Source organism: Vicia villosa, unplaced genomic scaffold (assembly GCF_029867415.1).
Source record: "Vicia villosa cultivar HV-30 ecotype Madison, WI unplaced genomic scaffold, Vvil1.0 ctg.002690F_1_1, whole genome shotgun sequence".
NCBI classification, from domain to species: Eukaryota; Viridiplantae; Streptophyta; class Magnoliopsida; order Fabales; family Fabaceae; genus Vicia; species Vicia villosa.
The window spans coordinates 254,141-326,229 of NW_026706007.1; the positions used below are offsets into that span (position 1 = coordinate 254,141).

The window sequence follows — 72,089 nt, forward strand, 5'->3', positions numbered from 1 at the left end:
CTTCGTGCTTTCTCCAGCCCATATTTTTCGAAGGTGGACCCTCCTTGACTATTCCGCGTGCTGAATCTCTACATATTGAGGGTTTGGAGCCTTCTATTCGTCAGAGGTTCCTTGTGCAGGATGCTTCGGCTATGGTCCGGCTTCTGGAGATGGCCACTCTCTACGCCCGTTCTGCACCTTTGTCAGCGGAGGCCGCGAGGTTGCTTCAGGAGCAAGTTTGGACGAAGGCCTCTGCCTTGGAGGAGAAGGACCAGCTGTTGAAGGAAAAGGGTGAAGAACTGGCTGTTGTGAAGGCTCGGCTGAGTGAATAGGAGGGCGCTCTAGGGGACCTGCAAGGTCAATAAACCTTGCTCTCTAGGACTCTACATGGAACAATGTTGTCTTCCTCGGTAAGAGAGGCCTTTCTTCTCCGTTCTCAGACTCCTGCTGAGGATGAGTCAGAAGAGGAGAAAGCTCTTTTAACCAGGGCAGACTTGATTCAATATATCAGAGTCTTGGGGGGTGACTGTGTGGCGGCCGCCGAGGATACCTATAACTCCACCGTGGCTCAACTTAAATTGAAGAATCCGAGGGTGGAATTGGTGATCGAAGGTACCGGGCCTTATCACCGGGTGGAGGGTGACCAGATTGTTTCTCCGGCCTTCGGGGAGGAGCCCGTGATCCAGGGAGCCGAGGATGTCCAAGTCGAGGAAGGTGTTTGAAGATTTTCTTTGTCTAAGTGTGGGGCCTGCGTGCCCGTATTTTGTAATGTTGTTTTTCTAGGGGGTATGCCCCCCGTTTTGATTTTGTATGCACATTAACCAGCTCAGCCTAGATGGCTGTAGTTGGGCACTTTTGCGGGTTTTTTGCCCGTTTTTTATTTATCGTACTTTATTTTTAATGCTTATGTTTTGTTTTCTTTGAAACTTGTGCGCATGCGTTTTCTTTTTTAGGAAACGTGTTTATTAGTTCCTAACTTATTTTCTCTTTAATGCTTTGTTCGCTTCCCGATATTGTTGTTCCCCTTCTTCCCATATAAAAGGAGGTCTTATGGACCTCTCTTTCTTCATTTCTCGTAGGGATGGGTGGAGCTAACAAGAAAAATGTATCCTCAACCTCGTGTTCCCGTGGAGTGAAAAATGTGAAGGAGAAGAAGCAGGCTTCGACCGGCTCAGCTTCTCGTTCTCGTGGCTCTCTCAGTTCAGATGCTCGTGCTCGGGCGACTGGTGTGAGAGTCGTGGTTGACGCTAATGGTTCTGAGACCGAGTGGGGTGAAGATTGGTATCAGTATATTCACTCGGAGGAATTTGCCAATCGGGAGGAGTGAAGCGTTTTCTTTTTAATTGATTGTTTTGTAATTTTTCATTAATGGATGAATAAAACACCGTTGTTGTTCCTTTGTGTACTTGTGTTGCATTTTATGAAGATTTGCTCGACTCATGATGTATTGATCGCCCAGTGTATGGAACTGAGGTCGATTGTCGGGGACGTGTGCCTGGCATATGGTGAGTCTCGGATTTCGTTGTATTGAGTTCCGGGGCTCATGGCGTGAATGGTCCCTTCGCGAGCGGGGCGTTATGCCATCATGGTACTTGTTTACGACGGAGATGCTCGGTATTCGGGCCCCCCAAAGGACAAGGAGTCTGTTCGATTAATAGAGCAGGCTTCTGTCGTTTTGTTTCATCTATAGGTGGTCGGCGTGTACCAGGCCGCACCTGTGGTCTTAACTGTAGTATTGTTTAAGCTTTTCAGCGTTCCAGGGTCGAGCGAGTTCTTCTCCTTGCAAGTTCTCTAAGTAGTATGCCCCGTTTTCTGTCCTTGCACGGACACGATAGGGGCCTTCCCATTTCGCGACCAGTTTGTCTTCCCGGGAGTCTTTGTGGTTTCTTTTTAGCACTAGGCTGTCTATTTTAAATTCTCGTTTAATGACCTTAGCGTCATGTCTTAAGGCGATTTTTTGCTTAAGTGAAACTTCGCGTAGAGCGGCCCCAGTGCGAATTTCTACGACCAGGTCGAGATCTTCCCTGATTGCCTCGATGTTGCCCTCTGTCTCAAGTGGCTCTTCGGTGCGTCTCGAGGGTACATGTATTTCGACGGGGATCACGACCTCTGTTCCGTACGTCAGTCGAAAGGGGGTCTCCCCGGTAGTGGAATGTGGGGTGGTGCGATAAGCCCATAGGACGCTGTGCATCTCTTCTACCCATCCCTTTTTTATTTTGTCTAGTCTTCTCTTGAGGCCCCTCAAAATTATTCTTTTTCCGGCCTCTGCTTGCCCGTTCGTTTGTGGGTGCTCAACCGACGCGAAATGTTGCTTCGTACCTAATTTCGTGACGAATTCTTGGAAGCGTCCGTCTGTGAACTGGATGCCGTTGTCGGTGATGATAGCTAATGGTACCCCGAACCGGGCAAGAATGTTTCTTTTGTAGAAGCGGAGTACGTTCAAGGACGTGATTTTGGCTAGTGGCTCGGCCTCGATCCATTTGGTAAAATAGTCAACCGCAACTATGAGATGCTTGTTTTGATTGCTTCCGGTCACGAACGGACCGAGGAGATCCATCCACCACCACGCAAATGGCCAGGGAGACGATAAGGATTTGAGTTCGTTGGGGGCGCGAGGTGCATGTCCCCGAAACGCTGGCATTTGTCGCATCTCTTAACATATTCTTTGGCGTCGTCTTGCATCGTCGGCCAATAGTAGCCTGCTCGGAGAGCCTTCCGAGCGAGTGATCATCCTCCTAGATGTTGGGAATTGATTCCTTCGTGTATCTCTCAGAGTATGTGGGGGACTGTGCTCTTGTCTATACATTTGAGGAGAGGTATGGAAAATCCTCACCGGTAGAGGCGATTTTCGACTAAGACGTACGAGCAAGCTCGTCTTCGGATGGTGGAGGCCTCTTTCGGATCGGCGGGAAAGAGGTCACTTGTTAAGTAATTGTATACGGGGGTCATCCAGCAGGACGCGTCTCCAATTGCGTTTACGAGTGAGAGGGAAGATGAGGTCTTGGTGCTGGGTTTTGGCAATATCTCATGGATTACGGATTTGTTACCTCCCTTCTTTCTTGTGCTCGCTAGTTTTGATAGGACGTCTGCCCGAGCGTTGTGTTCCCTTGGGATGTGTTTTACTTTGGCGCTCCTGAATCGGGCCAGTCTTTCTTTTACGAGGGCTAGGTATTCGGCGAGGGCTTCACTCTTGACCTAATATTCGCCCGAGATGTGTGATGCGACCAATTGAGAGTCGGTGAATACCTCGATGTCTTCGGCTTCTAAGTTGTTTGCGAGGCGCAGCCCGGCTAACAGGGCCTCATACTCTGCTTGGTTGTTGGATGTTCGAAATGATAGTGAAAGGGATACCTCTATGAGGGTTCCTTCTCCATTTTCAAGAATGATCCCTGCTCCGCTGCCGGTCGAGCTTGAAGCACCGTCCACGTATAAGGTCCATCTTCGGGCGTTGTTGTTTGTTGTTTCGGGGAAGGCTATTTCGGCTACGAAATCTGCCAAGACCTGTGCTTTAAGGGATTTTCTTCCCTCGTATTTGATGTCGAACTCCGCAAGTTCCAACGACCACCGGAGCATTCTCCCGGCCATGTCAGGGCGTGCAAGCAATTATTTTACGGGTTGCTCAGTTCGCACGACTATGGTATGTGCTAGAAAATAGTGTTTGAGTTTTCGGGCTGCGGTTATTAACGCGAGTCTGACCTTTTCAATCTGTTGATATCTGATCTCGGGGCCCTGGAGTGCTTTGCTTGTGAAGTAAATGGGTTTCTGGCCTTCCGAGGTTTCTCGTATCAAGGCAGCGCTAACGGCCTCGGTGGTTACGACGAGATAGAGGTATAAGATTTCTCCAACTTTCGGTCTAGATAAAACTGGTGGGCTGGATAATTCCTGCTTGAGATGGGAGAGGGCGCGTTCGCACTCTTCCGTCCATTCGAATGTGGTGTCTTTGCGGAGGAGTTTGAATAGTGGCAGGGCATGCTGCGCGGATTTGGCCACGAATCTGGATAGTGACGTGAGCATGCTGTTCAAAGTTTGGATTGACTTTTTCGAATTTGGAGTGGGAAAGTCTGAGAAGGCCCTGCACTTATCCGGGTTGGCTTCGATTCCTCTTTCTGTTAAGTAGAAGCCGAGGAATTTTCCTGCGCGGACGCCGAATGTGCATTTTTCCAGATTGAATCTCATTTTACACTTTCGGGCTTGCTTGAAATCCATTTTAAGGTGAGCGGCATGATCGGTTTCCCGTTGGGATTTGACGATCATATCGTCCATGTAGACTTCGAGCATATCACCTATCTCTGCTTGAAAGACTTTGTTCATCATGCGCTGGTACGTCGCACCAGCGTTCTTTAGACCGAAGGGCATTACATTGTAGTAATAGTTTCCTGATTCGGTCATGAAGGCCGTATATTTCTTATCAGTTTTAGCCATGGGTATTTGATTATACCCGGAATATGCGTCCATAAATGAAAGTAATTTAAAACCAGCGGAATTATCGACTAATTATCTATGTTAGGGAGAGGATAAGCATCTTTTGGGCAAGCCCTATTAAGATCGGTGTACTCAGTGCACATGCGCCATTTTCCATTTGATTTTTTAACAAGTACAACATTGGAGAGCCAAGTAGTGTACTTGGCCTCGGATATAAACTTGGCCTCTAGGAGGTCTTTTACAGCTAGTTCGGCCGCAGCCGTTTTTTCCGGTGATTGTTTTCTTCTCCTCTGAGCGACGGCCTTGCAGGTCGGGTCAATGGTCAGGTGATGGCAAGCCACTTCTGGGTCAAGTCCGGGCATTTCTGCAGCGCTCCAAGCGAATAGGTCAGCGTTCTCACGGAGGCAAGCTTTGAGTTGCCTTTTGGCCAGGTCTGGCAGGTCTGATCCGATCTTGACTCTCCTGGTCGGATCTTCTCCAAGGGCTACGAGCTCAAAGTCTCCGTCCCAAATTGGCTGGAGGATCCCTTCTGATGCGCCTGAGTTGATGCTCTGCTCGGGTTCTCCCATAAAATGACTGTCGAGGTCGACAATGTCGATGCGGGGCATAGATTTGTTGGTTTCTGAAGTAGCGCTGGTCGCTGTCTTCTCTTGGGCCGGTGTCTTTATCGCGCTCAGGCCCTTGGCGGAGGCTTCGAAACACCTCCTGGCTGCTTCGATGTCGCCGTTGAGTCTCGCTACTTGTCATTTGGTCGTATAGTATTTGAGCTTGAGGTGTACGGTTGAGGGAACCGCGATTAGTTCGGCCAGAGTGGGGCGTCCGAGGATGCATTGGTATATTGATGGGCAGTCGATGACTAGAAATTGGACTTTCACTGCCCTGGTGGTCTCTGCCGACCCGATCGAAACTATGAGTTCCACGAATCTCCACGGCTTGGTTACTGTGCCATTGAATCCTTGTAAGTCTGATCCTACGTATGGTGTAAGGTGACTGTCATTCAGTTGCAATGTTTTGAACAATTGGGAGTACATGATGTCCACTGAACTTCCCGGGTCGACCAATATGCGTCGCACGTCAAAATTAGCCATCCGGGATCGGATGAGGAGAGGGATGGTCGCGTTAGGTGCTCCTCCGGGAAACTCTTCTTTATAGAAAGATATTGAGGAGGGACTGCCTTTGGCGTGGTCGAAAGTCGAGGCTACGTTTGCGCTGGCCGAGATTAGCTCGTCGAACTTGCGTTTTACAGATCCGACGGTCAGTTTGCTGAAACCCCCGCCTGATATAACCTTTGCGGACGGAAACCTCTCCCATGTGTTATGGCAGGAATAGGTGGTTGCTGCGTTGGCCCAGTCAGGGAGGTAAAAATCTTCCGGCCTGGTAAGGCTCATGGCCACTTGCATGGCGGGCATATCTTCCGTCGGCTTTTCCTCGGTGACTGGTTTAGCTTCTCTAGCGGCCTCCTGCTTCTTCGCATACTGTTTCAGATGTCCCTCCCTGATTAATATCTCTATGGCATCCTTAAGATGGATGCAATCCTCGGTGTTGTGCCCGTGGCCTTTGTGGAATCTGCAGAATTTTGATTTATCAATGTTTGGCCGGACGGACATGCTCTTAGGGAATCGGACCTTGCCCGTCGGAAACTCGGCGTTTGCGCATTCATTCAAGATGCGCTCCCTTGAGGCGTTCAATGGGGTGTACTCTCGAAATTTCCCCACATGGGCTTTGTAGTCCTTGGGGTCTCGAGTTTTATCATCTTTCTTTTTGTCAGTTCCCCGGCGAGACTCATCTTGGCGCGCATTTTTACTGCTCTCTTCGTGCCTGAAATTGCGGACGGCGGTGTCGCTACCGCGAAAAATGGATCAGAGTCGCCACCAATATATTTATCCCATAAGGGAAAGGAATATCAGAAACCTAACTCGAAATAAGAACACGGTCTTTCGACCAGAGAACAGGGCACGGGAGTCGGTTACGCAAGGGGAAGGTGCTAGCACCCCTCACGCCCATCGTACTCGATGGTATCCACCTATGTTTGTTTCTATCTAAAGGGTGTATCTAATGTCTAAACCTAAATGCGAATGAATGCAAAAGAAATACGGGGAAAAGAAGGAATTATTTACAAGTGTGCTCGCTTAGGCCCCGCGACCCAATGCCTACGTATCCCTTTAAAGGAATCAGAGCGACCGTAGTTCGGCTCCATAGTTTCCATTTGTTTTGTGTTTTTTAGTTGAACAGCGGTTAAGGTCACAATCCACGATGCTCGACCTTTGGAGACTTATACGCCTACTTTTGGAAAGGACTTAACTTGTTCTTAAGCGCCTAACAAGGCAAAAGAAAAGCAAAAGTTTGGTTTGTGTCTTTTATTGTAATTCCACGATGACGAAGACCCTCTACAGGGCTTCGCATCACTTCCTTACTCTGTTTTAAGTCAAAGCCTTTATTAATCATTTTGAATGTTTTCTGGTTGAGTATTTTTTAAGGGAGATTTACTTTGCGACTTAGATCACACCGAGAAAAAGAGTTTTGTTTTTGACTATTTAGAGAATGCACATCGAGGTCTACACCACAATCGATTCTCTAAATAACGGATAAGAAATACATCGAAATCTACGTTCCAATCATTTCTTTTCCGTTTAGTAGAAAAGAACGTACATCGGGGCCTACACCCCAATCATTTCTTTTCTACTATGTGAGAAAGAACGTACATCGGGGCCTACACCCCAATCATTTCTTTTCTACTATGTGAGAAAGAACGTACATCGGGGCCTACACCCCAATCATTTCTTTCTCACTACACATCAGAAAAGTCACAGTGTGATCTTTGTCAGGCCTTTTTTATTAAGTATTTTAGAGTTGAAAAAGAAAAGAAATGAACAAAGGAGACTAACCTATTCTCTAATCTAAGTGTCATTGTTTGTACGAGGGAAATTCTAAGTCTTAAGATGAACAAGGTAATGATATATATTCTAAGAGGATCATACAAATGGTATTAACAAAATAGGCCCAAAATATGGCCAAAAGCTAAGTAACAAGATTACACAACAATTATACAAAAATAGCATGAAAATGATACAAAAGCATAAAGAGAAGCAATTCAAGTGTTAGTACAAAATTAGTCTAAAATATACTACTATTTTTATGAGATTTGGTTAATAAGGGAAATCTAATTCAAGCCTAACTATGTTAAAAATCTATTGACCCTAAAACTAACAATTTTATTGTTTTATATGTCATTTTTATTACCTAAAAATCAAACAAAAATTATGATTCTAACTATTGTTATTACCTAAAAATCTAATAAAAAAATTATAATTTTACATGTTTTATTGTTATCTAAAAAGTATAGTAAAAAACTAAGTAAAAGGACCCAAAAATCTATCAATTAAGTGAAACAGGGAGGTGTGAAATCAGAATGATGGTGCAATTCAGTAAACTGGCGCAGGGCCCAAACAGGGAGTGTGAACAGAATTTTCGTACATGGCCCAACCAGAATTTTTGTTATTCACATTAATTCCAACTAATCCCAATTAAAATCTGCTAATTGCAATTAATCTCCTTAATTAATAAAAAAAGTAGCAAAAGGGGATTAGGGTTACCAATTGAGACGTATCAGCTTCCCTCCCCATCGAAAAATCTCTTCTCCCTCTTCACAGACTCAGAACGGCGCGACGGCCTAGATGGAGAATTCGTCTTCTCCGGTGAACTTCCGCCGCCGTTAACTCCCATCTCAATCTCCCTTGTTTTTTCCTCTCAATTTTCTCGGATGCCTTTCGCTCTCTCGATCTCCAATCGGAGATGTCATTCGTTCTCCTTCGATCTCCAATCGGAGATGCCATTCGGTGTACCTCCAAGCTTGGTGACTGCGACAAAAAAAACCAGAGAGGCTCTTCAAGAAATCCGATAAGATTCGATCGGCTTATTCTTCTTCTCTCAAACTCCGATGACGCTCTCATCCTTCACTCCGATCGGGGCTTTTTCTTCCTCCGCCGTGAATCAGAGCACTGTATTTCAGGTAACACTTTGTGAATCTATTTCTCCTCATCTTGACATGTTCTCCTGCTCTGTGCGAATCGTGACATTGCGACCGTGTCATTATGATAAGCAGATGCCGAATTGAATCGGTGAAGAGTGTTGCTCTGGAGGTTCTATAGGACGATGTTACCGTTCCAGGATTGTAACCGAAGGAGTTTACGAAGTTTTTTTTTTTGAAGGTGATTGAATGGAAATGATGATGAAGATTCGAAGATGATGATAAACATGGACGATGATTGAAGGTTGAAGTTTATGGTGATTGAAGAATGATTATGGTAGTGAAGATATTGATTGAAGAGGAGTGTTGAAGATTGCAGAGAGTTAAAGTTACAGTGAAGAGAAAGATCGAGATTGAAGGTTCTGAATTTTTGTGAATGATGAAGATGGTGAAGAATTGGTGTCGTGAAGAAGAAGGTGAATTGTGGATGGTGAAAATGGTGGATGAAGTTCTGAATGTGAAGTGAAGAGATCTTGAAGAATGAATCTTGGTTCTGACTTTATAGCTATGAAGGTTAGTTTCCATCTCTGGTTTTTCTGTTGAATCTCTGTTAGTTTTCTGTTAGGAATCAGTTAGAGGTTTGGAAAGTTAGTTATGAGTTCTGTTTGACAGTTAGAAGGTTTGTTATGAATCTGTTAGGAGGTTAAGAGGGTTAGAAGGTAGTTAGTTAATTGGTAATGAATCTGTTATGAAGTTGGTTATAAGGTTGGGATTCTGACTGGTTTTTGTTAGTGGTTTAAAGGAATGGGACTGTTTAGAATTGGCAGCCTGTTGGTTTTTTGTATGTGCAGGGATTGTTTGCTGATTTTCTGATTATGCAGGATTTTTATGGTTTGATTTATGCAGGGGCTGTTTGCCGATTTTCTGATTATGCAGGGTCTTGTTTTTATTGTAGGTTTGGAAAATCAAAGGCCTGCCATGGTTATAGTTTTGCTTGTTTGAAATGTATAAGTAGCAGAATTGTTGCGAGGACGCGCCACTTGGGAATAATGTGATGAAGATGGCAAGCTTGAATGAGGAATCTTGGATTTTTAGAAGGAAATATGATTTCTATGCATTTATAATTTTGTAATGGATAATTTGTAATGAAGAATTGGATTCTTGGGTATTTGTTCTTTGTAATTTTCGACATTGTTACGATTTTTTGAATGGTCATGTGTTGGCCTTTGTGGAATGTAATAACATGGATTTGAGTTTTGAGTGAAATGCATAATGGTTCTTTTTTTGTAATGGAATTTGTATGAAATTTTGATATGGACATGGAAATGATGAATGAATGTATGTACTTGGTTTTGAATGGTTTATTCTATGGCTGTTTATGAATTATGCAGGTGGGGTTTTATGAAACTGGAAAAAATGATAACGTGGAGCCTGTTGAAAATGGTGAGGGTTGTTCACCTTTTGGCCGTGTGGAGAGAGTATGTCAAAGATGGCCTTTTTTTTGTAATTTTGCAAATGAACTTTGAATGGTGTGATAGATAGGGAAATGAATGACGAATTTGTGTATATAGAAATTAGGCCTTTGTAACGAATTCATGTAAGGAAACTTTGAATGAATTATCTTGACTTGATGAATGAAATTAATGAAAAAACCTAAAATGACTTTGTATTCCCATTTCAAATTTCGCATAACAAACTTGAATTCAACCTCCAACACAATTCCCTTCGTGTCGCAATCAACAAATCAATGAGGGAAATGATAAATCTTTGGTCACAAGCAATCCACGACCTTATTTCTTGCATCATGTATTTAGTATCTTAGCTTGAATTAAACTCTCAATGAACAAAAAGGCCTTGAACAAAATTTGAATAATAAGGTCAATTGAATCATCGAATTCATCCTCAAATCATTGTGACCTTAATTCAATTTCAATCCCTCAATTCAAACCAAACCACCAATCAATTACGTATAGCGGCGCCTTGAACACAATGAACCCACAAGTCTACCTCTCACATGATGACATGTATTGTACTTCAATCTGACATAACAACAATTCTTTGAGGAATTCTTGAGGAAGATGAGAATTGGAGCACATGAGAACACCTCAACCTTTGATGAATCTTCATAGAGAAAAACCTCGTAGCTTTAGGAGAAAGAAGTTCATCATGAATGACCATACAAAACCCTAGCTTCCAAGATCCTTGATCCAATGCAAATTTATTTGATTAATGATGCATGATGCTATGTTAATGCCCTAATGGAAAGATGATGCATATGAAATGAAAAGCACAAGCCATTTGGCAATTAAATAAGTGGGCAAATTTTGGGGTGCAACAGCTGCCCCTATTTAATCATCTTAAACCTGAAGGTGATATTGACGTTAGTCTTTCGAACATTCGAGGTAGAAGAAGATTAAATATTAAAGAACCCAAAAATTTGCGCTCTAGAGTAACAACTCTGAGGTGATATTTATGATTTTTTTAAAGAGGACACCATTTACTACTGATTCCAAACAAGGGATACTATTAAATGCTTGATATAAACAAGAAATTCCAGTCAACTACTGTACCTTTGCCGATAACAACCGGACTTTGAAGGAAAGGACCAATAACAATCAGACCTAACCAAAGGATGCCTGTAACAACAGGACTTTAAGGAAAAGGCTAGTAACCACTAGACTCAACCAAGGGGTGCCTATAACCATAGGACTTTTCGCTGGTAACAACCAGACTTTGAAGGAAAGGACCAATAACAATCAGACCCAACCGGAGAATGCCTGTAACAACAGGACTTTAAGGATAAGGCTAGTGACCACTAGACTCAACCAAAGGATGCCTATAACCATAGGACTTTTTACTAGTAACAACCAGACTTTAAAGGAGAGGACCAATAACAATCAGACCTAACCAAAGGATGCCTGTAACAACAGGACTTTAAGGATAAGGCTAGTGACCACTAGACTCAACCAAAGGATGCCTATAACCATAGGACTTTTTGCTGGTAACAACCAGACTTTAAAGGAGAGGACCAATAACAATCAGACCTAACCAAAAGATGCCTGTAACAACAGGACTTTAAAGGAACAGACTAGTAACTAGAACTGACCAGAGGATGCCTGTAACAACAGGACTTTTGCTGGTAACAACCAGACTTTGAAAGATGCCCATAACCACGGGACTTTAAAGGAACGAGATGCCAATAATCATTGGACTTGACTGAAGGGGACTAGTAACGACTAGACTCTCATTGGGGATGTTGATGAACAAAGAAGAAACCAGCCGAAGGGGAATCTTAACCAACTTGCTAACCTCAATTAGACTTCACAAAGAGACACAGCCGAAGGGTGACTCGATAAAGGATGAAACCAGCCGAAGGGGAATCCGATCCTAATTTGCTAACCTCAGTTAGACTTCAAAAAGAGACACAGCCGAAGGGTGACTCGATAAAGGATGAAACCAGCCGAAGGGGAATCCGATCCTGATTTGCTAACCTCAGTTAGACTTCGAAAAGAGACACAGCCGAAGGGTGACTCGATAAAGGATGAAACCAGCCGAAGGGGAATCCAATCCTAATTTGCTAACCTCAGTTAGACTTCAAAAAGAGACACAGCCGAAGGGTGACTCGATAAAGGATGAAACCAGCCGAAGGGGAATCCGATCCTAATTTGCTAACCTCGGTTAGACTTGAACAAGAGACACAGCCGAAGGGTGACTCGATAAAGGATGAAACCAGCCGAAGGGGAATCCGATCCTAATTTGCTAACCTTAGTTAGACTTCAAAAAGAGACACAACCGAAGGGTGACTCTAGATATGAAAATGCATACCAATAATCTTTGGACTTTATTGAGAAGGACTTGTAATGACTAGATTCTATGGGGATATTAATAACACTGAATTTGAAGGCGATGCCAATAAACATTGGGCTTTGAAGGCTATTGATGCTTGCGAAGCATAAGAATTACATGGATCCCTCAGGCCAAAAGCGGGGTGTAATTCTACAAGAGTGACAATCATTCGAAATGCCACACACAAAGTATGAGTTATCTAAATGATTGAGCTCAGCAAACGGGAAATCACCAAAGAAATAATGATCTTTGTGAAGAAAGATTTTGTATCCAATCCACACTGGAGAGAGAAAGTGGGACTTCTTCTGGGAACATATTACTTTGTGCCTTCGGAGCACATAACAACTTGGCTTATGCATGTTTGAATTTTTCCATGGCGTAATGCTCCATATTCATGGAAATGCTCCGCATTTTTGTAGATGTAATGTGAATGCAATGATTACTATATGCAGAGATAACGAGGGCCCTTTAGAGAATATTCCAGTGACTTGTCAATCGAACTTCGTCTCTGACCTCGGGAGAGGTAAACACCAGGGAGAATCCCCTTAGTGTTAAGAACTCTGTGGGGTGCCAATAGATATTGGACTTTTAACTTGCAGGATATACTTCTGATTGTTGACTTGAAGACTAATTTCTGACTTCTCACCATGTGCCATAGCTCGGAGAATTTGTAGCTTGAGGAGATTCCCTCAATTTACCATGTTGGGAATAAGAAATTCGGATAAGGAACTCTTTATGGGATGAGTGGAACAACTCCGAGGAGAAATAGACTCCTATACTTGGGGAGAGAATGAATTCTCAAGGAGAAATAAACTCATGTGCTCGGGGGGAGACTTTTCTAGGAGAAATAAACTCTTATGCTTAAAGAATGGAACCAAATCCCAGGAGAAATAAACTCCTATGATTGGGGAGAGAGTAACTTGCTGGGGAAAGCATTATGATACTTCTCCATTATGTGAGGGTCGAATGCACTTTTCAAGCGAATGACGATTCCTTCAATACAAACCAAAAAGATTATGCCCCAGGCTGCCTGGCTTGTGAAGATATTTTCCTCGAAAGGATCCTTATGCCCCAATTACTTGAGATCACTTGCCCCATTACATTCATACATTTGAAATATTCCTTGATCAACGGGTCGTTGAAGAGATTTGTCGAGCCTCGGCATAATTGCCCCATACAAAGTGAGTTTGAGAGATTCCTCGACGTCACTACTTCAGATTGATTGAAATCAAGAGAGATTCCTCGACTTGATTAACCCTGATTGGTCGAATTTGAGATGTCAAACCTTGATTTTCTTGCCCCAGATAGGCTGAACTCACGAGAGAGATTCCTCATCGTGACTGCCCCTGATTATGCACATCTTATCAGAGTCCTTGAGTTTACTTCCCTTAAGTCGACCAAACTATGGAAACAACTTTATCACGCTTAATGGAGTCTTCAAACTCTTCCTCTCAGGGTACTTAATCAACATGCATCTACTCAACAGAGTATTCAGACTTCTCCCCTCAGGGTAATCAATCAAAGAAGATATCAACTAATTTGCTCAATGGAGAATTCAACCCATTCCCCTCAAGGTAACCAATCAAACTGATCAGACTCAACGGATTGTTCAGGCATTTGTCCTTTAATAACCAAACAACGAGGGCATCAAACTTCATACGCTCAATGGAACCTTCAAACAACTTGCTTTGATAATGATTTCATTTTCCTCTACAGAGTTCTCAAGTCTCTTTTATTTTAACATGATCAAGCTCTTCATGGATTCTCATCATGGAAACTTCCTTGATGTTTAAGCAAATGTTTTTTTTTTGCAAAAGAATGTTAATTATGATAATGTCAATCCTAATTCAAAGCCTATGCTAGTCTTGAAGCTTACACAAACTTTTTATAAAATGAGGTGGCCACCTCTTATGAATGAAAGATAAAGCAAGCATACGATACCAACATAGATGTGTGTTACGCTTCATTGGGAGTCAGCTAAACACTATCTCTTTGGAGTGTGTCTTTGAAATGAACCCTACTTCAATTAGGACTTTTAAGGGTTGTAACTTGGCCGGGTTCACGGTTTTCAAAAACAAAGGATTTTTAGGCTCAAAATTATTTGGTGCCCACCCCCTTCATGATGTTCTCCACTTCTAAGTTCACTTAACTCAATATAAGTGCTCATCCCTCACAAGGAATTTTAAGATGGTTGAGGAATCAATGAGGTTTTTTCGGACATGGCAGTCGCTCACCTTTTATTCTTTTGATTTATTGTCACACGACTTTGTTCTTGCTTTATTTTCACCATCATTTTTTCTTTCTATTGCCATATTCTTTTCTTTATCCTTTTTCTTTTCTTTTTTTTTTTTGCAATATTTTTTTCTTTCTTGAACAAGTCGTGTGACCTCGCATTGTCTTTGATTCGTTGGAAGTGATTGCGACTGCCTCATTCCATGATTAATGAAGAATTACCATTGTGGCATCATCATCTTTTGTCCTCTTGGTAGGTGAAGGATAACCATCACGGTTTTAAATTTCCTCAACCTTTTGAAGGATAACCATTGTTGTATCCTTAGATGCGTATCATTTGTGAGTTTTGAACACTTGATCGAGTTAAATGAACACTACCCTGCCCCAGGGTTAAATTTAAGGGTTTTTTTTTCAGAAAAGAAACTCCTACTTCAAGGCTCAAAGGGGTTAACAAGGGTCTATCTCCCTTATATCTCCAGTGTTTAGGGAATTGAAACAATGCCTGTACATCATCAGCAGGGTTTTATTCAAAAACACACAATTAGGGATTTTGCATTTTTATTTTCATCATTCTCCCTCTGCTTTTTACCTAAGCAAGAGATTAGTAAAAGTTGGTATCGTAATGCCAAAACATTTTATGAGTGAAAACGAATGGATTACTTCAAGACAACCATAAACAATGCATTATGATTTTCATTCAGAAATTAACAAATTTTACATGCTAGAAATGCTTAAATAAACAATGAAATATTACAAATGAGAATGCAATAAAGAACTAAATGAATGCCATTGTTGAGGAGACTTGACTCCGTCTGGACTTATTGCTCTTGAATGCTTTTTTCAGTTTTGATACCCCATTGAGACTTCAACTTGTGCATAGGACCTCTTGGAGTGGATTGTGGTTATTCCGAAATCAACGAGGACTTGAATTCTGCCTTTGAATGTCCTACCACCTTCAGTTGAATGGCTAGGTGCCCCAGCATGGTAGCCACTTAACATTATCATATGTTTCTTCCACACACTTTAGACTACTTCCCAGAAGAATATTCCAACAAAGGCGTACAAGAACGGTGCATTTTTGCCTTACTTTAGGGATTCGAGCAATGCAAATGATGCAATACTCAAGATAGACAATGTCTTGCTTATCCCTCGGTCGGGAGCCCCAAATATAAATGCTAGAACTGTGATCACCATCAATGACTGAAAGAACATTGCATTATCATCGAACTCAAGAGAACTATCTGTGGTGAGGAAGACCCAAAACACCAACTGAAATACTAACAATCGGGGATATAACTGAGCACAAGGTATTGAAATTACATCGTTTCATTTCTCATATTCTTTCTTTCTCTATTGAGGAGCAAAGGCCACTGAGAAGAAAATTCCGGGAAGAGATGACTTATGATATGAAGCAACAGCTTGAGAATGAGAAATGCCTCTACAGAACACTCTTAATTATCACATGGAAAAAGATTCTGACAAAGTTGCACAAAACTTTGTAGTGCTTTAGGGATTCGAGCAATGCAAATAGCGCAATGCTCAAGATAGACAAGGTCTTGCTTATCCCTCGGTCGGGAGCCCCAAGCAACTTCCACATATGGGCAAGAGAAGATTACCACTCTAGCTTCAATATTCAAACCATTCGGAGTGAGAGTAAATGATCCTTGCAGTTCTTGATATCAGGCACTAGGCACAAACACACAATGTCTAACTCGAAGGAGTTGCGACCTTTTATGGCTTTCAACTTTTTCTCCAAGAGGTGGAACCTTTTGTTATTTCAATGATCGAAAACTTAGGAGACTTCAATTTCCAATTTTTTCTCATGATGTAAATTCTCCTTGACATGAATAGGAATCTCAACATTATTTCAGACATTCTGAATCATACGATCTTCCCCTTGGTAAGATTAACATTCGCATTTGGCCTCTAAGGAAGTTGTCTCATTTCTTCGTGTCTAAAAATAGCCTCCATACACTGATTCAGGTTAATCCCCATTTTTGTCCTCATCTCATTCAAATCTTCACGGAATTGTTCCATTATTAACTTTCAAGCACATAGCGGTGAGAAGTCTATTTGTTGCTGAAGTCAGAATCTGAGTAAAAAGGGCTCCATAAGCTTCTGATAGAACCATGAAATGCATGATAGTATGAATGCATGTTTCATTTATGAGAGATCCTAAAGTCTTTTCATACACTTTCATTTTTCTTTTTTTTTTGGAATCAAAGCTTCTCTTTTTATGTATAGAATATCTTTTCTTTCTTTTTTTTATTTTTCTATTTCCTTTTTCTTTTTCTCTTTTTTGGAAATAGACTTTAGGATCCCCCACAAATGAAGTGGATACAACAATGATGTTATGCAATGCAAAAGCATGGGATCAAGGGTCCACATAATCTGAATAACCATCGTACGATCTTCTGAATAACTGATATAGGTCAGATGTCACGAGATCAAAGGTCTGACGCCTTTTTGAATACCAAGAGAACCAATAGTCACCAACAGAACCTGAGTCACCAACGGTACCTGTCATGTATATCCCTCCCCACTCACAGGTGAATCTAGGTCAGGGTAGGTCAAAGTGGCAACCAGCGTTATCAGTCCTCCTGAGGTACCACCATCGTTGCATCTACATGCCAACAATGATACCCCATTTGGACCTCGACTGGGCGTGGGTCTCATGATCGCACTAGACAAGACCTGACATCTCATCGGCGTCATGACTATCCACTCTATCCTAGGTATCCTATGTGTCAACTCTGGCCTGGGTATTGGGCCTTTTACCTCATAGAACATCCCACCCAACCTGCAAACAGAGAAAATATGTGGCCCCCACGGGGACCCATAATATAGTCCAGAATGCGAGAAAGTAAATATGACATGCAAGCAGAAAATAAACATGATATGCAAACATATATATAAAGGATGTAAACATATACACAGAGAAATAAAAACACCCAAAGAAAAGAAACAAACAAAGGCTAGGATCGACTCGCTAAGAATGGACCAGCACAGGTCTATCACGTCCCCAGCAGAGTCGCCAGCTGTCGCTACCGCGAAAAATGGATCAGAGTCGCCACCAATATATTTATCCCATAAGGGAAAGGAATATCAGAAACCTAACTCGAAATAAGAACACGGTCTTTCGACCAGAGAACAGGGCACGGGAGTCGGTTACGCAAGGGGAAGGTGCTAGCACCCCTCACGCCCATCGTACTCGATGGTATCCACCTATGTTTGTTTCTATCTAAAGGGTGTATCTAATGTCTAAACCTAAATGCGAATGAATGCAAAAGAAATACGGGGAAAAGAAGGAATTATTTACAAGTGTGCTCGCTTAGGCCCCGCGACCCAATGCCTACGTATCCCTTTAAAGGAATCAGAGCGACCGTAGTTCGGCTCCATAGTTTCCATTTGTTTTGTGTTTTTTAGTTGAACAGCGGTTAAGGTCACAATCCACGATGCTCGACCTTTGGAGACTTATACGCCTACTTTTGGAAAGGACTTAACTTGTTCTTAAGCGCCTAACAAGGCAAAAGAAAAGCAAAAGTTTGGTTTGTGTCTTTTATTGTAATTCCACGATGACGAAGACCCTCTACAGGGCTTCGCATCACTTCCTTACTCTGTTTTAAGTCAAAGCCTTTATTAATCATTTTGAATGTTTTCTAGTTGAGTATTTTTTAAGGGAGATTTACTTTGCGACTTAGATCACACCGAGAAAAAGAGTTTTGTTTTTGACTATTTAGAGAATGCACATCGAGGTCTACACCACAATCGATTCTCTAAATAACGGATAAGAAATACATCGAAATCTACGTTCCAATCATTTCTTTTCCGTTTAGTAGAAAAGAACGTACATCGGGGCCTACACCCCAATCATTTCTTTTCTACTATGTGAGAAAGAACGTACATCGGGGCCTACACCCCAATCATTTCTTTTCTACTATGTGAGAAAGAACGTACATCGGGGCCTACACCCCAATCATTTCTTTCTCACTACACATCAGAAAAGTCACAGTGTGATCTTTGTCAGGCCTTTTTTATTAAGTATTTTAGAGTTGAAAAAGAAAAGAAATGAACAAAGGAGACTAACCTATTCTCTAATCTAAGTGTCATTGTTTGTACGAGGGAAATTCTAAGTCTTAAGATGAACAAGGTAATGATATATATTCTAAGAGGATCATACAAATGGTATTAACAAAATAGGCCCAAAATATGGCCAAAAGCTAAGTAACAAGATTACACAACAATTATACAAAAATAGCATGAAAATGATACAAAAGCATAAAGAGAAGCAATTCAAGTGTTAGTACAAAATTAGTCTAAAATATACTACTATTTTTATGATATTTGGTTAATAAGGGAAATCTAATTCAAGCCTAACTATGTTAAAAATCTATTGACCCTAAAACTAACAATTTTATTGTTTTATATGTCATTTTTATTACCTAAAAATCAAACAAAAATTATGATTCTAACTATTGTTATTACCTAAAAATCTAATAAAAAAATTATGATTTTACATGTTTTATTGTTATCTAAAAAGTATAGTAAAAAACTAAGTAAAAGGACCCAAAAATCTATCAATTAAGTGAAACAGGGAGGTGTGAAATCAGAATGATGGTGCAATTCAGTAAACTGGCGCAGGGCCCAAACAGGGAGTGTGAACAGAATTTTCGTACATGGCCCAACCAGAATTTTTGTTATTCACATTAATTCCAACTAATCCCAATTAAAATCTGCTAATTGCAATTAATCTCCTTAATTAATAAAAAAAGTAGCAAAAGGGGATTAGGGTTACCAATTGAGACGTATCAGCTTCCCTCCCCATCGAAAAATCTCTTCTCCCTCTTCACAGACTCAGAACGGCGCGACGGCCTAGATGGAGAATTCGTCTTCTCCGGTGAACTTCCGCCGCCGTTAACTCCCATCTCAATCTCCCTTGTTTTTTCCTCTCAATTTTCTCGGATGCCTTTCGCTCTCTCGATCTCCAATCGGAGATGTCATTCGTTCTCCTTCGATCTCCAATCGGAGATGCCATTCGGTGTACCTCCAAGCTTGGTGACTGCGACAAAAAAAACCAGAGAGGCTCTTCAAGAAATCCGATAAGATTCGATCGGCTTATTCTTCTTCTCTCAAACTCCGATGACGCTCTCATCCTTCACTCCGATCGGGGCTTTTTCTTCCTCCGCCGTGAATCAGAGCACTGTATTTCAGGTAACACTTTGTGAATCTATTTCTCCTCATCTTGACATGTTCTCCTGCTCTGTGCGAATCGTGACATTGCGACCGTGTCATTATGATAAGCAGATGCCGAATTGAATCGGTGAAGAGTGTTGCTCTGGAGGTTCTATAGGACGATGTTACCGTTCCAGGATTGTAACCGAAGGAGTTTACGAAGTTTTTTTTTTTGAAGGTGATTGAATGGAAATGATGATGAAGATTCGAAGATGATGATAAACATGGACGATGATTGAAGGTTGAAGTTTATGGTGATTGAAGAATGATTATGGTAGTGAAGATATTGATTGAAGAGGAGTGTTGAAGATTGCAGAGAGTTAAAGTTACAGTGAAGAGAAAGATCGAGATTGAAGGTTCTGAATTTTTGTGAATGATGAAGATGGTGAAGAATTGGTGTCGTGAAGAAGAAGGTGAATTGTGGATGGTGAAAATGGTGGATGAAGTTCTGAATGTGAAGTGAAGAGATCTTGAAGAATGAATCTTGGTTCTGACTTTATAGCTATGAAGGTTAGTTTCCATCTCTGGTTTTTCTGTTGAATCTCTGTTAGTTTTCTGTTAGGAATCAGTTAGAGGTTTGGAAAGTTAGTTATGAGTTCTGTTTGACAGTTAGAAGGTTTGTTATGAATCTGTTAGGAGGTTGAGAGGGTTAGAAGGTAGTTAGTTAATTGGTAATGAATCTGTTATGAAGTTGGTTATAAGGTTGGGATTCTGACTGGTTTTTGTTAGTGGTTTAAAGGAATGGGACTGTTTAGAATTGGCAGCCTGTTGGTTTTTTGTATGTGCAGGGATTGTTTGCTGATTTTCTGATTATGCAGGATTTTTATGGTTTGATTTATGCAGGGGCTGTTTGCCGATTTTCTGATTATGCAGGGTCTTGTTTTTATTGTAGGTTTGGAAAATCAAAGGCCTGCCATGGTTATAGTTTTGCTTGTTTGAAATGTATAAGTAGCAGAATTGTTGCGAGGACGCGCCACTTGGGAATAATGTGATGAAGATGGCAAGCTTGAATGAGGAATCTTGGATTTTTAGAAGGAAATATGATTTCTATGCATTTATAATTTTGTAATGGATAATTTGTAATGAAGAATTGGATTCTTGGGTATTTGTTCTTTGTAATTTTCGACATTGTTACGATTTTTTGAATGGTCATGTGTTGGCCTTTGTGGAATGTAATAACATGGATTTGAGTTTTGAGTGAAATGCATAATGGTTCTTTTTTTGTAATGGAATTTGTATGAAATTTTGATATGGACATGGAAATGATGAATGAATGTATGTACTTGGTTTTGAATGGTTTATTCTATGGCTGTTTATGAATTATGCAGGTGGGGTTTTATGAAACTGGAAAAAATGATAACGTGGAGCCTGTTGAAAATGGTGAGGGTTGTTCACCTTTTGGCCGTGTGGAGAGAGTATGTCAAAGATGGCCTTTTTTTTGTAATTTTGCAAATGAACTTTGAATGGTGTGATAGATAGGGAAATGAATGACGAATTTGTGTATATAGAAATTAGGCCTTTGTAACGAATTCATGTAAGGAAACTTTGAATGAATTATCTTGACTTGATGAATGAAATTAATGAAAAAACCTAAAATGACTTTGTATTCCCATTTCAAATTTCGCATAACAAACTTGAATTCAACCTCCAACACAATTCCCTTCGTGTCGCAATCAACAAATCAATGAGGGAAATGATAAATCTTTGGTCACAAGCAATCCACGACCTTATTTCTTGCATCATGTATTTAGTATCTTAGCTTGAATTAAACTCTCAATGAACAAAAAGGCCTTGAACAAAATTTGAATAATAAGGTCAATTGAATCAACGAATTCATCCTCAAATCATTGTGACCTTAATTCAATTTCAATCCCTCAATTCAAACCAAACCACCAATCAATTACGTATAGCGGCGCCTTGAACACAATGAACCCACAAGTCTACCTCTCACATGATGACATGTATTGTACTTCAATCTGACATAACAACAATTCTTTGAGGAATTCTTGAGGAAGATGAGAATTGGAGCACATGAGAACACCTCAACCTTTGATGAATCTTCATAGAGAAAAACCTCGTAGCTTTAGGAGAAAGAAGTTCATCATGAATGACCATACAAAACCCTAGCTTCCAAGATCCTTGATCCAATGCAAATTTATTTGATTAATGATGCATGATGCTATGTTAATGCCCTAATGGAAAGATGATGCATATGAAATGAAAAGCACAAGCCATTTGGCAATTAAATAAGTGGGCAAATTTTGGGGTGCAACAGGCGGGGGCGGCTTCTTTCTCCTCATACTGTATATAGGCTTGGGCTTTGAGGAAGAATTCGTCAAGAGTGGCCGGAGTTTCAATTCCGACGGCTTTAGCGAAGTCCAAACATGGTCGGAGGCCGCGCTCGAGCAAGAACTTCTTCATATGTGCAGTGGTGGATACCTGTACAGCTTCTTTACTGAATCTTTCTATGTACGCTCGTAGAGATTCGTCCTTTCCTTGGATAATAGCTTCCAAGGAGGCTTCTGACTTTGGGTGTCTTCGTGAGGCCGTGAAATGTCTGGAAAAAAGTTTTCCGACCACCCTCCATGATGTGATGGACTCGTCTGGCAAACTTTTATACCAAGTAATGGCTCCTTTTCGCAGGGTGGTCGGGAACAAACGGCATTTAATGGCGCCGGGTACTCCTCTGTAGTCGAGAAGGGCGTCGATGTTCTTAATGTGCTCGTCCGGATCCGTGGTCCCGTCGTAGGTCCCTAACGGAGGGGGTTTTTCGAGACCGGTTGGCAGGGGAGCCTCTAAAATTGCCTGGAATAGAGGACCATGGCGCTCTTCTTCGTCGTCGGTGGCGGAGGGAGAAAAAGATCGGCTCTGGCTACGCCTGCGTCGCCTCCGGTTGTCGTTGTGTTTGCTTGGGGGTGATCTAGATTTCCTTCTTGGCCGAGGGGACTGTGAATGGTGGCGGGAAAGCAGATCGCTCGATCCTTTCTTGGAAGAGGGATCCCCATTCTTCTTGGGAGAAGGGGAACGTGGACGTTTCTTGGTCAACATTTCGCTTCGAGAACGAGTTTTCTGATCGGGGGAGTTCTTGAACGACGCTTCTGTTCGAGGGCCCCGATTCGGTTACTTTGCTGTTGCAAGAGAGCATTGGTTTGGGCAAGAGCAACTAGAACAACGTTTATGGTCTGGTCCAGAAGAGTCTGCCCTTTAGGGAGGAAAGGGTTGCCCAGACTTTCTTCGTGGGTGTCCTTCCCGCTTGTATCTTCGAAGCGATGAGATTGATCATCTTGGAGATCTTTAGGGGAAGGGGATGCTGTGACACCGTCTCGAGGGACGGTATTTCTGGAAGGAGGAACGACGAAGATGTCGTTTTTCTTGAGAATTGCAGCGTCTAATGACGAGGGATCTTCGTTATTGCCGGCCATGAGTATGATTTGGTTAAAGCTTTGGTTCCTGGGTTCTTGCAGGATGCAAGAATGGATCAAGAAGGTGCAAGAAAGAGGAACGAGGGAGCTAGAATTCCCACAACGGCGCCACTGATCCTACCGTGCAGATCAGATGGCCAGCAACAATGAAGGCTTGAAGTTCGGGATGACGAATATGGAAAAAAGGTGTTGTACCTTCAAGGCACTCCGATGCCAAAGTAAGTATGTGTTCCACAAGGTACAACAATGTAATAGGGCTTTTAGTGGTAAGAAAAAGACTACCTTGCCCTCTGTACGTAGAGGGCTATTTATAGGATGTTCTTGGAACGAATTAGACTCCTCTTTATAGGCAGGATATTTAGGAGACGCGTGGACTGCTTGTTTACCGGGCACGAGGGGCCCTCGTGGTCGGTTGCTTGGCCTAGTTTTCCCGGTCTGCTTAGATGGAGACTGCCACGCGTGATCTGAAGTGTGTTGGGCCGAAGGCAGGAATGGCCCAATTGATTGTATTGGGCCGGTCCAGAACAATATATGTATATATATATATATATATATATATATATATATAATTAAATTAATAAACTAAATATATTAAAATTTATAAAATTTATAAATTAATTCAATAAACTAAATATACTAAAATATAAAAATTAAGAAACTAAAATTATAAATCTAATATTACTAAATAATGTAATTATAATTTAACTAATAGTTTACACAAATTCAAAATCAAAAGTAACAACAAAATAAAAACTAAATTAAATCAACAATCAGTCCGGGTCGGGAAACTCATCATCATTTAGATTTTCCTGATCAGTCGGAGCAGAATCCCCCATATTTTGGTTTCCACCAAAAGATTGCATAAATTGTCGCATTTGTGCCTCCATATCCAATTGTCTTTTCGCCATGACCTCCATTTCCCGCTGATGATCATTCCGCATTGCCATCATTTGGGCCTCCATTTGGGCTTTCAGTGCCGCTTCACGTTCCGCCGCCTCACGCCCACCTCATTTACCGCCAATTGTCTTACGGTTTCTCTCTGTTCATCTGTTAAAGTTACAGGACGTGAACCTCCTTCCCCGTCGAGAACTCTTTGATATAGAGTTCTATCATCAGGTCTCAAGGTGCCTGCCAAATTTTCACCACCAAAAAAAACACCCGTTAGGCCCCTTGCCGCCAATGACTTTAGTCCAAAGATAAAAATCCACATCCGGATGAAGCGGCTCTCCCGGTCTTGGAGTATACTGCAGAGGATATATGCACGCGGCAGAGGATACATTATCGTTTATGCCATACATAAGCATTTACATCAGTTCAGAATCGGCACTTTTATCATCAATTTAATTCATATATATCAACACTTTATCGACACTTCATAATCGCCACCAAATGCATCACAATTCATCGCTTAAAGAAATACCGATAGCTTAAAAAAATAATAACGATAGGTTAACTAAATATAATACCAAACTTAACCAAATAATACGGATAGCTTAACCAAATATAATACGGATAGCTTAACCAAATATAATACCCAACTTAACCAAATAATACCGATAGCTTAACAAAATATAATACCGATAGCTTAACCAAATATAATACCCAACTTAACCAAATAATACAGATAGCTTAACCAAATATAATACCGATAGCTTAACCAAATATAATACCCAACTTAACCAAATAATACCGATAGCTTAACCAAATATAATACCCAACTTAACCAAATAATACCGATAGCTTAAAAAAATAATACTGATAGCTTAACCAAATATAATATCCAACTTAAATAACTTACCATAGCTTTTTGTGTACGATCGTCAACAAAAGCTCCTGTTTTCTTTTTCCGAGTCCTCGCAACCAGCTCGGTCATAAGTGGTGGTCTATTTAATTCCTTAGTCTAAATAACAAAATAAACTATAATTAATAATATCAACTATTAATTGAAATTATAACTTTAAGAAGTGGTAATAATTATTACCAGGCGTCGAACATGCTCAGCAGTGCTTATACTTCCAACAGCATTAAGGCAAGCCCCCTTTTTAGATGCTCTCATCTTCTTTGCATTTTCAGATTTGGCCGCAAACTCATCACTCTCCCAATATTTAAGAAGTTCCCGAAAGATTTCTTCTCCTATCCAACTGGGATGGATGTCATGAAGTTCCCAACGCTTTCTAACACGTCGTAGCATGTCAAAAAGTCGTCTTGCAGTTCTGCCATAATAATTTTTTTTAATCTGTCTCTCTTTCATTGGTTCCCACACACATTTTTCCTGCAATAAAAGTAGATAAAATAAAAGTTAGATAACTGTAGTGAAAAAGTCATTTAAATAACAATAACTTAAACAATAAATTAAGTATACTTGAAAATGCGTAAACCAATGTTCTCTATCCTCGCCCTTAACATCTTTAAAAGTCTTTATAAGTTTTTTATAATTCTGCTGAATTATATAACTTATAACTTTGGCAGCAGTCTGACTCGGCGTGAATCTAAACAACATTAATTGAATTAACATTAATTATAAAGTTATTTAAAATGGAAACGTATACTTAAATAAAAATTGATAAATAAGAAACTTACGAGCTTCCTTCGGGCCTAATAAAAAATCTCCCGTCAATGATATGAATCTGACTCGGATCATCATCCCCTCGAAGATCGCTCCCATCCAACTCATCATCCGCAGTCTCATCCTCCGCCTGATCATCATCCTGTGGGGGCACATGTGGGGGATGTGGGGTGGGACCAGTCTGTGTGGGAGGTGGAAAACTAGATCCTCCAGTCTGCTGGAAAGAGGAGGGACTAATCTGTGTGGGAGGTGGAAAACTAGATCCTCCAGTCTGCTGGAAAGATGAGGGACTAATCTGTGTGGGAGGTGGAAAACCAAATCCTCCGGTCTGCCGAAAGGATGGGGGCACATGTGTCTGATGGAAGGATGGGGGCATCTGTGTCTGCTGGAAGGATGGGTAACCAGGTGGTGGTGGGGTAATAAAAGACGGACTGTCATATGGATACGGAGAGGAGAGTAGTGGCAGAAAAGCCTGAGTACTGGCCATGGACATACGATTAACCTGACTCTGCGGGGGAGGACACGTGGCCGACTGAGGTGACTGACATACTACTACTCATGGGGTTGGGACTTCTTCTTACCGCTATCAGCTACACCCTTACCTTTATCAGGTCGGGGTGGCATTTTACCTATTTATAGAGATTACACAATTAATATAAATATATTCAACAAATGGTTCACTAAGTAAAATTATAAAAATATAATCTCAACAACTGGTTTTCATTAACACATTCAATACATAGTTCATTAAGTGAAATTATAAAAATACATTTTCAATAACACATATTCATTATTCTAAATCTTCATGCTCGTCATCCACATCATTCTCATCATTTGATGTGATATTGTCCTCAGATGCAATATCTTCATGCTCTTCATCCAATATAGACGAATCAACTAGATGCCCCTCAACCATTGTATCAGACAAACTTGTAGTTTGTTCATCTGCAACCACGTCAATAATTTGTTCCACTTTATCAACTTGGAAAGCAAGATCTTCTTCCACTAGATCGTCAGATTCAATATGATCCATTGGTTTTGTTTTTATAACAACACACCACCCTCGTTTACGTGGCACAAATGAAAGATAAGGAACATAATAAACTTGCCTAACAATATGTGATATTATGAAAGGGTCATACTCTTTGTACCTCCGGTCCATTTGAATCTCAACAGTACCATATGTCCTATCTATTTTTGTGCCTCTAGTTGGATCATACCATTCACAATAAAACAAGACAACTTTATTTTCTGAGTCCAAGTAAGTGTACACCAACTCGTACATATGTTTGACAAAACCATAGAAGTCATCTTCACCACCATCTGTAACTCCTTTCACAAAAACACCACTGTTTATGGTCTTTTTCCCTTCAGTCCATGTATGAGTGTGAAATTTATATCCATTCACGAAGTATGTGTGCCATTCATTTGCGCTTTGAATAGGGCCTTGAGACAAGTTTCTCAAATGGAGTATTTCGGGAGTCGGTGCAACAACGCTATACTATCTCTCCTTAAACCATGCTGGAAGTTGAGCATGGATGACACCAGATGTTGATTGTACACCGGTAGTATGAAAACAGGTGTTGTTGAATTCCCTAAAAAGAAACACATTATAAGTTTTAGAGTAATGAGTTTTATGATTGTAAAGAAAAATAAAAGTTAGGGGTATGTATACTTACTAAAGAATTGGTTTAACTTCAATGCAGTTGATCAAGACAAGAACATGGGCAGATTGCATTTCTTGTTGGGTCAACCAATGCACACCCTTTTTTTTAGATGGACGGCCTGGAAGCCCGAAGACCAATAAAGTGAATTGACTCCTTTCACAAACATTGACAGGATTTTGAATGATTCTTGGAGTTAACATCAAATGCTTGAAATAGTGACTGCAAAAATGTGATGTTTCTCGATGCAAGTAATATGCACATATCGATCCTTCAACTCTAGCCTTATTTTTCATTGATCGTTTTGAATCACCCATGAACCTTTCAAACGGATACATCCACCTATATTGAACACGTCCTCCAAGATAAGCTTCATAGGCAAGATGCACAGGTAGATGTTCCATGGAGTCAAAAAAACCAGGCGGAAATACTTGTTCCAACTTGCATAGAATGACTAGAATATTTTGATCCAACTTAATGATATCATCTACTTTTAAAGCTGAAGCACAAATATCTCTGAAAAATTGACTAATTTCAGTCAATGGATTAAGCACATGTTTAGGTAGAGAACCAAACGCAATTGGTAGCAATTGTTCCATAAAAACATGGCAATCATGACTTTTCATACCATGCAACTTCCCAGTGTTAGCGTCAGCACACCTTGCTAAATTTGAAGAATAGCCATCGGGCATTCTCAATTATTTTAACCACCGACAAAACGCTTTACCTTCTTAGGAGGTCAGACTGAAACAAGCCTTCGGTTTCAATAATTTTCCATTTGGTTGAGGCTTCAACTCCAACTCTTTTCGATTGCACCATTTTTCCATGTCATGTCTAGCCTTCTCATTATCTTTTGTCTTGTCTTTAACATCCATCACGGTGTTAAATACATTATCAAAAAAATTCTTCTCAATATGCATAACATCTAGATTATGGCGCAACAAATTATCTTTCCAATATGGAAGGTCCCAAAATATACGTCTTTTTGTCCAATTGTGATCGACCCCATATCCTTCAATTCTACATGCCTTTCTAGTATCTGTAATTTTTGGTAGCCCACAAACTTGGTCCCATATAGCACCTGGTGACAATCAGAGCGGAGGCATATCTGTTACCTGTTTGTCATTTATGAAATTTGCCTTGTTCTTTCTATACGAATGATTTTTTGGTAGAAATCTGCGGTGACAGTCAAACCACGAGCTTTTCCCCCCTTTATCCAACGTAAACGCCTTGGTGTATCTCATACAATGCAGACAACCCATTCTACCATGTGTACCCCAACCAGACAACATGCCATATGCTGGAAAGTCATTGATGGTCCACATCAAGGCAGCTCGCATAGTAAAGTTTTGTTTACGTGATATATCATAAGTCCATTCTTCACCAATCCACAACCTCTTCAAATCATCAATTAAAGGTTGTAAATACACATCAATTCCGACTTTTGGACTCGAAGGTCCTGGAATGACGCACGTCAAAAACATGTATGGTATTGTCATGCACATCTCGGGAGGGAGGTTGTAAGGGGTTAAAATAACTGGCCAACAAGAATACGCACTTCCCGACGCTTGAACATAAGGAGAAAAACCATCTGAGCATAATCCAAACCTGACATTTCTAGGTTTTGCGGCAAAATCAGGATGTATTCGATCAAAGTGTTTCCATGCCTCGCCATCAGATGGATGCCGCATAGTTCCTGGACTTGTTTTGTTTGTATGATGCCATGTCATTTGACTTGCACTGTGCATTGAAGCAAACATTCTTTTTAACCTTGGAATTATCGGAAGATAAAACATGGACTTTACTGCTACACGGTCTTGATTAGTGTTAATGGCTCTACTGCGAACTTTATATCTTGGACTCATACAAAATTTGCATTCCTCCAACAATCCATCTTGAGTACCAAACTCATTGTCATAAAACAACATACAACCATTAATGCAACAATCAATCTTTCTTACTCTTAAGCCCAACTTCGACACCAACTTCTTTGCTTCATAAAATGTTGTAGGTAAGTTGTCTTTCATTGCAGTTAAGTCCAACATCATTTTTACAAAGAATTCCAAACATTGATCAGGAACATTCCAATTTGACTTGGCGGCCAATAATCTCACACACATTGATAACTTTGAGTCAGACGAACCGTCAAACAACGGCGTATTCATCTCATTCAACAACTGATAAAATCTCTGCGCTTCCTCGTTCGACATCTCTTCCCCATCAAAATCTTCAGGTTGATCATAGGTCACGTTCACACCAAAAGCATCCTCAACCATGTCACCGATCTGATTAAAGTTTTCCTCATATTCAATAGGCGTTCTTTCCTCATATTCCATTGGCATACGACTACTTGAAGCATGCGTACTGCTAGTCTCTGGTACGTTACTCGGCAATTTTTCACCATTAAACGTCCAAACCCAATGATTTTCCATGAAACCCCTTCTATACAAATGACTGGCCACTTCCTCTGGGTCACTAATTATAGGTCTACATTCACATTTAAGACATGGACACCTAACTCCTCCTTCGCTTCGACAACATTCTTGAGCAAACGCCCACGTGATAAACCCGTTAACTCCTTCTATAAAATTGAGTTTAAGTGCACGTCTTCCTGGTTCCACTCTATCGTACATCCAACTACGATAATACAAATAATATTCCATATTGCACATATATCCAATCATTCTCTTTTTAGTAACAATAATTAAACATTTACTTATATCAACTATAAGTAAATAATTTTCTACAATATCATTTTCTAACAATATATACATTCTAACATTCTAACAATATATACATTCTATAACATTCTAACAATATTATATACATTCTAACATTCTGACAATATATACATTCTAACAATAATACATATTATATATAATATTTTCGTTTTTATTAAATCTATACTTATAACATTCTAAAAATTATAACATCCTAATATTCTATAATTATAATAACATCCTCATATTCTGTTTTTATATATATACATTCTAAAAATTATAACATAAAATTTGTTTTTATTAAGATACATCATAAAAGAGTTTAAAATTATAGATCAAGATACATACACCACTTTAAAATTTATTTATAAATAATTATTGTAAAATTTGTATCTATGTCTTAATGATCTACTATATTTATTTAATATTGTCAAATGTTTACTACTTCTAATTCTAAATCAATAACATTTTAGTGATCTACTATAATTATTTATTAATCTAATCAAATGTTTACTACTACTAATAAATCAATAACACCAACTCTAACATTGCATTTGTGTAAAAAAAACTCTAACATCTTATTGCATCCGTGGAACATATTATTTTTCTAATTAGATAATCACATATAAAAATCTAAATTATATATTAAATTAATCTATAATATATAATCACATCAAAAAATAAATTATATATCAAATTAATCTATAACATATAATCACATCAAAAAATAAATTATATATCAAAATAATGTATAACATATATATATATATATATATATATATATATATATATATATATATATATATATATATATATATATATATATATATATATATATATATATATATATATATATATATATATATAATCACATCAAAAAATCTGAAAAATTAGATAAATAAAATTGTGAAAAAAAACCTCAATGAACTTGAACAATATTTAGTGAGCTCTTGTAGTTGAATCAAAATCAGAAATTCTTCACCTACACATATATTAAATCAAAATCAGAATGTAATATTTATTCTTAGCAAAAAATTAAAAAAAAATTAACAAGAACAAGTGAAGATTGCATACCTGGAAATGGGGGATTGTATGAAAATAAAAGAAAAATTTGAGACTTGAAGAGATGGTGGGTTGAAGAGGGAGGAGGGTTGAAGAGGGAGGAGAGGAAGAGGGTTTAGGGGAAGAAAAACTGAAATGGGGGTTCTGGGAAGAGGAGCGAAATGCGAATGGGTATATTACATTTAGCGACGTGATTTTCACATGTCTAGTCAGCGACATGAAAATCACGTCGCAACATCCTAACAGTCATAAATGTGTCAGTCAACTGCACACATGACTGCATTAACTGATGGGCGTGATATACTAAAAAGTTTGCGACGTGATATACACGCCGCAACAAAAAAAATGAAAATTTGAAATTCCCCCCTTTGAAACGTCAATCTACTTTACCTACTTTGCATTTATTTTATTTTATTTAGTGGTTGCGACGTGTTTTTCACTTCGCAAATTTTTTTTAAAATAATATTTCTGACACCCCATGTGCCAACGTTGATTTTAGTTTTTTAATATTAAAAACTTATAGTGACGTGATTATCACGTCGCAACACACTTTTTTGAGCCACGTAATAATCACGTCGCAAAATCAGGTGGCTATATCACACTTTTCTTGTAGTGTATGAGTTAAATTTAAAAAATTGTGGGCGTAGTTTGAAAATTTGAGGAAAAATAATAATATTATACTTAAATGTGTAATAATATATGGTGGTGGAATTTCATTGATAACTAATCCAAAAATATAGTCGAAATATTATAACCAAAAATTTAAACCAAAATCATATTATAACTTAGTGTGAATATTAGAATTTTTTTTTTGAATAACCAGATTTTTAAAAAAAATTTCAAAAGTAACAAGTTTTTCAAAAAAATTACACAAATGTCATTTTTTTTTAAATTAAACACGTTGTCGCCAGGGGGGGTGGCGACAACACTTAGCCCATAACATTGTCGCCAATGGGCCCGGCGAAGACATGCAGAAAACAGGTGTTGTCGCCACCCCCCCGGCGACAACACCCCCCCTTTATTTTTCTTTTCAATTTTTTTATATTATTTTTTTTAGCTGTTTTTTTTAACTATTTTTTTAGTTTGGAAAAATAATATCAATAAATAAAAAAGTACCAAATACATTAACCATTAATCATAATTAAAAAAGTACATTAAAATTAAAAACAACACAAAATACATTAATGATAATAATAAAATTCCTATTGAGCGCCACGTGGACCATAGTACGATCCGCAATCAGGTTGTCTAATAACTCGTGTAGAAGGGTCACGAGTTGGTAGTGCTCCCCTATTCCTGCGATGCCCCCATCTATTTGGTTCCTCTTGTGTTTGAGTCGACGGCCCCTCAATGCATTCCGGGTCTACAAAATCTGTGAGCCGTCCTTGACCTCTAGAATTCCCGCTATAAGGAAGGCGGGTGCCCGCGGCGCCGTCAAAGCTTTGTCTAGGTGGGTTGAAATTTCTCCTAGTGGGTGCGGCCTCAAAGTTTGGTCTTTGGAAGTTGGTGGTGGATTCGGTTTGGTTAAAATACATTGGTTGTGGTGGTGTATTGAAGTTCAATGGTTGGTTGGGGTATTGTGATGTTGGTTGGTCGAATGAGTTGTATGGCGGGTATTCTTCTTGTATGCCTATGTCGGGGGTAAGTGGTGGTGATCTGGAAGAGCTCGCCATATTGAGTTCTTGGAAGCGTAGGTGGTGGGGTTGAGTTTGTGGTTGAGTTTGAAATGGTTGTTGGTGGTGGTATTGTTGGGATTGTTGTTGTTGTTGTTGGTAAATAGGTGTTTGTTGGTTTATTGGTTGTTGTTGGTAATTTTGTTGTTGTTGTTGTTGTGGTGGGTAATTTTGTTGTTGGAAATTTGATGGTGGTTGATGATGTTGGAAATATGGTGGTGGTTGTTGTTGTTAGAAATTTTTTTGTTGATTCCATTGTTGTTGTTGTTCTTGGAAAATATGTGGTTGTTGTTGTTGTCCTCCAAAATATGGTTGTTGTGCTCACGGGTCTGCCAAATAGAAAGGGTCAGACAGAAACATTTCGGGATTTGTGACCGTTCTGTACCAGTTGACATATTCAGCAGTTGGTTTCATTTCTTCCGGCGCCACAGGAAATTGTAGGACAGTGGTGGAACGACGAGCCCATATTTTACACTGCTCTTTAGCAAACGTCTTCCAATTTTCTACGTACCACTGTTGGCTAACCTTTTGCAGATGCCAAGGTGCCAAAGACTCAGGCTCAGGGGGGTCAGGGATACCTTGATGCATGCCGAATTGAAGCTTTACACGGTCACTGATCGACCACCAATTTCACCTCGTTTCTATGTTCTGATCAATGGAAAAACACTTCATTCGGTGGTAGTTTTAATCGTTTTAGTCTTGTTCTTTCTAGTTTTGCGTATTTTCATATTTGAGTTTGATGTGTTTTATTTTCTAGTTTTTGTTGGTTTTTCTATTGCTTTTGATCTTGTATTGGTAGTGTTTAAGTGTTGCAGGAATAAGGCACGATTCGAGTCAAGGAAAAGTGGTTTGTGGCGAGACAGAGCTGTGACACGGCCACCCGTGTCCTGTGACACGGCCGTGTCACACTTGCTGAAGGAAAATATTTCAAAATCTTGGAACCATTAAGTCAGAAGTCTGACACGGCTGTGTCAGACGTGTGCGCAGAAAAAGTTTTGTTTTAAATCTTTGGACTTTGTCACTTAAGGAAGGGCATGATGGACTTTTCAGAAGAGAATATTTGCTGAGAGTTATTTAGTCACCGTTTGGAAAGGAGAAAAGCACTTTTTGATAGCGGGCGAATGTGAAAAAGAAGATTGAGAGCACTAGTGATTGGGCGAAGAAATCTTCAAGAGCATCCGCGATTGAAGATCAATTGCGATTCAACCAATTGTAATGTCTTCATCTTTAATCATTGTTATGCTAACAATTGCCATGAGTAGCTAAACTCTTACTTGTTAGGATTGATGTCCCTGGATCATGTGATGTAATGAATAATCTTTACCGTTATTTTCGGATTATCTTTATGAAATTCAGTTATGATTAAAAGTTCTTATTGCTTCAATATATTGGAAAATATATGTGTTGATTTACGGTTGGGGTTTTGTCGGACAAACTACCTCAATGCTTTTTTAATCATAACGCTATAATTAAGAATCACTTAGGAATAAGGGTTTGATGCGTAGCGATCAAATTATCCGGGCTATGTCTTATAGAATCTTGAGATAAAATTATCTTGTTATAGAATCAATTTTTTTTCTTTTTACACAACATTTTTCTTTCATGTGTTCTCTTTTTTTTTTCACACTTGCCTCATTCTTTTGCCACCAGACTCGGTTACCCCAAACTTAACTTTTGCTATCGGACTCGGACTTATAGTTAACACCAAAAATAGAGGAAACAAGAGGGGTTGTGAAAAATATATATTTATTATTTTTTTTAGTTTTTTTTTTAAGAAAAAGAAAAACATGGATGATGGGCAAAGATAGGTTACAAGGGATGATAAACAACAAGGTTGGGTGAGAAAGGCTCAGGGTTAAAGAAAAAAATAAATGCCTCAGTGTGTGTGATCGATGTGTGTACTATATGAAGAACAAGTGCAAAATTAAAGTGATGATGCCATACCCGATGCTCTCGCATGATGAAATGAAGTATTTGGCTTTATATATCCTCACAGGTTTGGTATTGCTTACAGGTTCAACAATGGTCTCCATTTTGTACAACTTCGTGTCCGGTTCGGGTTGCTCTAAACTACTTCACTTGGCACCATCAAGTTGCGTCTCGCATTTTTCTTCAGTTGTGCCAACTTTCACAGGTGCCCCGGAAGCCAATTAAAGGTGCGTCTTTCTCCTTTTTCACCTACATTCTCACGATTCTTTTCTCTGGAATTACACTCATCCTGGTACACAAAATACTCAAAACACACATAAAACACTGAAATAAAACAGAAATAACAAAAACAGAAATAACATGAAAGAACCTCCCCCACACTTGGACTTGACATTGTCCTCAATGGATAAGCAAGCATAAGGGAGACATACAGAGCTCACTGAGGCGGCGGTGGAGGATATGGAAATTGCAATATCATGCATTGCATCATTTCCTGAATGTTATAAATAGCAGTCCCTTGTCGGGTCTGCTCCTCTCCTTGGAGGGTTTGCTCTAGGCCTTGCCTTAATAGCTTATCGCCTTGGCGGGTTTGTTCCCCCCTCAGGTACTCGATCTCAGAATGCATCCATCCCCATTGGTCCTGCGGCATTTGAGATGTGCCCTCATCAAATCCGCTTGGAGGCGGACTTGTTTGTTCAGCTTCCTCATGATGCTACGGGTCATCATCTTCACCACCTGCATCTAAAAATTCCAAATCCATGTCACCTTCCCAAGTTGGGGTGGTACTTGTATATAACCAGTTAGCCTTATCATAAATGGACACACGGTTAGGATTAGGCAATTCTAAAATGTGAGCCCCATGAACCATTAAGGAGTAAGTTTAGGGTTGTACAGAGATCATTCCTTGCTTAATCAAAGCAGCCATATGAATTTTTAAAATACGCGGATTTACCTCTGGAAGATTCTGCAGCTCTGCACCATACCCCAAACCGTCCGCCAAAGCGGTAACAATACCACCAACAGAAATAGCACCTGATTTAGCCCTACTCACCTTTTTCAAATGATCCGCTATGAAAGTGGCCGCATTTAGCGGTTTTTGTTCAGCCATATAGTATAAGAAATATAACTCCCGAATGGAAGCTACGCCCGGGCTATCTCCTCTACCAAAGAGGGTATATGCCAGAGCCTTCTGGGCATAGCGGAAGCAAGGGTTTTGGATGCTTGTTGCTTTTGCCCCTTTAGGACAATAAGATTCTCTACCTGTGATAGCTATCCAAAATGTTTCGGGGTCAAAAGAGTTCGGTGCTCGCCCCGCACCTGAACTTGGTATTCTTAAAGCCTCCCAAAAATCCTCCAAGCTTAATTCATGATCAATAACAAACATACGGAATTTTAACGTCCCGTAATGCTTGGGTTCCAACCTGTTCGTTCTCAGTTTCATCTCAAATTCAAGAGTGCTCAGAAATTCATAGGTTAATCGTTCAAAAGTAGGAGCCTCAAACTGAATCAATCTTAACAAACCCAAAGCATGGAACATACGATGTATCTCAGTTTTTATTCCTAAACTTTTAGTAGTGGTATCACAAACATACCTTGTCGGTAAAATCTTCCTATGAAGATGAGCATTATACCTCTCTCGGTGAGTGTCCATCCGGAAAGTAATTCCATGGTTGTTCCCCTCTCTTCGCGCTCTTTGTGTAGGTCTAGATGTCCCAGCATTGTCTCTTCTTGGTGCGGCTTTCCTTGGAGGCATCCTTGCAACCAACAAAAATTCAAAAACACAAACCATGGGGAAAACGAAAAGTGGGAAAAAAATCTGCGCTCCTGTCTGACACGGCCGTGTCCCACGACACGGGTGCCCGTGTCAGGCCTCTGGTCCTTGGAAAATTGTAATTAAAAAGATCTTCTTCAGGGCCTGTGACACGGCCGTGTCCCATGACACGGGTGCCCGTGTCACACCTCTGGTTTCCTCAAATCAAGTTTTTTCAATCCTCTTTCCTCAAGGCCTGTGACACGCCCGTGTCACATGACACGGGTGCCTGTGTCAGACCCCTGACTCTCCCAAACTTGAATTTTCTCCACCCGCTTCTTGCTCCGTGAAACACATTGTTTGTACCTATATAATAAAATAAAGAAAAAAACATAAAACTGTTAAAATAAATCCCGTGGGTTGCCTCTCACGAAGCGCTTCGTTTAACGTCGCATGGCTCGACGGCTGTTTATTTCATCCTTCAAAACGAACAACTTCAATCCGCCCACCTGGTTGACCTTGGTAATCTGGTTTGAGCCGGTGCCCATTCACCTTGAAAATATCCCCATTCGCTTGATTTTTGATCTCTATAGCTCCATGAGGAAAAACTTTGTGAACCGTAAACGGTCCCGACCACTTTGATTTCAACTTTCCTGGGAAGAGTTTCAACCTTGAGTTGTATAAGAGAACTTGTTGTCCCTCCCAGAACTCCTTATGTTGGATTCTCCCATCAGGCCACCTTTTTGTTTTCTCTTTGTAAATCTTCGCATTTTCATAAGCTTGGTTGCAGAATTCTTCTAACTCGTGGAGTTGGAGAAGTCTAGAGCTTGCCGCTTTAGATAGATCCATGTTGAGAAACTTTGATGCCCAGAATGCCTTATGCTCTAATTCCAAAGGAAAATGGCATGCCTTCCCATACACAAGTTGATACGGTGACATTTCGATTGGTGTTTTGAAAGCTGTCCTCTATGCCCATAGTGCATCATCCAGCTTGATCGCCCAATCCTTCCGAGAGGCACTCACCGTCTTTTCCAGAGTTTGCTTGAGTTGTCTGTTTGAAACTTCAACCTGTCCACTTGTTTGAGGATGATAAGCTATGGCTATCTTGTGTTTCACATTGTATTTTTGGAGTAATCGTTCCATGAGATGATTCAAGAAATGCGTTCCTTCATCACTTATGAGAGCTCTCGGTACTCCAAATCTAGCAAAGATATTTTCTTTCAAAAACTTCACCACCACCTTAGCATCGTTTGACGGTATAGAAACAGCCTAGACCCATTTTGACACATAATCCACAGCTACTAGAATATAATTTTTCCCAAATGAAGGTGGAAATGGTCCCATGAAGTCTATACCCCAAACATCGAACAACTCCACTTCCAGCATCGAGTTTTGAGGCATCTGGTTTCTTTTGGATATGTTGCCTGTCCTTTGGCACTTTTCACAATGTCTCACAAACTCTTGAGCATCCTTGAATACAGTTGGCCAGTATAGCCCTGATTGCAAAATCTTAGCTGCTATTCGATCACCACTAAAATGTCACCCATAATCTGAAGCATGACATGCCTTCAACACTTCTTCTTGCTCTTTTTGAGGTAAACATCTTCTGATCAAACCATCGACTCCTCTTTTATACAAGAACCAATCGTCCCATAGATAGAACCTGCAGTCATGAACAAACTTTTTCCTTCGATTAGAGTCAAAATCGTCGGGGATGATACCACCGACAATATAGTTTGCATAATCTGCGAACCAAGGTACACCAGTCACTGCCAGGATGTGTTCATCGGCGAACACATCTTTGATTGGGCGCTTTTCTTCTGTCTTGTTTATTGGTGTCATTCGAGATAAGAGGTCAGCTACGGTGTTTTCACACCCCTTCTTGTCTCGAATTTCAACATCAAACTCCTGAAGGAGTAAGATCCACCTCAAAAGTCTTGGCTTAAAGTCCTGTTTAGCAAAGATATACTTCAAAGCAGAATGGTCAGTATAAGCGATGACTCTAGACCCCAACAGATATTGCCTGAATTTATCGAAGGCATAAACAACGGCTAGCAACTCCTTCTCGGTAGTCGCATAATTAATTTGTGCGGGGTTCAAAACATGACTAGCATAATATATAACATGAAGTAATTTCTCTCTCCGCTGTCCTAATACTGCCCCTACAGCAATATCGCTTGCGTCACACATGATCTCAAAAGGTAGAGACCAATCAGGGGCTACAACAATGGGTGCCGAGACTAATTTCTTCTTAATTGTCTCAAAAGCTACCGCACATTCATCATCAAAAGTGAAAGTTTTATCCTTAACCAAAAGAGTAGTTAAGGGTTTTGCAATTTTTGAAAAGTCTCTTATGAACCTACGGTAAAACCCCGCATGTCCTAAGAAACTTCTGATACCTTTTTCGTTCATCGGTGGTGGCAGCTTTGAGATGACTTCAACCTTCGCTTGGTCCACTTCGATTCCTTTGTAGGAAATCTTGTGTCCAAGAAATATTCCTTCACGGACCATAAAATGGCATTTTTCCCAATTCAAGATCAAATTGGTCTGTTGACATCTTTCTAAAACAAGAGCAAGGTTAGTTAAGCAATTGTCAAATGACTTACCAAAGACTGAAAAATCATCCATGAAGACCTCCATGTGTTTTTCAAGCATATTGTCAAAAATCGCTTGCATGCATCTTTGAAAAGTGGCCAGAGCATTACATAACCCGAATGGCATCCTTCTGTAGGCAAAAACACCAAATGGACATGTAAACGCTGTCTTTTCTTGGTTTTCTAGTGCAACTGCAATCTGATTATATCCAGAGTACCCGTCGAGGAAGCAATAGTAATCATGTCCCGCTAGCCTTTCCAACATCTGATCAATAAAAGGTAGCGGGAAGTGATCTTTTCTGGTTGCTAGGTTCAGTCTCCTGTAGTCAATGCATACTCTCCACCCTGTAACAGCCCTTGTGGGAATCAACTCATTCTTCTCATTTTTTATTACGGTTGTTCCTCCCTTTTTGGGCACAACATGAACCGGGCTTACCCAAGCACTATCAGATATCGGGTAAATCATCCCAGCATCTAAAAGTTTCACAACTTCTTTTCTCACAACCTCTTTCATTGCTGGGTTCAGACGCCTCTGAGGTTGGACCACTGGCTTGTGATCATCTTCCATGAGGATTTTGTGCATGCACATTGTAGGACTGATCCCTTTTAAATCTTCAATAGACCACCCCATGGAACTTTTATGTTTCTTTAACACTTCTACTAGCTTAAGTTCCTGCAACCATTCAAGGTGCGAGTTTATGATGGCCGGACACCTACTTTCAGCATCAAGGAAAACATATTTTAAATTCTCAGGGAGTTGTTTCAATTCAGCCCCCTTCTTAGGTTCCTCCTTCTTTCCTTCATCCAAAGGTTATCTAAGATCCTCCCACCGTTTTTGTCTAGAACTTTTGAATATGGGACTTGCCTCCATCATAGCCACTACTTCCACTTCTTTTTCATCAACAGCTTCCTCTTTATCGCAACCAGACGAGCTCAACACTCTTATCAAAGGTAATTGTTGTATTTTCAAAGAATTCTCATTAGTACAGATTTGATCAATCACCTCAATATGTTGACTAGTTGCTATATCATCCTTGTACTTCATGGTGTTGCACACATCAATCTTTAGCTCTTCATCATAAACTTTCAGAGTCATTGTGCCTTCTTCAATGTCTATCAAACATCGCCCTGTCTCTAGAAATGGCCTTCCTAAAATAATAGCGATCTCCTCATCTTCCGGCATCTCTAGAATTACAAAATCCACTGGGAACACGAATTTGTCAATTTTCACAAGCACGTCTTCTACTATCCCATAAGGTCTTTTAACAGAGTGGTCAGCAAACTGGAGTGTCATTCTTGTATCTTGTACGTTACCTATCCCCAATCTCTTGTAGATAGACAACGGCATAAGGCTCACACTTGCTCCCAAATCAATTAGAGTTTTCTTGAATGACCTATCCCCAATTGTACAAGGAATAGTCACGGAACCTCGATCTTTCTTCTTCACCGGAATCTTCATACCCTGCAAAATAGCACTACACGTTTCGGTTAGAATAATAGTGTCACGATCGATGGTTCTTTTCTTGGCGATGATGTCCTTCATAAATTTTGCATAAGTAGGCATTTGTTCTAATGCCTCCAAGAATGGAATATTAATCTCCAGCTTCTTGAACATCTCCAAGAACTTTTCAAAATTCTTCTCATGTTGCCCTTTTTTCTTGTTCCTTATCGGAAAAGGAAGTTTTACTGCCGAATTTTGTTTTTGTTCAACCACCTTCTCTTTTGGTGTTGGTTCCATCACCACCACTTCCTCAGCTTCTACCTCATTTTCTCTTATCTCTAAGTCTACCTCCAATAATGGTTCCTCTTCCTCGTCATTATTTTCAACCACACATTTCCCTTTTCCGCTCCTAGTAACAATAGCGCTCACATTATTATGATCTTTAGGATTGGTAACTGTGGCACTTGGTAACGCGCCCGGCTGTTGAAAGTTTGCTAACTGTTGTGCTATCTGAATCATTTGAATCTCCATATTTTTAATGGAGGAACCCGTATTCCAAAAATTACTCCTCGTTTCTTCTTGAAACTGAGAGCTTTGAGCTGCCATTTTTTCGATGGCAATCTCCCAATCTGATTTTCTGGGGGCCTGTTGCTGAGGTTGTTGATAATGTTGTTGAGGAGGTCTATACTGTTGCTGCGACTGTTGACCTTGATATGGAAGAACCCCTTGTTTAGGAGCACTCCCTGGTTGGTCCTTCCATGAAAAATTCGGATGATTTTTCCACCCCGGATTGTAGGTATTTGAGTAGGGGTTGTTTTGTTTCAAGAAGTTTATTTCCTCCACTTGCTGAGCTGTAGCAACACACTGAACAGTAAAATGAGGTCCTCCACATATTTCACACCCTACCGGTTGACTTGCTTGAGCCGGTTGAACTTGTGCTACTGTTTGTTTTTCAAGACCCATCTGTTTCAATCTCTGCTCAACTTCCGCAGCTACCTGATCTTCTATTTTCACAACTTGCGTTGACAATTTCATATCCACTAATCCTTCAGGTTGTCTAACACTACGGTCATATAACTCCAAGTGTTCATTGGCCGCAATAGCTTCTATGATTTTTTTAACACCAGTGGCTGTTGAAAAGTTGGATGAGCCACCGGATGCTGTGTCAATCAGTTGCTTAGTCTTCATTTTAAGACCATTCAAAAAATTTTGCATTTGTTCAGTGACATCCATGTTGTGAGTTGGGCATGCCACCAATAACCTCTTGAATCCCTTATAAGCATCTCCAAGTGATTCTCCTTCCTTCTGTTTAAAATTAACAATATCATACCTCTTACGGATATAAACAGCAGCAGGGAAATACTCATTTAGAAAGGTAGACTCCATTTGTTGCCATGTGGTAATACTCCCAGCAGGTAATGAGTAGAACCACTCTTCAGCCTCATCAGCTAACCTGAATGGAAACATAACCAACTTCTTGGCTTCTTCAGAGTGTCCTTCTATCTTTAGAGATGTTGTCATAGTAAGAAACCTTTGTAAATGCTTATTAGCATCTTCATTTATTCTTCTTGAAAAAGGTTTCTTCTCCAGTTGTCGAATCGTTGCTGGGTGTAGCTGAAAGTGAGCAACATCGACCGGTTGATTTACAATTTTCATTCATCCAGCTGGAGCATTTGCTCCACCATAATCACCTAACAGCCTTTCTACGGGAGCTGCCATTGTTTCACCCTCTGAATCTGAATGCTCAGAATGAATAGATAGGATTTCCTCGTTATCAGATTCCGAGTCTGTCAGAATGTCTTCTAACGCTTCCAGTCGTTCTTGCTTTGCTTTTCGAAGTCTAGCTCGTAGTGATCGTTCTGGCTCTGCGTCAAAAAGAAATTCTGCTGAGGGCTTACCTCGCATAAAAAGATTAGACGATTGTTAGTAATAAGCGAATGAAATATCAGAAATATGAAATAACAGAAAAACTAATTTTAGTTGCAGAGCAACAAAAATTCAATTGAACTATTCTTCAACTTATAATTTGGCAGTCCCCGGCAACGGCGCCAAAACTTGACCGGTAAAATAGCAAGTGTACTATTTTTACCGATGTAGTAATAAGTGGATTAATTTTCCCAAGTATCGAACTCGCGGACTACGTAGGAATTATATGTTTTAGAATAGTGCAATGGGATAAAAAGTCATCGGGGTATTTGAATTTGATTATTTAATTGAAATGACAGCTTAAATAAAATAAAAGGCTTAAATGTTTTGACTAATGAAAAAGTATGAAACTAGTTAGGATAGATGTATGAATTGCTCTGTAATGAAATAATTACCAATTAACAGATTGAATTTAGAAATTCTCGACTATTGACACCGAACATTGATTTTCCCTAATTCCTTAGTGAAAAACTTCTTGAGATTAAAACCCTCTTTCAATTCCTTAACAAGATAATTTTATCTCAAGAAGTTTTTCACTAAGGAATTAGGGAAAATCAATGTTCGGTGTCGATAGTCGAGAATATCTAAATTCAATCTGTTAATTGGTAATTATTTCATTACAGAGCAATTCATACATCTATCCTAACTAGTTTCATACTTTTTCATTAGTCAAAACATTTAAGCCTTTTATTTTACTTAAGCTGTCATTTCAATTAAATAATCAAATTCAAATACCCCGATGACTTTTTATTCCATTGCACTATTCTAAAACATATAATTCCTACGCAGTCCGCGAGTTCGATACTTGGGAAAATTAATCCACTTATTACTACATCGGTAAAAATAGTACACTTGCTATTTTACCAGTCAGTCACTTTGGTGCATCTCCACAGTGGTGAACCGTATGATGGGTGATTTTGTCGTCCAAACAGCCGCCTCGTTAGGGTCGGGTACATGGTCCAGTTCCAAGTAAGGTCTCCAAATAAACTGCAACGAAAAGAATATTAATTTCAAATTATAGAAGATAGTTTATTTTACAAATATATTTAGAAGATGGAAATTTTTAGTGGTATTACATCTTGGGGTCAAAGTCGATCCAATAGTTGGCGGTAAAAAATGATTTTGTTCACAGGCGTATTGGTGTAATCAAACCCAGTTGCATTAAACCTAAACACATTCAAAAATAAAAATCAATATAGTTACAATTAATAATAGAAAAAAATGCACTAATTAAAATAAGATCATTAAGTTACCTTGACGCGTAAGGGAAGACGTAAATGTGCGGATTTCCAGGGGCTAATACCGGCATTCTCCACCATCCCCATGCTTGTAGCAAGAATGCACATCCATTAAATGTACAACCATCCTTTGTTGCACATTTGCACAAGGAGCTATAGAGGTATGCCAACACCGCTGAACCCCAACTATACGTCTTAATTGCATCAATGTCCTCAAGTAGACACAAGTACATAAAATTAACACTATTCCCCGTGCCTTCGAGAAATAGAAACCTACCAAATAACAACATAATATACATTCTAGTTTTTTGTAGTTTACTTTCTTCGCTAGAAAACTTATTCAACTTAAGGTCATCATAAGCTTGTTGAAGGCCAGCAAACTTAATACCTTGGCCCCTACCTCTTTGTCGCCCCTCACCCTCTATTAAATCTACACCCAACATTTCGACGCATAGAGCATTGGGTTGTTGGACATTTCCAAACACAGCTTTTCCATTTGTGTTGAGACCCAATAACATGTACACGTCCTCTAGAGTGACGGTACATTCACCCGTTGGAAGGTGAAAAGTATGAGTCTCGGGCCTCCAACGTTCACACAATGCTAATATAAACTTGTCATACCCTAATTTTGACCCCCCCCTGAGATGTTACACTTCCAGGTTTTTCATTAACCCAAGACAAGTACTTAGGGCAGTCACTTGTTACTCAACTAGAGATGTGCAAGAACAAAAGAGATCAGGCCAAGGACCAATCAGTATGAGATTAATCTATGATGCAATCACAAGGCTCAAATTATTCATTCATTGATTAGACACCAGTCATCAAGACTCAGGTTTGCTCAGATCACCAGACAAGGGTTTTGAGCCCCTCAAGGACTAAAATCAGGGACCACATTTGGGAAACCCTAAAAAGCTCAAGGGCATCACTCAAAGGCATCAACCATCTTCAAATGATCCATATGGCAATATCCACCAAACATTGTACTCCAATTCAAGATCTACAGTCATCAATTTCATCTGGTCGACAATTAGGGTTTCAGACCTAATTCACTTGGACAGTTGACTTTTAAGCAAGACATGGGTCCACAACTCAAAACATGACTCAAGAGCTTTTATTAACTCAATATAATCCATTCATATCACTCATTTGAGGAGGAGAACTTGATTCATTACCAAAGTCCAAGATCTCACTTCATTTAGAAAAAGTCAACTGTACAAGATCACCTTTGACTTTTAAGATTATTGGTCAAACCATGACTTTTAAGGATAAATATCATCAATATATGATTATTGAAGTCATTTGATCAAAGAAAATCAAGAAAATCAATCAAGAATCAAAAAGTCAAAGATTGACTTTTTATACTTAGAAATTTTTCTAAGTGTTTAAAGGTCTTTTTTTCAAAACTTTGGAAGAGAATATCTCAAACTTTAAAGTACAAACTGAAAAAAACTTCCAACATCAAAGTTGTAGATTTTGATCCAATGAACAACTTTGTCACATATGATGTTTTGGCTAGAAATCAACCATTGAAGAGATATGGAGCTTCAAAGTTGCTGCCTTCATAAAACTAGCAAAGAAACCCTAGTTTTCTTCAAACTTTAAGCCCATTTTTCACAAATTTCCGAATTGATTTTGAAGAAACTCCAAACTAATGAATTGAAGTACATGTTAAGAGCTTTCCAAATTGTGCTCAACCTTCTCCAAATTCATCTTGAGCTAAGAGATATGATTGATCAAATTTAGGCATTTGAAGTGAAATTATAGGTCATGCCTAAGTTTGAAATTTGCAATTTTAGGCAAGTGCTTACACTAATTGGTGCCTATAAACTTCATAAACATTGCAAGGATAGGAGAGAATCGTTTGCATCATTACACAAATATTTGAAGGGAATATTCCAAAATCAAAACATGTGATTATTTAATGATTGCATTTTGTGAATTTATGACCAAGTGGTGAATCACCAAAAGAATCTCTTCCCAACCAATTGGAGCTCATTTCTGCATCAGAATTGTCCCCTAATATCAAGAAAAATCGATGGCTAGCGAGTGGTATCAAAGAGCTCATCATTGCACTTGGGATATTCTTTGAATTTCTTCATGGCCAAGAAACCAAAACTACTTCACTAAGCAAGCTCACTCTTCAAAACTACTCTGAACCATTTGCCTATAAATAGAAGTGGATACCTCAGTAATAAGGACACCAAAGCAACCATAACTTCTTGCTTTCTCCATTTCTCCCTCTTGCTTATAGTTTTCAAAAGTTCTTTGGCAAGAAGAATCGAATTCTTCAAACCAGAGCTCTTCTTTTGAAAGTAAGCCTTCTAACATCTTAAGGAGGTTCATTGGAGTTGATCCAAGCATCTGGATCACTTCTGTAAGTGGGGTAACACCATTGTTGCTTTCATTTTGAAGCTCGGGCAGTTGGAGGTCCATAGAGCAATTCAGGAAGTGTCAAGCTAGTCCAAGCATCCAAACACATTCCTTAGGTTGTAGTGAAGCTATCCAGATGCCTGAAGCACATCTGTAACCACAGAATCACCAACCTCCATGATCACTTGAAGCTCAAATAGAAAGTGTCGAGTAGAGAATTTCTGAGGCATTCAAGTCACAATAAACATTCAGATAGCATCATTGAGTCACCAGGAAGCTTCCAGGATCATCCATTCAAGCCCAGGAGTTCTCCATCATCATCATGACCTCCATTTTCAGAGGTAAGTTTCTTAGGTCCATCTCTTTAACTTGTGTACTCTTTTTGTTAAAACTCAATACCATTTCATTCAGCATCATCAGAGGACTAAAAGCCCTCTATCATCAGTCATTTATACTTCAGTATAGCCATTTAATTTAATTTTCAAATTTTAGGGTTCTTCACGTATTTTAGATAATTCAGTAGATGTAGTTAATATAAATTCATGTTAGTTACATATTTGAAATCATGAGAGAAATTAGAACAAGTTTGGTGTTTACATCCTCTGATTTGGTTGAGAAATGAGAGAGTTGGAATTTCAAATTCATGGAAGCTTGAGGTTGAAGACGAAGATGGTGGTGGCGCGAAAAATTCAAATCCAGGGTTAAAGTTTATTTTATTTTTAGTGGTAGGCGTTTTATAAACGACTACATCGTTATAGCCCAGTGGTTAAGAGAGTTTGTTTGTGCGTGTGCCTCAGGTCTGGGGTTCGAATCCCCCTCGCCCCAGACCTTTTGGATTTTATTTCTTTTTTTACACTATGCATTTGATAACCAATGTATTGCAATGGAGTCACTCCTTTGACACCAAGCGCGCGTTGGCCCAGTGGTGTTGTTTTGAGTAGTTGATTGCAAGGGCGTGGGTTCAAACCATGGTGAGACCAAAACATCTTTTTTATCACTATTTTCTTTAATTTTCTTCATAATTTCAACCAATTAACTCACCTATCAAATTAAATCATTTTCACTTCATTTTTCACATACTTTTCATTTAATATATCTATTTTATGAATAACCCAAAAAATCACAAAAAATATTATTTATTTGATATATTTTTATTAAGTTTAAAATGATACTTATTTTAAGTATTTTAAAATACTTTAAGTATAATTTTCATTTGATTTCCAAAACTTAATCACTTGCACATATTAGTGATAAAACCCTAATTACCTAGGCCTTAATTAGGTATAGACTTTGTCTTTATTCTAATTAAGTTGATTATTGTCAATATTTCAAATTATTTTCAAACTTCGATTAAACGGACGGTTAAGGTTCTCATTCACCAAAACCTTACAACTCGTGTTTTCTGTTTTTCATAAACAGTAAATAAATCTTTTGGGCCTCTAATAGAGTGTAAGACCCAACACCTTTTTTTTCTTTTCTTAGTTTGTTTTCAAAAACTGTATTTACAAAATCTTCTTTCTGTTTTCAAAACATTCTTCTGGTATTTGAAGGGCATTATTCCCTGTGAAACTCTTCAGATACCTATGTGACCTATGTCCATCCTCACTTCTTCTGTTTTTTCAAAAACCTTTAACTGTTTATAATAAATATTTAACTGTTACCAATAAACAAATCAACTGCTGGTAAGGCTTTGTACATACATCTTCAAAGGCCTCCACTCCATCCAGGTTAGGCTTTACAAGCTTTCAATTTACAGTCTTTATTTAAATTACTGTCAAATATAAACTGTTTATATATTGTTTAGGACTACGTCTGAGTGTAAACCTTAGGACAGTTAAACTATATATATATTATAGGACTATGGCCTAGGATTGAGAATGTCTTCCCGGTGAAGGCTCTTTCCTAATTAGAGATCTTTAGTTCAAACCCTCAAGATGAATTATTCCCGGTGAAACATCTTGAAAAAAGCCTTAGAACCCAAAATAGGATACATCCACCCAAGAGGAATTATTCCCGGTGAAACCTCTTACCCATTTGCTTAGAGCCAAAATAATTTCAAAACCACATAGCTTTCTCTTGTGCTATAACAAGGACCCTCGATGACCCTCGATTAGCCTCCTCTTGGGCTTTGTACAAGGACCCACAGGCTTCTTAAAAGCATTCCCAGCTTACTCTTGAGCTTGTATACAAGGACCCATCAGGTTTCTTATAAACATAGGAACAGGTCTTTAGTAACCCTTTTAGCCTACCCTGGTGAGTTTCTTCTGTTCTTAAACTAGACTTTTAAACAAGCTAAGATTGTCTCAATCTCGGTATTGAGTACATCCTTTTGGAATGAGAGACATGGACAGTCTCTGTCACCCTTATTCTTAATCTTTAATATAATTTTCCTTAGAAGAGTCTAGGATCCATAGTTGTATATCTTCGGTCAGTGTCAGCCTTAATCTTGGGCTTTAAACAAGAAGTCTCAAATAGATATTCCTTCTGCCAAATTCCCCTGGAAAGGGGTAGCCTCCATTAATTCCTTCATTTTAATAAAATTCCCTGGAAAGGGTTAGCTTCCAAAATTAAGCTTTTAAAAGACAAATCCCCGGTAGAGTCTACTTTAGGCCAACCATTCAAAAAGACACCAGTAGAGTCAATCTTAAAACCTGGGTCTTTCATTCATCATTCCTGTTTAACAAAAGAACAATCCTCAGTAGTGTTAACCCTTAGGATAATCCTCAACAGAGTCAAAAATCCCTTCTGAGTCAAAGATCCCACACTGATAGATCTTTCTTTTAAAAGTCAGCCTCAACCTTGGGCTTTGTACAAGGCACATACTCCCCTTAGAGTCAAAACCCTATAATAGGTATCCCCTAGAGATTCAGCCACAACCTTGGGCTTTGTACAAGGCAGATAATAGAGTCTCCCCAATGAGTCCCTCACCTTCAAGTAGCCACAACCTTGGGCTTTGTACAAGGCATATAAACCATATTCCCTATGTCAAAAGATTTCTAACCTTTAGGATCTTTTCCCCATAGAGTCATCCATACTCAGTTTCTTTAAGAGTCCGCCTGTCATACCCCAAAATTTGTCCATACTATTTCTCTTGTTCAAACTCAAGTCAAGGCACATAGCTCAAAGCATACTCTCCTAAACAATGAACTCCTGAACTAGGATTTTGTCTCTCTCCAAGTAAAATCAAGTTCTGATACCTCAAATGGATCCCATGGTCTCTCATATGCCTTCAAGAATCCTCACATCAAATTTCAAGCTCTGATTCACAAGATTGCCTAGTCAATTACTCAAAAAGTCAACAGTCGACTAGCTTGACCAGAAAGTCAACCACAGTCAAAACTCCTGATTTTTTGTTAACATCCTTATATTGAAGTATCCTTCACCATTTGATCAAGAATTGATCATGGTTCATCAAGGAAAGATCAGAAATCAACAATGTCAAAAGCTTCTAAATTAGGGTTTTCATAGGAGAAAGTCAACTGAACTTTGACCGGCCATAACTTTCACATGGGACATCATAAATTTTCCATCCAAAGCTCAATTTGAAGGAAATTGAATTCTCTACAACTTTATCTCTCACAAGCCAAGTCCAAAGATGCTTCATTTGAGAGATATGAGCTAATACATTACAGGTCCTTCTAAAAGATCGCCAAAAGGCATTTTTTCTCAAAGCTCATAACTTGAACATGGTAGACTCAATTAAGATGAAACCAAAAGGAGCTTTTAGAGGACTCTTTAAGCTTTCTAAAAAGTCCTATAACATGTTCATGCCACAAAAATTGAAGGAGATATGAGGCTCAGAAGTTGGTCAAATTTCAAGAAGTGCATGAAACCATAATTGAATAATTTTGTGTTTTTGAACTAATGGGCTCAGGTTTTGGATTTCAAACACATATATGACCCAAATAAGAACCTATAAAACAATTCCCATATTTTTGGCATTTTTACTTATATTTATTTGAATTTTATTCATTTAAATGCAAAATAAATTGGGTAAAATATCAAAAATAGCAAATTAAATTATGGGGCTTTGTTTTGGATCACATAACGGCCCAAGAAATACCTTGAGGGCCAGGGAATTTCGTTCAAGCATGGTTTTGAATTTTTATTTCATTTATTTTTGATTTTTACTCAATTTAAATCAAGAAAAATAAAATAAAGATCAAATTGGTATATGATCCAATCTTTTCATTCAAATATTATTCTTAGGACTCAATTAAATATTTGATTGGGAAGAAATTGATTGAATGAAAATAGAAAGGTTTCATACAAAATAAATCAAATTTTTTCCAATATTCTCAAGTCATCAATCACACAAATTCTTTCCAAAACAAATGACCTAGTCTCTCCCTCTATATATACCTAACTTATTCAGAAGCAAAGGGGACGGATTGGAGGCCAAAGAACTAGGGTTTTCAAAGACACAAAAAATCAAAGAAAGAAGTGGAACTAGGAGTCATCGTTGCAGCCACTTACCAAGCCTCACACTGATTCAATCCCCTTTCTAAGGTAACATAGAACAGGTAGGAGTGATTACTAAGCATCCATGACACTTACAATATGTATACCAAGTCTCACATATTCATACATATTTGTGTTTTTCGTATTCTGCAAATTACCATGCTTTAATATGATTTGATGGTTCTTTTGAGTTTATAAAGTGTTTTAGTAGAGAATAGGACCATTGTTCACGAAGTATGACGCCAGAACCATGAGACGCCATGGCTAGGGCCTAAAAAAGAAGAGCTTTTGTTTTACGTGTTCCAGGGTGTCATACCCCAAAATTTTCCCACACTATTTCTCCTATTCAAATTCAAATCAATACACAAAGCTCCTAGACATACTCTCCTATACAAGGCTCTGAAACTAGGGTTTGGTTTATTCAAAGGAAAATCAGTGAATCAATGGCTCCAAGGCATCCCATATGGCTCAATATATCTCACATCATCTCCATAACAAGTATCAAGTCTCATCTCAAAGGATTGGTCACTCAATTGTTCAGAAAGTCAATAGTCGACTAAGTTAACCTAAAAGTCAATTATGGTCAAAGTAAAGTCAAAACCCCTGATTTTTTGTCAAAATCCTCATATTGAAGTATCATTCACCATTTGATCAAGAATTGATCATGGTTCATCAAGGAAAGATCAAAAAAATCAACAAATCAAAAGTTTCTAAATTAGGGTTTTCATAGGAGAAAGTCAATTGAACTTTGACCAGCCATAACTCTCACATGGAACATCAGAAATTTTCCATCCAAAGCTCATTTTGAAGGAAATTTGATTCCCTACAATTTTGTCTCTCACATGCCAAGTCTAAAAATGCTTCATTTGAGAGATATGGACCAAAACATTATAGGTCCTTTTCAAAAGTCAATAAAAAGTCACTCTTTTCAAAAGGACACACAAGGAGCATGGAAAATAATTTTGATATGAGACCAAGGACACTGGTTAGAGGACTCTCTAAGGTTTCTAAAAAGTCCTATAACACTTCCATACCTCAAAAATTGAGAGAGATAGACCTTGTCAAAGTTGGACAAATTTGAGAGAGAAAATGTGAAACAAAATGCTTCAAATTGAGATTTTTTGCAAAGGAGCCCAATCTTTCTTGGCCCAATCTTCATCCACAAGTATCCAAGACTCCCAAACTCCTTTGCCACAAATTTCTATTTTTTATTTGATTTTTATGAATTATTAATCATGATTAATTCATATAAATTATGAAAAAATCAAATATTTAATTTAAAGGCATATGGAAATCTAATTCAATCACCATTTATATCACATTGCCAATATAATTTCATAGATATAGTGATTGAATCAATTAAGGTCCAAAGATAGAAAGATTCAAGGAAAATTTCCAATCAAATTTCCAAGGTTACAAATATATGATTCAATGAGATTCTTTGTTATGTGATTAACCTAATTCATACTACTATTAGTAGTAAACAAATTCAGACCCTAAAAGAAAAAAAATTCGGCCTCCCAAGAACCAGATTCGGGTGCATAAAAACTCAAGAAACTTCAAGAACACTTAAGATTAGGAGCGGCATAGTCATGGAGACCCCCCTTGTGCATGCTTGGGGTTGGTCAAAATGAAGTCCGCGCTTGAGTTAGCCTCTGTGGTTTCGTTTTCTTTACCTCCCCGTTTCACTTGGGAGGACGGCACGCTAAACCCTTCACGCGAAATTTGGAAGGAGAATGCGCCCGTGGTGGGATGAATTTTATTTCAGTTCTTCCTACGATATCACACGAACTTTCTTATTGGTCCTACGAGTAGGAAAGGGAAAAAAAGATCTCAACTAAACCCTAGGAGTTTGCTAAGTGTGGGGATTTCACCTAGACTAGAAATTCTGGAGTCCGGGGGGTCGGTTATACATAGGGAAGTGTTTAAACACCCTACATATCTGTAGTACTCTACAGGAACCTTCTCTGCGTCATTGTGATTGTGTTTGCTGCTAATGATTGGGAAAGTTTCTCCTTTGTGTTAGGAGAGAGAATTGATTTGATTAAAGAAAGACAGACAGATAAACAGACTGACTGTTTTTGGTATTTTATTAGCTCGCTGAGATTCCTTGTGAACCTCATGCCTACATATCCCTAGTGGAAGTCAGAGCTTAATGTAGTTCGGGGAACTAACTAGGGAAATTAAATGTTTTTGGTGCCTTGCTTGAAGCTCAAGGTTGAAGCTTGGAATTAAATCTCTGTTTACAGTAAAGAGACATGAAATCATCTTTACAGAGAGGTATTTGTACTATTCTACCACAAACATTTAAAAGTGACAGAAAAGCTAAAAAAATGATGTTTCATTAAGAGGGGAGTCTACTTGGTTGATCAAGTATGACAGCCATCGTGCCTCTAAAATGAAAGAAAGATGCTCATCCAAATTAGGGAAAGTGTACAAGTCTGGGGATGTGCCAGAGCATGTCTTTCAGAGTCCTAAATGGGAGACTTTGAATGAAATTGAAATTGAAATGTTTGTTTGTTTGGATGTGGTAGAGTAGTAAAAATATCTCTCTATAGAGATAAGCTATGTCTATTTACTATATGAAAGATTTGACTTTAGCTGGCTTGTATGAGGCCCAAGCTTGAGGCTTTTTTTTTTTGATTGATTTATTAATATTATTGACTCTGGGAGATGACTCCACTGGGGATTAATTACAGGGTATTTTTGTGTTCTGTACAAAGCCCAGAATTGAGGCTGACTCTTATTTAGGGAGACTCTATTTGTGTGCCTTGTACAAAGCCCAAGGTTGTGGCTAACTGCTGAGGATAACTGAATTTTTGAGACTATGAATGACTCTATTTTGTGTGCCTTGTACAAAGCCCAAGGTTGTGGCTAACTCTAGCTAGGGAAAATATTATTTTCTGCCTTGTACAAAGCCCAAGGTTGTGGCAGACTCTTAAATAAATTGAGTATGGATGACTCTATGGGGAAAAGATCCTAAGTGTTAGGAATCTTTGACACATGAAAATATGGTTTATCTGCCTGGTACAAAGCCCAAGGTTGTGGCTACTGAGTGATGAAGAACTCACTGGGGAGACTCTATTATCTGCCTTGTACAATGCCCAAGGTTGAGGCTGACTCTTGACAGGGGAGTTTTATTGTTTGGTGCCTTGTATGAAGCCCAAGGTTGAGGCTAACTGTTTTTGTTGGTTTTGACTCTACTGAGGAGATTTTATTTATTGAAAGACTGTTTTTCTTTGGAAGCTAACCCTTTCCAGGGATTTTGACTCAGCTGGTGAATTTGTCTATTAAAAGACTGATTTTTATCATGTTTTTTGGAGGCTGACCCTTTCCAGGGGTTTTGACTCTTTTGGGGAAATTATCTCCTAAGAGAAATGAATCTTTGTTTTTTTTGACATTTTTATTAATTGACTTTGGAGGCTAACCCTTTCCAGGGATTTTATTGAAATGATGGATTGATTTGGAGGCTAACCCTTTCCAGGGATTTTATTGAAATGATGGGTTGATTTGGAGGCTAACCCTTTCCAGGGGTTTTATTGAAATGATTGGCAGAAAGATTATCTAGTGGAGACTTCTTGTTTAAAGCCCAAGATGAAGGCTGACTCATGCTGAGGATAAGAAAATATGGATCCTAGATTCTGCTAAGGAAGATTGATGAAGATAAGGGTGACAGAGACTGTCCATGTCTCTCATTCCAAAAGGTGTACTCAATGCAAAATTGAGACAAACTTGGCTTGTTAAAAGTCTGGTTTAAATTGGAAGAAAACTCACCAGGGTAGGCTAAAAGGTGACTAAAGACCTGTTCCTATGTTTATAAGAAACCTGATGGGTCCTTGTATACAAGCTCAAGAGGAAGCTGGAAATGCTTTTAAGAAGCCTGTGGGTCCTTGTACAAAGCCCAAGAGGAGGCTAATCGAGGGTCCTTGTTATAGCACAAGAGAAAGCTATGTAGTTTTGAACTTATTTTGGCTCTAAGCAAATGGGTAAGAGGTTTCACCGGGAATAATTCCTCTTTGGGTGGATGTGTCCTATATTTTTGGATTCTAAGGTTTTTGCCAAGATGTTTCACCGGGAATAATTCATCTTGGGGGTTTGAACTACAGATCTCTAATTAGGAAAGAGCCTTCACCGGGAAGACATTCTCAATCCTAGGTCATATTCCTATAATATATATATATATAGTTTAACTGTCCTAGGGTTTACACTCAAACGCAGTTCTAAACAATATATAAACAGTTCTATATTTGACAGTAATTTAAACAAAGACTGTAAATTGAAAGCTTGTAAAGCCTAACCTGGATGGAGTGGAGGCCTTTGAAGAAGTATGTACAAAGCCTCACCAGCAATTGATGGATAACAGTTGAATATATATATGATAAACAGTTAATGGTTTTTGAAAACAGAAGAAGTGAAGATGGACAAAGGTCACATAGGTATCTGAAGAGTTTCACCGGGAATAATGCCCTTCAAATACCAGAAGAATGTTTTGAAAACAGAAAGATTTTGAAAATACAGTTTTGAAAACAAGCTAAGAATAGAAGGTGTTTGGGACTTACACTCTATTAGAGGCCCAGTACTTTACAGTACTGGTGTAAAAGCAATTTGAAAATGATTCGGAATGATACAAGGTTTTGTTGTTTGAAAACCCTAATCATTTGATTTATTCGGAGATTGAAAACAGTTTTGAAAATTGACAAAAGTCAACTTAATTAAGGTAAAAATAAAGATTTTTAACTAATTAAGACCTAAACAATTAGGGTTTTATCATAAACTTATTTACAAAATGATTAGGTTAAAACAAAGTGAATATATACATTTAAAGTATTTAAGAAAACACTTAAAACATACTATTTTAAACCTAATTAAAACACATGAAATAAATAATATTTTTTATGATTTTTCTTATTATTTACAAAATAGATATATTAAATGACAAGTGTGTGAAAAATGAAGTGAAAATGATTTAATTTGATAGGTGAATTATTCATGTGAAGTTGTGAAGAAAATAAAAGAAATTATGTGTTAAAAAATAGTTTTTGGCCCTTGGAGGATTTGAACCCACACCCTTGAAGTCACCAGCCCAAAACAACACCACTGAGCCAACGCGCGCTTGGTGATAATAACTCTCACTCAATTGGTTATGTTTCAAAACAAGTGATAAATCTTTGAAAAATAAAAGAATCAAAAAGTCTGGGGCGAGGGGGATTCGAACCCCAGACTTTGGACACGCGCAACACACAAACACTCTTTACCACTGGGCTGTAACGATTTAGTCGTTTATAAAACAACTTCCATTCAAAATAAAATAAACTTTGGCCCCAGATTTAAATTTTGCGCGCCATGGCCATAGTCATCTTCTTCCTCGAGCTCAAAAATTTTCAAAATCCTAACTCTCTGGTTTCTCAACTAAATGACATGATGTAAACATCAATCTTGTTCTAAATTTCCTCACGAATCCAGATATGTAACTAACATTTATTTCTATGAACTATAGCTACCTAATTTCTCAGAAAACTCTAAGAACACATGAACCCTAAATTTGAAATTAAATGACAAACAAGATGAATAAATGAAAGATGATAGAGGGTTTTCAATCCTCTGATGATGCTAAACAAGATAGAATCGAGCTTTAACTCAAAGAGTGCTTAAATTAAAGAGGTGAGGTTCAGAGACTTACCTCTGAAAATGGAGGTCGTGAGGGTGATGGAGAACACCTGGGCTTGAATGAATGATCTCAATAGCTTCCTTGAGACTCAATGATGCTAACTGAATGCTTATTGGAGCTTGAATCCTCCTGAATTGCTCTGTGGACCTCCTTCGATTTGAGCTTCAAGTAGACATGGAGGTTGTTGAATTTGGAGTTACACACGAGCTGCAGCCATCTGGTTAGCTTCACTATGACCTGAGGAGTGTGCCTGGATGATTGGCTTGGCTTGAAACCTCCTGAATTACTCTATGGACCTCCAACTGCAACAGCTCCAAGTGAGAGGTGAAGATGATGATTCTTCACTTACAGAAGCGTTTCAGAGATCTGGATCACCTCTAAATGACTTCCCTAATGTGTTTGAATACTTAATTCCAAAGGAAGAGCTTTGGTTTGAAGAATCCGAGTCTTCTTGCCAAAGAACCTTTGAAAACCTTAAGTATGAAGAAAGAAGAGAGAAAGTGTCATACCCTAATTTTTGACCCCCCTGAGATGACATATCTTCAGGATTTTCATCAAGTCAAAGCAAGTACCCAGAGCAGCCTGACATTCAATCGAAGGTGTTCAAAGACAAGAAAACTCAGGCAAAGGATCAATCAATAGGAGGATTAGTCTCTAACACAATCATGAGACTCAAGAGCTTCATTATTTCACCTATGATTGATTAAGACACCCAGTCATCTAAACACAGAATTACTCAGATCCACAGACTAGGGTTTTGAGCCTTATCAAGGACTAAAATCAGGGATCACCTTTGGGAAACCATAAAAAGCCCCAGGGGATCATTCAAAGACATCAATCATCTTCAAATAACCCATATGGCAAGATCCACTGGACATCACACCTCAATTCAAAGTCTACAGTCATCATTCTCATCTGGTCGATAATTAGGGTTTTTGACCTAATTCCCCAAGATAGTTGACTTTTTTTAATCAGGGCATGAATCCAAAACTCAAGACATGATTCAAGAGTCTCTACTACCTCAATATAATCCATTTACATCATTCATTTGAGGAAAAGATCTTGTTTCTACACAAAAGCCCAAAAATTCACTTTGTCAGGAAAAGTCAACTGTGTGGGATCATCATTGACTTTTAAGGTTTTTGGTCAAAAATGACTTTCAAAGATCAATATCATCAATATATGGATGTCAAAGTCATTTGACCAAAGAAATTCAAAGAAATTCATCAAGGAGCAAAAAGTCGGGAATTAGGGTTTTTGAGGGCATGGTGAGAACTCAAAATTTCACCTACACAACTCAAAAAACTTCCAACATGAAAGTTGTAGATCTTGCAAAATAAAACAACATCTCACATAAGAGCTTTTTTCAAAAGATCAACCATTTAAGGGTTTTGAAAATTTTGAAGTTTTAGGTCATAAACACTTAGAAGATTTTCTAAGTGTTTTAACCTAGTTTTCATCCAACTTTGGGCTCATTTTTCACAAATTTCCCAAATGATTCTGAAGAAGACATAAACTAATGATTTGAAGTAGATGTTTAGGGCTTTCCAAATTGTGTTCAACCTTCTCCAAATTCAATTTGAGCTAAGAGTAATGCTTGTTCAAAGTTGGCCTCATGAAGTAAAATTATAGGTCATGCATCATTTTTGAACTTTGAAATTTTGTGCACATGACCTCAATTATGGATGCTACACGACCCATAACATATCTGAAACAATGCCATGCATTCATTTTCACCATGCCATAAGAATTGAAGAAGATTCTAAAAAACAAGAACATGTGATTATGTAATGATTACATTTGTGAATTTATGGCAAATTGATGAATCACCCAAGGAATCTTCTCACCAACCAATTAGAGCTTATTTCTGGCTCAGAATTGTCCCCTAAGATCAAGCAAAATCGAGGGCTAGGGGATTGATCAAATGGAATCAAAATTCTCATCTTTGCACTTGGGATATTCTTTGAATTTCTTCATGGCTAAGAAACCAAAACTCTCCCACTAAGCAAGCTCACTCTCTCAATCAGTACTGAACCAATTGCCTATAAATAGAGGCCTCATTCTCATTCAAAAAACACACCAAAGCAACAGAATTCTTGCTTTCTCTTTTCTTTCTTCATACTTAGTTTTTTCAAAGGTCCTTTGGCAAGAAGACTCGGATTCTTCAAACCAAAGCTCTCTCTTTGAAAATAAGTATTCAAACACATTGAGGGAGGCATTTGGGAGTGATCCAAACCTCTGGAACACTTCTGGGCGTGGAGAATCATCACCTTCACCTCTCATTTGGAGCACTTGCAGTTGGAGGACCATGGAGTAATTCAGGAGTTTTCAAGCCAAGCCAATCATCCAGACACACTCCTTAGGTCATAGTGAAGCTAACCAGATGGCTGCAGCTCATCTGTAACTCGAGAATCATCACCCTCCATGTTCACTTGAAGCTGAAATCGAGGGAGGTCCATAGAGCAATTCAGAAGGATTCAAGCTCCAATAAGCATTCAGTTAGCATCATTGAGTCTCAAGGAAACTATTGAGATCATTCATTCAAGCCCAGGTGCTCTCTAACATCCTCACGACCTTCATTTTCAGAGGTAAGTTTCTCAACTCCATCCCTCTAATTCGTGTATCTTTCTGGCTAAAACTCAACACCATTCTATTCAGCATCATAAGAGGATTAAAAACCCTCTATCATCAGTCATTTATGCTTCAGTATAGTCATTTAATTTGAATTCCAAATTTTAGGGTTCTTCACGTATTTTAGATAATTCAGTAGATATAGTTAATATAAATTCATAATAGTTACATATCTAGAATCGTGAGTGAATTTAGAGCAAGTTTGGTCTTTATATCATTGCAAATGGTTGAGAATTGAGAGAGTTCAGAAATTCAAATTGTTGGAGCTTGAGGAAGAAGATGACAATGGTGGTGGCGCGCAAATTTCAAACCTCAGGGTAGAGTTTATTTTATATTTAATGATAGGTGTTTTATAAACGACTGAATAACTTGCCCCAGTGGCCACACATGCGCTCTTAGTCTCCTCATGCCTCAAGTCTGGGGTTCGAATCCCCCTCGCCCCAGACTTTTTGTTTCTTTTATTTTTCCATGATTAACCACTTGTTTGAAAATATAATGAACTGGATGTGTGACAATAACACCAAGCGCGCGTTGGCCCAGTGGTGTTATTTTGGGTTAGTGACTTGGAGGGCGTGAGTTCAATCCCTCTAGGTGACAAAACATTATTTTTTATCACTTATTTCCTTCAATTTTCTCACAACTTCACACAATTAATTAACCTATCAAACTAATTTATTTTCACTTCATTTTTCACACACTTGTCATTTAATACATCTATTTTGTGAATAATCAAAAAAATCATAAAAATATTATTTATTTCATATATTTTTATTAGGTTTAAAATAATATGTTTTAAGTGCTTTATTAAAAACTTTAAATATATACATTCACTTTGTTTTAACCTAATCATTTTGTAAATAAAGTTTATGATAAAACCCTAATTGTTTAGGTCTTAATTAGGCATAGATCTTCATCTTTACCTTAATTAAGTTGACTTTTTGTCAAATTTCAAAACTGTTTTCAATCTCCGAATAAATCAAATGATTAAGGTTTTCAAACAACAAAACCTTGTATCATTCCAAATCATTTTTTTCAAATTGCTTTTACACCAGTACTGTAAAGTACTGGGCCTCTAATAGAGTGTAAGTCCCAAAAACCTTCTCTTCTTAGCTTGTTTTCAAAACTGTATTTTCAAAATCTTCTTTCTGTTTTCAAAACATTCTTCTGGTATTTGAAGGGCATTATTCCCGGTGAAACTCTTCAGATACCTATGTGACCTTTGTCCATCTTCACTTCTTCTGTTTTCAAAAACCCTTAACTGTTTATCATATATATTTAACTGTTATCAACAAAACAACAAAATTACTGTTGAGGCTCTGTACATACTTCTCCAAAGGCCTCCACTCCATCCAGGTTAGCCTTTACAAGCTTTCACTTTACAGTCTTTATTTAAATTACTGTCAAATATAAACTGTGCATATATATATTAGTTTAGAACTACGTTTGAGTATAAACCTTAGGACAGTTAAACTATATATATATTATAGGAATATGGCCTAGGATTGAGAATGTCTTCCCGGTGAAGGCTCTTTCCTAATTAGAGATCTGTAGTTCAAACCCCCAAGATGAATTATTCCCGGTGAAACATCTTGGTAAAAACCTTAGAATCCAAAATAATAGGACACATCCACCCAAAGAGGAATTATTCCCGGTGAAACCTCTTACCCATTTGCTTAGAGCCAAAATAAGTTCAAAACTACATAGCTTTCTCTTGTGCTATAACAAGGACCCTCGACTAGCCTCCTCTTGGGCTTTGTACAAGGACCCACAGGCTTCTTAAAAGCATTTCCAGCTTCCTCTTGAGCTTGTATACAAGGACCCATCAGGTTTCTTATAAACATAGGAACAGGTCTTTAGTCACCTTTTAGCCTACCCAGGTGAGTTTCTTCCAATTTAAACCAGACTTTAAACAAGCTAAGTTTGTCTCAATTTTGCATTGAGTACACCTTTTGGAATGAGAGACATGGACAGTCTCTGTCACCCTTATCTTCATCAATCTTCCTTAGCAGATTCTAGGATCTATGTTTATTTTCTCCTCAGCATGTGTCAGCCTTCATCTTGGGCTTTAAACAAGAAGTCTCCATTAGATAATCTTTCTGCCATCCATTTCAATCATAAATTCCCTGGAAAGGGTTAGCTTCCACACATTCTTTCATTTTCAATAAAACCCCTGGAAAGGGTTAGCCTCCAAAGTCAATTAATAAAAATGTCAATAAATAAAGATTCATTTCTCTTAGGAGATAATTTCCCCAAAAGAGTCAAAACCCCTGGAAAGGGTCAGCCTCCAAAAAAACATGATAAAATCAGTCTTTTAAATTCACCAGCTGAGTCAAAATCCCTGGAAAGGGTTAGCTTCCAAAGAAAAACAGTCTTTCAATAAATAAAATCTCCTCAGTAGAGTCAAAACCAACAAAAATAGTTAGCCTCAACCTTGGGCTTCATACAAGGCACCAAACAATAAAACTCCCCTGTCAAGAGTCAGCCTCAACCTTGGGCATTGTACAAGGCAGATAACACAGTCTCCCCCAGTGAGTTCTTCATCATTTAGTAGCCACAACCTTGGGCTTTGTACAAGGCAGATAAACCATACTTTCATGTGTCAAAGATTCCTAACACCTAGGATCTTTTCCCATAAAGTCATCCATACTCAGTTTATTTAAGAGTCCGCCACAACCTTGGGCTTTGTACAAGGCAGAAAATAATATTTTCCCTAGTTAGAGTTAGCCACAACCTTGGGCTTTATACAAGGCACACAAAATAGAGTCATTCATAGTCTCAAAAATTCAATTATCCTCAGCAGTCAGCCACAACCTTGGGCTTTGTACAAGGCACACAAATATAGTCTCCCTAAGTAGAGTCAGCCTCAATTCTGGGCTTTGTACAGAACACCAAATAAAAATCCATCAAATAAACAGAGTCAGCCTCAATTCTGGGCTTTGTACAGAACACAAAAAATACCCTGTAATTAATCCCCAGTGGAGTCATCTCCCAAAGTCAATAATAATTAATAAGTCAATCAAAAAGCCTCAAGCTTGGGCCTCATACAAGCCAGCTAAATTCAAATCTTTTATACAGTAGATAGACATAGCTTATCTCTATAGAGAGATATTTTTACTACTCTACCACATTCAAACAAACAAACATTTCAATTTCAATTTCATTCAAAGTCTCCCATTTAGGACTCTGAAAGACATGCTCTGGCACATCCCCAGACTTGTACACTTTCCCTAATTTGGATGAGCATCTTTCTTTCATTTTAGAGGCACGATGGCTGTCATACTTGATCAACCAAGTAGACTCCCCTCTTAATGAAACATCATTTTTTTAGCTTTTCTGTCACTTTTAAATGTTTGTGGTAGAATAGTACAAATACCTCTCTGTAAAGATGATTTCATGTCTCTTTACTGTAAACAGAGACTTAATTCCAAGCTTCAACCTTGAGCTTCAAGCAAGGCACCAAAAACAATTAATTTCCCTAGTTAGTTCCCCGAACTACATTAAGCTCTGACTTCCACTAGGGATATGTAGGCATGAGGTTCACAAGGAATCTCAGCGAGCTAATAAAATACTAAAAATAGTCAGTCTGTCTGTCTGTCTTTTCAAATCAATTCAATTCTCTCTCCTAACACAAAGGAGAAACTTTCCCAATCATTAGCAGCAAACACAATCACAATGACACAGAGAAGGTTCCTGTAGAGTACTACAGATATGTAGGGTGTTTAAACACTTCCCTATGTATAACCGACCCCCCGGACTCCAGAATTTCTAGTCTAGGTGAAATCCCCACACTTAGCAAACTCCTAGGGTTTAGTTTAGATCTTTTTTCCCCTTTCCTACTCGTATGACCAATAAGAAAGTTCGTGTGATATCGTAGGAAGAACTGAAACAAAATTCATCCCACCACGGGCGCATTCTCCTTCCAAATTTCGCGTGAAGGGTTTAGCGTGCCGTCCTCCCAAGTGAAACGGGGAGGTAAAGAAAACGACACCACAGAAAGCAAGAATTTTGTTGCTTTGGTGTGGTTTCTGAATGAGAAAGAGGCCTCTATTTATAGGCAATTGGTTCAGAGCAATTGATCATAGTAAGCTTGCTTAGTGTAGTGAGTTTGGTTTCTTAGCCATGAAGGAATTCAAAGAATATTCCAAGTGCAATTATGAGCTCTTTGATACCACTCCCTAGCCATCGGTTTTGCTTGATCTTAGGGGACCAAATGGCTGCAGAAATGAGCTCCAATTGGTTGGGAGAAGATTCCTTTGATGAATCACCAATTTGTCATAAATTCAAAAATGCAATCATTACATAATCACATGCCTTTGTTTTTGGGAATCTTCTCTAATCCTTATGCAATGATGGAAATTGATGTATGGTATGGTTTCAGATGCATTAGAGGTCGTGTAGCATCACTTAGTGAAGCAAAATGCACAAAATTGCAAAGTTTCAAATTGTACATGACCTATAATTTTACTTCATGAGGCCAACTTTGAACAAGCATAACTCCTAGCTCAAATTGAATTTGGAGAAGGTTGAACACAATTTGGAAAGCCCTAAACATCTACTTCAAATCATTATTTTGGAGTTTCTTCAGAATCCTTTGGCAAATTTGTGAAAAATGAGGCCAAAGTTGGAAGAAAACTAGGTTAAAACACTTAGAAAAATTTCTAAGTGTTTATGACCTAAAACTCCAAAATTTCCAAAACTCTTAAATGATTGATCTTTTGAAAAAAGTTCCTTTGTAAGATGTTGTTTTATTTTGCAAGATCTACAACTTTCATGTTGGAAGTTTTTTGAGTTGTGTAGGTGAAATTTTGAGTTCTCACCATGCCTTAAAAAACCCTAATTCCCGACTTTTTGCTCCTTGATGAATTTCTTTGAACTTCTTTGGTCAAATGACTTCATTATCCATATATTGATGATATTGATCCTTAAAAGTCATGGTTTGACCAAAAATCTCAAAAGTCAATGGTGATTGGCGCACGCTCGCGAAAAATGAACAGAGTCGCCACCAATATATTTATCCCATAAGGGAAAGGAATATTAGGAAACCTAGCAAAGGAAGGAACAGGGTCTTGCGACCAGAGAATCAAGGTACGGGAGTCGGTTACGCAAGGGGAAGGTATTAGCACCCCTCGCGCCCATCGTACTCGATGGTATCCACCTATGTTTGTTTCTATCTAAAGGGTGTGTACTATGTCTATGTCTACATGCGAATGAATGCAAAATGTAGGGAAAATAAAGAATTGTACTCGCACGGGCCCTACCCCGCTGCCTACGTATCCTTTTCAGGAATCAGAGTTACCGTAGCTCGGCTCCATAGTTTTGTTTGTTTTTGTGTTTTTTAGTTGGGCGGAGTTAACGCTCGCGCTCTTGCATAAGGGGACAGCCTAGGATGCAATGGAGCGGAGATAACAATGCCCTTAAGAAAGGAGAGAAAGAGAGAGAGTTTGAGTGTTTCGAGAAAATCCCTAAAGCAAGGGAAACTCGAGTTACTCTATGGTTTGTGTTTTTTTATTAATTGGGAACTTACGCCCGAACGGAACCCTAAAGCAAGGGAGGTCCAAGCACTCGAACGTTCCCTAAAGCAAGGGACGTTCAAGCTTCCATTCCCTTTTTAATGATTTTCACTTTTTTTATTAGTGTTTTAAGTATTTTCTTTGTATTTTTTATGGGGATTTTATTCAAGTATTTTTATTAGTGTTTTATGTTGTAAAAGAAAAAGAAATGAGAAAAGGGGAACTAGTCCTAATTTCTACATTCTATGTTGTTCTAATTCTACAAGAAAATGGGAGAAGAAACCAAGCATGCACAATATAAGAGAATATTCACAAAAAAGAAAGGAAATAACATCTAAACTATTTATGAGAATATTCACAAGCAATGACATTTTTATTCATGGGAGAAACTATTTTTGAATTTCAAAAAGAAACTATTATTTATTTTTATGGTTTATCAACCAATCACAAATCATAGAAATCAATCATCAAAAAAACAATTAAAGAAAATAAAATTCTAAAACAAGCCTAATTGGTTAGAAAAGGTTTTTTATCAATTTTATTTAGGCAAAAAAATCATTTAACAATCAAAAGAATAATAAAAAAAAAAAGAACTATTTCTCACTTGCTTTTTCTTAGTCAGCAGGGGGTGTATCAGTAGTGATTTAATAATGCACTAAAGATCAACTAAGGCAGATTGGACTGGAAAAAAAGGGGTATGGGAATAGCAATCTACGTATAGGCCCAGTCCAATGGGGCGCATGGTGTATCAGTCAAAGCAGGGGTATTGTTCAGAAAGCCTTTAAAGCCCAGATCCATCACATTAATTATTTCATCATCCAAATTTTATTCAGCATGCACACTGAAACGTGACCAAAAATAAGATGAACATAATGTCAATAGGTCACCCTCATCTTAAGTGACTAAATGACAAAAAACCAAAACCTGAGCCAATCACAAATCACCACGCCATGCCTCCAATCATTGTAATAGGATAAAGCATTATAATAACAAAAGGAGAACACCAGTACATGAGAGCCACGTCACCGCCTGGAACATGACTTTCAGAACAGATCGCCGGCGCCGGATTCGCTCCGGTCACCCTCTCCGACGGCTTCGCGGCGGCGCTACGCGTCATTCTTTCCAGAATTTTAAAAGACTGACATTGTTCCACTCGGTTTTTTGCGTAGAGTCCAAATCCAGCATTAGTTTTTGATAATTCTTCCTCAAACTTTGAAACCGAATACGGATCTAAAGCCCTAGCCTACAAGATCTATGACGAAACTCAAAAACAGGTGCATCAATGTAATTCTTACGTAATCTAAAACGCATAATCACGAAACACTCATTCAAAAGCCAAGTTATCATCTCAACTAAATTTAAAAGAGTGTAGGACTTCGTACAATAATCATCACGCATACTCATCAAACACAGTTATGGCAAGTGTCATACCCTAATTTTTGACCCCCCTGAGATGGCATATCTTCAGGATTTTTCATCAGGTCAAGACAAGTTCCCAGAGCAGTCACTTCTCCATCTGGTATCCAATCGAGGATGCTCAAAGACAAGAAAACTCAGGCAAAGGATCAATCAGTACAAGGATTAGTCCCTAATACAATCATGGGAGCTCAAGGACTTCATTTTTCTCATCTATGATTGATTAGACATCCAGTCATCTGAGTACAGGTTTACTCAGGTCACCAGACTAGGGTTTTGAGCCTATCAAGGACTAAAATCAGGGATCACTTTTGGGAAACCCTAAAAAGCCCCAGGGAACCATTCAAAGACATCAATCATATTCAAATAACTCATATGACAAGATCCACTGGACATTACATCTCAGTTCAAAGCCTACAGTCATTATTTTCATATGGTCGACAAATTAGGGTTTTGACCTAATTCACCAAGATGGTTGACTTTTGATCAGGGCATGAATCCAAAACTCAATACATGATTCAAGAATCTCCATTACCTCAATATAATCCATTTACATCATTCATTTGAGGATAAGATCTTATTTCTACACAAAAGTCCAAAAATTCACTTTGTCAGGAAAAAGTCAACTGTGAAGGATCATCATTGACTTTTAAGGTTTTTGGTCAAAAAATGACTTTCAAAGATCAATATCATCAATATATGGATATTAAAGTCATTTGACCAAAGAAATTCAAAGAAATTCATCAAGGAGCAAAAAGTCGGGAATTAGGGTTTTTGAAGGCATGGTGAGAACTCAAAATTTCACCTACACAACTCAAAAAACTTCCAACATGAAAGTTGTAGATCTTGCAAAATAAAACAACATCTTACAAAGGAACTTTTTTCAAAAGATCAACCATTTATGAAGTTTTGGAAATTTTGAAGATTAGGTCATAAACACTTAGAAATTTTTCTAAGTGTTTTAACCTAGTTTTCATCCAACTTTGGGCTCATTTTTCACAAATTTCCCAAATGATTCTGAAGAAGACATAAACTAATGATTTAAAGTAGATGTTTAGGGCTTTCCAAATTGTGTTCAACCTTCTCCAAATTCAATTTGAGCTAGGAGTTATGCTTGTTCAAAGTTGGCCTCATGAAGTGAAACTATAGGTCATGGACACTTTTGGACTTTGCAAATTTTGTGCAAATAACCTCTCTTATGGATGCTACACGACCCATAACACATCTGAAAACATGCCATGCATTCATTTTCACCATGCCATAAAAATTGAAGAAGATTCTAAAAACAAGAACATGTGATTATGTAATGATTACATTTGTGAATTTATGGCAAATTGATGAATCACCCAAGGAATCTTCTCACCAACCAATTAGAGCTCATTTCTGGCTCAGAATTGTCCCCTAAGATCAAGCAAAATCGAGGGCTAGGGGATTGATCAAATGGAATCAAAATTCTCATCATTGCATAAGAGATATTTGCAAATTTCCTTCATGACTAAGAAACCAAATTAACTTCACTAAGGAAGCTCACTCCTCTGCAGCTATACTGATCCATTTGCCTATAAATACAGATGCATTCCTCATTCAAAAACACACCAAAGCAACCATATTACTTGCTTTCTCTTTCTCTTCTCTTGTTCATTGTTTTTCAAAGTTCTTTGGCAAGAAGAATCGATTTCTTCAAACCAGAGCTTATCTTTGGGAAGTGAGCATTCTAACATCTCAAGGGAGGTCATTTGAGGTGATCCAAGCACCTGGATCACTTCTGTAGGTGGAGGAACACCATTGTTGCTCTCACTTTGGAGCATCTGCAGTTGGAGGTCCATGGAGTGATTCAGAAGGTTTCAAGGCAAGCCAGTCATCCAGACACACTCCTCAGGTCATAGTGAAGCTAATCAGATGGCTGCAGCTCATCTGTAACTTGAGAATCAACACCCTCCATGTTCACTTGAAGCTGAAATCGAGGGAGGTCCATAGAACAATTCAGGAGGTTTGAAGTCATTACAAGCATTCAGTTAGCATCACTGAGCCACAAGGAAGCTTTTGGGATCATTCATACACACCCAGGTGCTCTCAATCATCCTCACGACCTCCATTTTCAGAGGTAAGTTTCTGAACTTCACCTCTCTAATTTAAGTACTCTTTGTGAAATAGCTCGATTCTATCTTGTTCAGCATCATCAGAGGATTGAAAACCCTCTATCATCATCCATTTATCTTTCAGTATAGTCATTTAATTTGATTTTGAAATTTTAGGGTTCTTCACGATTTCTGGTAAATTAGTTAGATATAGTTAATATTAGTTCATGTTAGTTACATATTTAGAATCGTGAGTGAATTTAGAGCAAGTTTCATGTTTACATCGTGGCAAATGGTTGAGAAACGAGTGAGTTCAGAAATTCAAATTCATGGAGCTTGAGGTTGAAGACGAAGATGGTGGTGGCGCGCAAAATTCAAATCTCAGGGCAGAGTTTATTTTATTTTGAGTGGTATGCGTTTTATAAACGACTGAACAACTTGCCCCAGTGGCCACACATGCGCTCTTAGACTCCTCATGCCCAAAGTCTGGGGTTCGAATCCCCCTCGCCCCAGACTTTTTGTTTCTTTTATTTTTTCATGGTTTTACTACTTGTTTGAAAATATAATGAATTGAAGGCAAGTTACTAACACTGAGCGCGCGCTGGCCCAGTGGTTTGGTTTTGGGTATGTGACCTAAAGGGCGTGAGTTCAACCCCTCTAGGTGACAAAATCATATTTTTTATCACTTTTCACACTAAATTTCTTCACAACTTCACACAATTATTTAACCTATCAAATTAAATCATTTTCACTTCATTTTTCACACACTTTTTATTTAACATATCTATTTTGTGAATAATCAAAAAAATCATAAAAATATTATTTATTTCATATATTTTAATTAGGTTTAAAATAGTATGTTTTTAAGTGTTTTCTTAAATACTTTAAATATATATATTCACTTTGATTTAACCTAATCATTTTATAAATAATTTTATGATAAAACCCTAATTGTTTAGGTCTTAATTAAGTAAAAATCTTTATTTTTACTTTAATTAAGTTGACTTTTGTCAAATCTCAAAACTATTTTCAATCTCTGATAAAATCAAATGATTAAGGTTTTCAAACAGCGAAACCTCATATCATTCCAAATCATTTTCAAATTTCTGTTATAACCAGTACTGTAAAGTACTGGGCCTCTAATAGAGTGTAAGTCCCAAAAATCTTCTCTTCTTAGCTTGTTTTCAAAACTGTATTTTCAAAATCTTCTTTCTGTTTTCAAAACATTCTTCTGGTATTTGAAGGGCATTATTCCCGGTGAAACTCTTCAGATACCTATGTGACCTTTGTCCATCTTCACTTCTTCTGTTTTCAAAAAACCATTAACTGTTTATCATATATATATTCAACTGTTATCAACAAAACAACAAAAATTACTGTTGAGGCTCTGTACATACTTCTTCAATGGCCTCCACTCCATCCAGGTTAGGCTTTACAAGCTTTCAATTTACAGTCTTTATTTAAATTACTGTCAAATATAAACTGTGCATATATATATTAGTATAGAACTACGTTTGAGTATAAACCTTAGGACAGTTAAACTATATATATATTATAGGAATATGACCTAGGATTGAGAATGTCTTCCCGGTGAAGGCTCTTTCCTAATTAGAGATCTGTAGTTCAAACCCCCAAGATGAATTATTCCCGGTGAAACATCTTGGCAAAAACCTTAGAATCCAAAAATAATAGGACACATCCACCCAAAGAGGAATTATTCTCGGTGAAACCTCTTACCCATTTGCTTAGAGCCAAAATAAGTTCAAAACTACATAGCTTTCTCTTGTGCTATAACAAGGACCCTCGACTAGCCTCCTCTTGGGCTTTGTACAAGGACCCACAGGCTTCTTAAAAGCATTTCCAGCTTCCTCTTGAGCTTGTATACAAGGACCCATCAGGTTTCTTATAAACATAGGAACAGGTCTTTAGTCACCTTTTTAGCCTACCCTGGTGAGTTTCTTCCAATTTAAACCAGACTTTAAACAAGCTAAGTTTGTCTCAATTTTGCATTGAGTACACTTTTTGGAATGAGAGACATGGATAGTCTCTGTCACCCTTATCTTCATCAATCTTCCTTAGCAGAGTCTAGGATCCATGTTTGATCATCCTCAGCATTGAGTCAGCCTTCATCTTGGGCTTTAAACAAGAAGTCTCACTAGATAATCTTTCTGCCTTACCATTTCATAAAACCCCTGGAAAGGGTTAGCCTCCAACATCTGTCTAAAATGTCAAAACCCCTGGAAAGGGTTAGCCTCCAACATCTGTCTAAAATGTCAAAATCCCTGGAAAGGGTTAGCTTCCACACATTCCTTCATTTTAATAAAAACCCCTGGAAAGGGTTAGCCTCCAAAGTCAATTAATAAAAAGTCAAAAAAAATAAAGATTCATTTCCCTTAGGAGATAATTTCCCCAAAAGAGTCAAAACCCCTGGAAAGGGTCAGCCTCCAAAAAACATGATAAAAGTCAGTCTTTTAATAGACAAATTCACCAGCTGAGTCAAAATCCCTGGAAAGGGTTAGCTTCCAAAGAAAAACAGTCTTTTTTTTAATCTCCAGTAGAGTTAAAACCAACAAAAACAGTTAGCCTCAACCTTGGGCTTCATACAAGGCACCAAACAATAAAACTCCCCTGTCAAGAGTCAGCCTCAACCTTGGGCATTGTACAAGGCAGATAATAGAGTCTCCCTAGTGAGATCTTCATCATTCAGTAGCCACAACCTTGGGCTTTGTACAAGGCAGATAAACCATATCTTTCATGTGTCAAAAATTCCTAACACCTAGGATCTTTTCCCCATAGAGTCATCCATACTCAGTTTATTTAAGAGTCCGCCACAACCTTGGGCTTTGTACAAGGCAGAAAATAATGTTTTTCATAGCTAGAGTCAGCCACAACCTTGGGCTTTGTACAAGGCACATAAATAGAGTCTCCCTCAGTAGAGTCAGCCTCAATTCTGGGCTTTGTACAGAACACCAAATAAAATCCATCAAATAAACATTCTCCAAGTAGAGTCAGCCTCAATTTTGGGCTTTGTACAGAACACAAAAATACCCTGTAATTAATCCTCAATGGAGTCATCTCCCAGAGTCAATAATAATTAATCAATCAAAAAGCCTCAAGCTTGGGCCTCATACAAGCCAGCTAAAGTCAAATCTTTTATACAGTAGATAGACATAGCTTATCTCTATAGAGAGATATTTTTACTACTCTACCACATTCAAACAAACAAACATTTCAATTTCAATTTCAATCAAGTCTCCCATTTAGGACTCTGAAAGACATGCTCTGGCACATCCCCAGACTTGTACACTTTCCCTAATTTGGACGAGCATCTTTCTTTCATTTAAGAGGCATCTGACTGGCATACTTGCACACACAAGTAAGGTCCCCCTCTTGAATGAAATGAATCCAGTTATTCTGTCACTCTTTCAAAATGTTTGTGGTAGAATAGTACAAATACCTCTCTCTAAAGATGATTTCATGTCACTTTACTGTAAACAGAGATTTAATTCCAAGCTTCAACCTTGAGCTTCAAACAAGGCACCAAAAACAATTAATTTCCCTAGTTAGTTCCCCGAACTACATTAAGCTCTGACTTCCACTAGGGATATGTAGGCATGAGGTTCACAAGGAATCTCAGCGAGCTAATAAAATACCAAAAATAGTCAGTCTATCTATCTGTCTGTCTTTTAAAATCAATTCAATTCCTTCTCCTAACGCAAAGGAGAAACTTTCCCAATCATTAGCAATAAACACAAACACAATGACACAGAGAAGGTTCCTGTAGAGTACTACAGATATGTAGGGTGTTTAAACACTTCCCTATGTATAACCGACCTCCCGGACTCCAGAATTTCTAGTCTAGGTGAAATCCCCACACTTAGCAAACTCCTAGGGTTTAGTTGAGATCTTTTTTCCCCTTTCCTACTCGTAGGACAAATAAGAAAGTTCGTGTGATATCGTAGGAAGAACTGAAATAAAATTCATCCCACCACGGGCGCATTCTCCTTCCAAATTTTGCGTGAAGGGTTTAGCGTGCCGTCCTCCCAAGTGAAACGGGGAGGTAAAAGAAAACGACACCACAGAAAAATGGCGACTCTGCTGGGGATATAAGTGTTAAAAACCTTGGTTTTTCATCCAAACCAATGGTTGACCTGTTGCTGGTCCAGCCCCAATGAGGAATTAGGGATGCCAAATTCCCCCTCAAACAAGAGAGGTCCTGCCTAACCTCTGTGTCATTTCATGTGTTTGTTGCATATATATTTGTTTATTTTATTTATTCTGTATCGGGAAAG

General features: G+C 38.6%; 3 protein-coding genes across 3 annotated transcripts; all 3 read right to left on the minus strand.

Moving 5' to 3' along the window:
* Positions 1–5,144: 5,144 nt before the first annotated feature.
* Positions 5,145–6,008, minus strand: LOC131639581 (uncharacterized). The gene has a single exon (XM_058910063.1). It carries the CDS (start codon positions 6,006–6,008, stop codon positions 5,145–5,147), a length of 864 nt encoding a protein of 287 aa, XP_058766046.1.
* Positions 6,009–36,938: 30,930 nt separating this feature from the next.
* Positions 36,939–37,403, minus strand: LOC131639582 (uncharacterized). The gene has a single exon (XM_058910064.1). The coding sequence runs from the start codon at positions 37,401–37,403 to the stop codon at positions 36,939–36,941; it is 465 nt and encodes a 154-aa protein (XP_058766047.1).
* A 27-nt stretch (positions 37,404–37,430) lies between these two features.
* LOC131639583 (uncharacterized) lies at positions 37,431–41,030 on the minus strand. The gene is made up of 5 exons (XM_058910065.1): positions 39,924–41,030; positions 39,396–39,731; positions 38,128–38,768; positions 37,827–37,995; positions 37,431–37,733 (listed from the first exon to the last, which is right to left on the minus strand). The coding sequence occupies exons 1-5, from the start codon at positions 41,028–41,030 to the stop codon at positions 37,431–37,433; spliced, it is 2,556 nt and encodes an 851-aa protein (XP_058766048.1).
* Between the last annotated feature and the right edge of the window lie 31,059 nt (positions 41,031–72,089).

Coding starts and splice junctions, on each gene's coding strand:
- LOC131639582 (XM_058910064.1), bottom strand. CDS start 37,403: ATGTCACCGTATCAACTTGTGTATGGGAAGGCATGCCATTTTCCTTTG.
- LOC131639581 (XM_058910063.1), bottom strand. CDS start 6,008: ATGTCCGTCCGGCCAAACATTGATAAATCAAAATTCTGCAGATTCCAC.
- LOC131639583 (XM_058910065.1), bottom strand. CDS start 41,030: ATGGAGATTCAAATGATTCAGATAGCACAACAGTTAGCAAACTTTCAA. Junction 39,732..39,923: donor AAGTAGTGGCTATGATGGAG/GCAAGTCCCATA, acceptor GAATGGTTGCAG/GAACTTAAGCTAGTAGAAGT. Junction 37,734..37,826: donor TGGAAGTGGAGTTGTTCGAT/GTTTGGGGTATA, acceptor AAATGGGTCTAG/GCTGTTTCTATACCGTCAAA.